At 48.8% G+C, this 72089-nt stretch overlaps 1 protein-coding gene across 1 annotated transcript; it reads right to left on the bottom strand.

The window, feature by feature from the left end:
* Positions 1 to 11660: 11660 nt before the first annotated feature.
* On the bottom strand, positions 11661 to 66143 carry LOC126544238 (protein big brother-like). The gene is made up of 6 exons (XM_050191465.3): positions 65629 to 66143; positions 63024 to 63110; positions 53593 to 53688; positions 27451 to 27567; positions 23400 to 23519; positions 11661 to 13787 (listed from the first exon to the last, which is right to left on the bottom strand). The coding sequence occupies exons 1-6, from the start codon at positions 66025 to 66027 to the stop codon at positions 13731 to 13733; spliced, it is 876 nt and encodes a 291-aa protein (XP_050047422.1). The 5' UTR covers positions 66028 to 66143; the 3' UTR covers positions 11661 to 13730.
* Between the last annotated feature and the right edge of the window lie 5946 nt (positions 66144 to 72089).

The following is a 72089-nucleotide window of genomic DNA, read 5'->3' as shown; positions in this document are numbered from 1 at the left end:
CATGATGTGCATTATAGGCATGGAAAGAAGACTGGACGCAAGCTGGTTAAGGTATAGTCGTCATTGTAATAACAGCTCTTCGCAGATATCTGTAGAGAGGACGGCGTTTAATAACACCACTCGTCGGCCGGTCGTAATACAGAAACATCATATACCAATGATATAGGAAAGCACAAATACCTGTGAGAACGAATCAAAGAGGGACACGGGTATGTATAAAAAAAAGATGAACATACTATAATGCAACATAGAGCCATTATGGAGGCACAGTAAATATCATCTTGAAGTGCGAGGTGTATGGAAATGGGTTATGGTTCCCAGGTTTACATCTAGTAACTCGGTGCTGTGCTTAATTAACATCTTGGGGCAACAGCTTCGTGAACGGATCTTTCTCCGTGCGTGCGTGCGTGCGTGTGTGTGTGCGTGTGTGTGCGCGCGTGTGTGTGCGTGTGCGTGCGTGCGTGCGTGCGTGCGTGTGTGTGCGTGTGTGTGCGTGTGCGTGCGTGTGTGTGTGTGTTTTACGCCCAAAGGTTAATTAAGAGGACACCAGGGAGCTTTCATTGGGGAGGGAAGTAAGAGAACGCGAAGATGTAGTTTTAGGCCATCCGACGTTGGATGCGTCGCGCGACAGGCCTTGCATTTATTAGTAACAATTTCGAAAACCTAGTTGAAATACTGATCGCAAAACTTAATTACGGCTGGTTTGTACCCTCTGTAACATCAATGGTCCTCTTTATAAGTTTACGGAAAGTAAAATACATTGTTTCTTTAAAAAATATAATACCACTGCATAAGGTATAGGAAATAACTGGGCAGTGATTTTTTTTTTTTCTGAAGCTGACATGCGCTGTTTGCATAACAATGTTACTGTGCTTCATGGTGGTTAAATTTACTCTTCAGTAAGTGTCCCCTCTAAAACATGCCCAGAATGCCGATTAAAATGCCTGAGTGAATGAGACTTCCCTTGACTCGCTTGAAGAAAGGAATTTCTCCTCTCTCTTTTTTCTTTATGCAAGGTGTCCCAGCCACGGTATTAAAATATGCAGCTGAAACTTACGGGGATGAAGCTGATGAAACTTAAGTAGCAACATTGAGCAACATAGGATATCATTTGTATTCTATCTAAAAAAGATAGTTATTTAAAATAATAAATAATGTTCTGAAATAGTGCCTTTTTCACCAATGTTGCAATAAGAGAATTTTAGACCTCCGTCAGAAACGCCTAATTAATTTGTTCATGCAATGCTCACTTGCGCATGGGCGTTTACTCCGTTTTAAATAGGCAGTGATAGTGTCAGAGAGAGAGAGAGAGAGAGAGAGAATTAATATATACACGCTGAAGGACTTTCGCGCCGCCACCTCACTGCCCTAAAGCGCGCTGCGAACGTGCAAGCTGCGTTCGATGTCTTTCCCGGTGGCCCCAATAATGCGGCAAAGCATCGATTGCTATATTGGCGGCCGTGCAATTTTTGTCACCCAATGGTCTAGCGTGGCGTTGCAAGTTGAAACAGCGCGCTCTATAGCTGTTTCGCGGTGTCGGTACGTGACCTATATATACATGAGAGTGGCGATACCACGCTCTCACGCCCAACGCTTACGATTATCGTGGCCCCCGTCCCTTCAATAAGTACATCGGACCAGGAAAAAAAGTTGGGTTCCTTCATTTGCAGGGTGTTCCAGCACACGAGTCCCTCCCCCTCCCCCCCCCCCCCGGCAATTTTCGGTTTCTCGCGGTTTCTCTTCAGCGCCAAAGAGAAAAAAAAAAGGACAACGCTAATGGTGCGGGGCCATGCAATTGAATTTGATGGCTTAATTCGTCGACGCTCTAAAGCGCTGTATTATAGACGCATCTGATATAAGCATCAATTAGTTAGGAGGCTAATTAATTCCAGCCAAGTTAGTGATGGGGTAGAATACGAAAACTATATATCCTAAGCTACACAAGGTGAACGCGAACAATTCATCAATCTTATATACGTTATTAGAAAGTTATTACAAAGTCATTATTGTGCATAGGTTGCGCTGTTATTTTTTAAGAACTTAGCTAACTTAAGCGGTGGCAGCCTGTATAAACGAAATTACCCACCACTACGTGTCACGTTGGGCTTTTTCGGGTCTGAGAATCTTGTTGGACGACTTCGTACATCTTGCGAATGAACGGGAAACCAGCGAACAGACGCTTGCAACGCCGTGTAAGCATATGTGCAAGCACGGTATATTCAATGCGACACCAGTGGCTTTTAAATTATTATGCACGGTTGTTCTTTGGCCTGTAAAGGAGGCGCTGGCTTTCTTTACTGGCAGTGGGGGCCGAATTTTCAAATAGGGTTTCTTCCCGTTCTTGATTCAGTTCAGTGTAGCAATGCAGGGCGGACGGAAAGCTTGACGATATGAAGGCTTCTGAGGCTCTTATACGTGAAGAAACATGTGAGCTTTCCCTTGTGTCGTATAAGAAAGAGCCAGTCCTCCTATAGGCCGCTTCAAGGCCTGCATATCAGCGTACGAACACGTTCCTCTTTTCGAAGAAACTAAATACACTCTTTAAGTGGAGTAGTAATTGCATAGTTACATTGCACGCAATGATAACCGACGGACGAAGGCTGTATTAAGAATGGCTTCGGCTTGCTGCTTCACAGGTATCTTTGTTAAAAAGGAGATCGTATGACGCGAGTAAAATAACGAACCGCAACTTGTTACATAATGTGACACGTACGAAGAATTAATGGCAACCGACTGATATAGTATGAATGGAAGTACGTACCTGCAGTGCACTGCAGATACCTATATACATACTATCCGCCGGTTGCCATTCTCCGTGCATTTAGACATAGTATGGGCTACTGTGGACACGTAAACCAAAGCAAGAAGCTACAGAAGAGCATCTTCAGTAGTTTGTTATGTAAATCATTGTTAGAAGTAGATGATCGCCTGTTCCTTCTTGCGTGCGAGAAGTCGGTCCTTTCGAGCGGAATATCGAATATCCAGATAATCATGGCAGGTATACTCTTAAGTCACCACTTAATTTTGCTAATACTAAACTGTGACGCTGAAACTTGGATGAAGCTATAAAGACCGTGTATAGACAGCCATATGGAGAGGAAAATTAATTATAAGTGTAGCCTGAAGAAATAATGCGGTATAGTACGGGCTACGTATCATGTGCGGGTGAGTTATAATATATTTCTGATTCAGAGGAGATTGATTGATTATTGCGGTTTAACGCCCCATAGCCACTCTGGGGCTATGAGGGGCGCCGTTGTGGAGAACTCCGAAATAATTTTGACTATACCTAGAGTTTTTTAATGTGGGCATAAATTGAAGTACACGAGCGTTTTCACATTGCTCCCCCAATGAAAGAGATCAAGGGGAGAAGTGGAAAGACATCGTATAATGCTCAGATCAGTCGACCGGTGGTTAATTTCATTAACAGAACGAATGCCAAGGGGATCGAGAGAAACGCAGTCGATGGTAGCATAGGACTACATCGAGTAATGAGGTAAGAATATTTGCCAGTGATGGAATCGGTTGCCACACGACCGAGGTGAACGCGACCGGAGAATCGCGTAGTTGCATAGTGGAATTAAATAGGCTGATGACGACGAACTCTGGTCAACATGTGTGCTGACCTTAGTCATCATTTCGCGTAGATAAGTCACTGCGGCCGGTGACACATCAATATATGTGCCTGCAGGTTCTTGCAGAGGAATTCGTCTGGATATTTTAGAATGGGCGCTGCACGAACTGTGTCAGCGTGTAACACATCCAGGTGATGCCATATGGGGCCACGTTTAAGCGGTATTTAACGAAAGTAATACCCGCAAACTTGCGACGTTTGCGGATATGTTACATGTCCGCGGCCCTCGCCGGCGATAATTTACAAGTAGGCCGTGTAATCGCGTGTATCACCTTTGGCGTTTATTGCGATGGCAATTATGCAAACACTCGAGGCGCATTCGCGCTGTCGCCGTGCTGTCACGATATAGCGAACACATGCGCGATCCTCGCGTGGAAGGTTATAGTCTCCAGAGACGCGACAGACACGCCGTGCATTTGGCTGCAAAAACGACGAAGCCAAATGGACTCACCGTTACGCTACAATATCACTGCATCGAAGTCGGGGCAGTGTTCAGCTTTGTGCTTCCCGTCATGAGCGTTGTGCGCACAAACACTATAGCACACCGGCTGAGCAGCTGTGATCATACCACACCGTTGTACGTATGCAGTGGTCTGAGGGGAACAGACAGTGCTCCTCAACTCGACAGCGTTGCGATGCCCCTGGTAGCTGCCAAGGCTGTTTCTGGTGCGCAGTTTCCTCCCTTGCTGCGCCGTCCGAAGAGCTTGAGCGTGACGCTAAACCTTGCTATCGTTTGCAATGTCCGCCTCTTCAGGCAAAACTGCCTTTGCTAACCTACCAGGCCGGGTTATATATATATGGGTGTGTGCCCATTCTTTCCCAATCCTCCAGAATGGGTATGTGCCACTGTGGCACAAGAGGTACTGAATCTTTAAATGCAGCAAGATATGTGTCTCGTGCCTATCTACGTATACGCCTGTCATCGCCAATCTCCCCTCGACAAGCATGGTACCTCGTTTACGTCCTCATGACATATCGCCGAGTAAACGCCTCATACAGCGCATCCGCCTGATTTGGTGCTTGCATTTAGGCATGTGTATAGCTCGTCAGCGGTGTGGTTAGTGCATGAACATGAAAATTGCATAAGAATAAAGTTGAGACCTTTGAGGTGTACAAACATGAACACTGCATGAGATTACAGGTTGCGTAAAATGAAAGTAGACAAAATCGCATACGTACCACCATCAGTTGTACGACATTTAAATAACCACTTCACAAAGCTTCGCTTCACATAGAATTCAACATGAGCATTGAATCCGCACAATGGCTTTCTTTTTTTTTTTTTTGCTAACGCCCTTTTCGGGTGTTTGTCGCGTCGCCTACGCATGCACAAATTAATTGTATGTAAGCTTCGCAAAGCCAACTACATCACTGCTCGCAGGGACGCGAATGAAGACAGGCCAGTCCTCGTCGCACTTTTTTCTCGCTTTTTCACGTGACCTACTCAGCACGCCTTGCGCGTGCTGCAGTGCCTTGCAATTTCACTGCAGCCATGCAGAGATTAGCAATATTCTTTTGGAAGTGTTATATATGTGCCCTGCGATGCAGCGACAGCCATGAAGCACTTCGTAATTGCTGTGAATCCTTCGTAATTGCTGTAGACTCTTTTCGCGCGGCATTATATATGGCACGTTCAGCTCCACTTACGCCGAGACGTGGTATAAAATCCTGCGTTGTAATCTCTCTTACTTTTGGGATTGCCCTGATGATGACGCTAACGCAAACCAACTAGAGCGTTTCTGGTATGCGACTCAAAGGATAAATTCGCTTGATCTAAGCGAGGGGTTTTACTCTGCATGCAGCGCAGAGTGTGTTCGATCGTCGTCTTGGTCCTTCCATGTTTGAGTTTTATGCGTTTACAACATGCATCCAGGTGTTGCGACGTTTTGGAAGAAGAAAACAAAATAAACACCAAAGAGAAAGCTCTATAATAGGAGTGTTCGAATAAAAAAAATGTTCATGCGCATAAGGGAATAACGGCACCGATATTTTTAAGCTGCCTGGAAAACTATTCCTATATCTTGTTGTGACAATTTTTGAAGGTCCAGAATAAGAAACGGATTCAAGTGCTATCAAATGGCATTGCCGATAATGTAACGTACCCTGCAATAAGTGCATGCTGTTACATCGGCTGTTTTGTTGAAATCTGTGCGCTATAGAATGTCTTGGACCGTGGGCTAGTTCAGCTCGCAGAATTATTTCCATTTTCATGCTGTTTGTGCATATATTCGCTTCTCAAGGACTATTTTTTTAATTGTATGCGCTTTATAAATCAGCAATGAGGAAAAATGGCAATGAAGTGGCATTGAGGCGATTTCCGTTCGTCGGTGTGCAGATCATAAGAGAAGGAGATGTACAGTTCACTGCGAGGCATAAATGCTGCTTAAGGGAGTGCTGCGTCCCATCGCATTCGCATATCCTGACCTAAAGTGGGATATCGCCAGGTATAATTGATAATATGTGAATGAAATTTTCTGTTTTAAGAACTCGCTTCTCAGTACAGAACACGAGAGTCGATTTGAAAGGCAACATCTCACTTGCGTGCAAGACTCTGTATCCTCGCTTGTTTCGCTGCGAAAAAAAAAAAAAAAAAGGGCAGTACTGGTCGACGCGAGAGCTACTGTTTCGCATGTATTGGATAATGAGCTTCGTATATTCTTCCATCACCTGCAAACTTTTCTTAGTAAACTATTAGCTCAAATGCACTTTCACTTTAAGACATCTTGTCAGAAGAGGAGATTATTTCTTTTAATATATACGTCTTGCAAAATAGATCTGCAGCAGGAGAACACAACATGTGCGCCAAGGCTCGGTCGACTAAGGCTGTTGGCTCTAGAATATGTGCGCCTTTGACGTACAGTGCGGTCATCTGCTAAAGCGAACCAATGATTGGCAAGATATATAAACGCCTGGCTTTGCACCAGAACAAGGACTTGTGGTTGGTGGCGTTGGCACCTTTCTACGCACCTGTCCAGTCCATTATCGTAGCTTCGACCGGCACTTGCAGCTATTGAGCGCCGGCTAAGTGAGAGCCTCACATTAGTGCGTTCCTTTCAACAATGGATCGCACTGTACATTCACAACCACGTGCTTCACAACCGAATTTCTTTTTCTCGAGCGAATTTTTTCTCGAGAAATTTTCATACAAACAGAAATTTGCAGTGACCTTAATCATTATTCAACAGCTTCAGTATTCTCATATTCCATCACCTTGAAGAACGAGCAATATATGCACGTATAAATGTCTGCATAGTGTCAAAGTGCATAATTAGTAGATAGCTGCTGGGCCGTAACAAGTGAGCTATGTACGAAGCTTCATTACGCATTAAAAAAAGTCTACTATAGAAGAGCAGCTTTCTTGTACCGGGATTTTTTTAGGTTTCCGGAAGGGAGCTTATGCAGTAAAGCGTGGCGATCTATTGCGTAAACTGCAGTTGTATGGGATCACCCTTCTGAAGCCGTGCTAAACCGCTGTTCTTTTTTGTGTTGACTTTATGTTTCCTTGAATAGACTTTCTGTAGAGGTGAAAGTCAATACACGCATGTACTTTGCAAGATCAGAGGCATTGCTTTCTTACTCTTTAGTAGTAATTATTATCATCTTCTGTTCAACTAATAACATGGTTATAAATGTGGAAATAGCGTCATCGAATACGGAGTTCCCCAGGAATAAATTCTAGGGCCATTGTTATCCACAACGTGCATGGATGATATAGTCAATAGCCCTATTCACAAACGAAATCATATTGTACGTCGGCGATATCAGAGTTTTCTTCTTTTTTTTTTAACCCTTTGGTGCAGATCCTTAAAGAAATGTCAAAAAATTGGCTGCAGGAAGTCTGCAGATGGTCTTTATGCAACAAACATGGGCTTATGGCAAGACGATCTTGCGAAAGCCCGCAAGGTGCAGAAAGGTCTATGAAAGGAAAAAATTGTCATATTTAATGTCCCTATGCCTCGAGTTGTCGATTAATTTAGCCTCGCTCTGCGATCTGCTCTCCTGGTTAGCTCACATAGTAGAGCGACCATCTGAGGCAAGGGGGTTGGTCCTTCAGTCATAGAAAGCTATGTTGCACTGACCGTTACGCAACTTTCACAAGCAATTTTAGATATGATTCCATGCATACAGTCTTCATAACGTGCAACATGCTTCTGTGGTTCAGTGACGGGCGTTCTGTTGCTGAGAATTTCCGAGTGTGGCAGACGGTTGCGATGGGGACGGAACGCAAAAACACTCGCGTTCCGAGCATTGGGCGCACTTGAAGAACCATTGCAAGTACTGCATACTAAAAAATACTAAATAAGGTTAGCACTGTGCCCTGCGTGCAAAGTATACGAAGCTCACTTAATCTGCACTTCCGGGCTATTTACTTAGAAAGAGCAACCCTAATGTTCACATTGAACATTAGATAGAGTACTGCACGGGCTCGGGCTTACCCGAGAGCCCAGGCCCGGCGCGGCCAGTGCGCCGGGTCCGGGCCGGGCTTGGGATAGGTAAGCAAGTTTTCTGGCTCGGGCCGAGGAGCTTCGGGCTCGGGTCGGGCCCGATCTTCAGCCCGGCCCGCAATAGACCCACTTATGCTATGTGTAACTGTCGACTATAAACCTTGGCGTCCTTACAGAATTTTGGTCCTGTGGCACCTGTTGGCATTTTGGAAAGCAGGGGCAGGCCGGCCACGGCACACCCCCGGTAAACTCCACCGAATATATATGTGTTAGCGGCGCCCCTCGGTATTTTACAAACTGATACCAGTGGCCACCCGCGCCTATACTTGGCCCACTTTTATCCTCTTTCGTCTGTGCGACACTCGGAAACTCTGGCCAGTGAAATTCCCAGGTTATTCAGACCTCGCATTCCTTGAGGCGAGCTTCACGTTCGTGCGGCCCGACGTTCAAATGAAGGTGACGAGATGAGTGACGGCGGCACCGCAGGACAAGGGAACAAGCATCAGCCACGGGGTGAGCGGCGGCGAAGGGCGAACTTCAAGAGCGGCAAGACATCACGGAGCCAGAATATACTGACGGCTAGTTAGGCAGATATTTGCATCGCGATTGCATTGAAAAATTGAGACGCGTGCTTGAACAGTGCAAGGCTCCTAGAAAAAAAAAACGAAACTCCCTATACTGTCTTAGAGCAATGAAATAATTCATTGCCGTAGCTGCAAATTATTTCTGAAGTATACGTTTTCAAATTAGGTTGCGTAAGCCGTAGTGCAACTGTACCTACTGGTTTCCAATTTCTTCAAGCTTTCTTCATGCGAGTTGTCTAATGCACCTTAGTGTATCACATAATTCGTCCAACATACCTGGATTCATACTGCCAGGTTTTTCTTGATAAATAGCTCAAACAAAGGCGCATATGCTGCAAGATTTTGCAACGTTTGTGAAGCGGATGTGGAAGATAAAACAGAACGCAGAAAAATTTTATCTCTCAATGCACTTTTCTTTTGAACAAAATTTTGTGACATAAAATTGTGCGGCCTTCGTGTTCATTGCCTTGAATTTGTTTCTGGCTATACGCGGGTTCACTGGGAATTGGCGTGAACGAAGAAGTACGACATTTCAACTTGACAGAAAAAAGTACGTTGTGTATAGTCTGTAGATGGCACTGTGCTTAAGATCCACATAATAAAAGTAGAGAGAGCCGAAATTTCCCAATGTTAGGAAACAGATAATTGTATTGCTGGCTCAAAAACTGACGACATTAAAATGAGCCGAATAAAGCAATAAGAGTAGAGTCTTCCAAGTGCGAATATGGTCGCACATGAGCGTTACCTTCGCGTGTCACCTGTTTATAAATAATGTATCTAGAAGAGCTCTAGCAGCAGTGGGTGGCAGAATTCTGAAAGCCAACAAAATAGTGTACTTCAATTCATAATCCCACTAATATTATTTGCTCGAATCTTGCATTGTACATATAGCAATTATTCTTCGAGATTCAAGAGTGAGATGAAAGGACTAGCGCTATGTACAAGAGCATAGTAACCTATGCCTGCCGTACAAATATTTGACGAATGTGTTGGGCGTTCATGCATATCACACGGTAACTCACGAACATAACGAACAGAGAGTGTAATCTTTTTTTCTTTCTTTATCTGCCCCTTTTGTCAGCAACAATTCAATTGGATAGGCTGACACCCAGTCAAATCTGTCTCTATAGCGAAGAATATCTGGCGGCTGTTGTCTTCCCAATACCCGAGAACTAGACAATGCTTCGTTTAGGCTCAAGGGCTAACGGGACGGGCTGGGTCCAAATCTTTCGGGCCCGGGCTCGACTCGCTTGGGCCAGCTCGTTCAGGGCTCTACCTTGAGCTACAACACGTACTTGGTCCATGGTCCTTGGTTGCCAGGGCGTCTCGCACAACGAAAGGCATATTTAGCTTTCCATAGATGACACTGCGTGGCTTCAAATATGAGATACCTTAGTTCGTTGGGTGTTGGGGTATGTTTTGAGGCATATCGTAGTTATGGCATCTAAAACCCGAGATTTTTATTAAAATTAATTAGTGCGTCATTATGCGCCAAAATGTGGGCCGATCCTGAAGATAGTGCAGTCGAGAAATTTAGGCAGTCCGACGCTCCTCGTACTGCTCTCACGCGATCGGTGACGGGACAGTGTGCGTTCGCAGTGACACCGCCCCATTCTCACCCAGAACTCGCTCAGGAAGAATTTGACTTTAATTGATTTCAACTGGAAGTTCAATCACTCTCCAACTTTTTTTATAAAGTCAAATCGTTGAAATTAGGTGCGTTAATAATTCGGTCAGGATATGCGAATGCCATGGGACGCGTGGCAATCTCTGGAGCAGTATTTATGCCTCGCACTCGACTATCTACACTTTCGCTTATGATCAGCGAAGGATAACGCAGAGTTCGCTAATCGCAATCTTGATATAGAAGCATCGGGTATGATGTGCGTCAAACATTTATAGGGGTTGAAAGGTCGCGTACTATTTGTGCCAGACAACGATTGCACGTCAAGTTATATCACTCACCAGCGCGCACCATCGCGTTTTTCACATATTTAAATATTATAAACCTTCATGTGTAGTTTCAAGCGTATGTGTATATACTCTGCTGCGTGGTGTAATTAATATATGGTATGTTATCGCTTTCACAGTTTTCCACATACTGATCAAGGAAGAAAACAAAAGAGGATGTAGTTTCTGTACTTGCTTTTATTATTTCGACTCTCGCTCTAGTACGCACTTCTTTTCTTTATGCACCACTTCTTTATTTTACCGACAAGGTTCTCGTACTTCTAAGTTCATCGTCCACTATTGTGAACAGTGTTCACTTATGTACTTGTTCTTGCGTGTTCAAATGGCATCGGTATGATTGGTACGTACACAAGATCGTTGTCAATGTACCTGTACCTAAAGACATCACTATTACTAATCCGTTTTACGAAATCAAGCGAGGGAACTTTCTCCTTTATGCTCGACTCGTAGAGGATATGTTGAATTGCCTGGAGTAAGTGAATAGACTGAGTAGATACTGGTTCCGCAGGAATCTCCTCTGAATAGATGCTGGTACGTACGAACGTCACTGCTACAGGAGACTTCATTTTACTCAAAGCAAGCTCAGTCGCGGACAGATGTGTTGCAGTAGTTGACGGGATCACGCACAGTAATCATGTAACATCGTTATTTTGTCTTTTTGTGAATGTTTCTGTAGTGCCTAGGCGAAGCAGGACTACACCACTTGAGCCACAGGTCAATTATTCGGAGCCGGGTGACCCACTGTGGTCAGGTAATAATTCGACACTTCGATCTCGTGTAGTGCACAAATGTTTACCAGTTCTTGCGAAGTTACAGTCTTTCAACAAAATTAGGAATCAAACGTTCTCGAAAATTAATCCTGAGCCAGTGTGCGGAGGAGCGCATGCTGCGATGTCAGTCATACTGAAGATGGCGAAGATGGCGAAGTCTGGCAAGCTGGGTCGGTCATTCTGTAGAATCCGACGTTCAGAGTTTGGCCACCAAAAGCAGAACATTCGCAACGAATGAAACACACGCAACTGCGAGCATTTTTTATGTATACGTTTTATACAATTCTTCGCATGTACAGCTATAGCATTACACATAGTACCCAGACTAGACTCGGTCCTTGGTTGTTCAGTTCACAGAATAGAATTGCTTCAGCCACCAGAGTGAGAACAACACACTCAGATAGATTAATACACAAACAGCGCGCTGCACCGCATTCAGAGGTGCGAGCAGGAGAACGTATATTAAGAGCAGAAGTTAACTGTTGCGCACACACACACACAAAAAAAAAATATATCACACTGTTAAAATTTACTTAAGACATGTTTGCTAACGCTGTAAATCCTATAGTCGCCTTTGAGCAGAGCAGATACAAAGTATTCTGAACAGATTATTTTTTTCATGACAACCGCAACTGCACTTCAGAGAATGCAATCTGCTGGGAGAACAGTGTCCTATCAAGGTGAGTGTTAAAGCAAATGACGAGGGGGGTCACTAAAGATCACTAAATGTATCCTATGGTAAAGGTGCAATGATAATTTCTGTAAACATAGCACTTAGCAAAATGACATGTATTGTTGTGGTGTTAAGCAGAAACAAGCATTGCGCCCATCAGACCAGCATACAAACAATATAAAGACAAAAGACGCGCCATGTAAAACAGACTCTGAATGCGGTAAGCTTGCGGTCTGTCCCTGAATGCTTGACCACATGAACCAAGAAAATATCAACGAGCATTTGGGTGACAGACACAAAGCGAACCATGACTATACAATACGTGACCGTGGAGCATCATCTGAAGAAATAGGCGAAGCACAAGAAGCAAGACGATGACACAGCTGAGCAGACAGATATATTCACAATATCTACAGGAAACAACGGGAACAAAAGAAATAGAAACAAAAATGTTTATCCGGGTTATCATAATTCTTGCTCATGAATTCGTTTTATATATATGAAGCAACCGCTGTGCACAAACTTCCGCGTTCAGAAACCAAAGGTTTGAGGCAGCGTCACCTTACGGCTAGCTTCTGTCTTTAGAGCTAGAAGCCGTTGTGCCGTTAAAATATTGAGCCTGGACATAGTTGGTGCGTATGCGTACAAGGCCCCGTTTGCGGCGACAGTGTACAGTTCTGAACAGGAGCGACGCCCACAGCGGTGCACGCAACAGTAATGCCAAGAAGTACACATATCTCCCGAACGGAAAGAGCGAGCGCTGCAGAATATAAATACACTATTGTACATGCATATAACTGCGAGCAGCGAAGCCGAGTGTTCCGTTGGCCCCGAAGCCCTGGCTGCGCCGTTGGCGCGCGTCTAGCGACGCCAGCCTCACGGAGGAGGACGCGCTCGTCGCAGCCGGGGGCCCGAGCCGTTGCCCGAGGTGAGCACCGGGCGCGGGCTTCGCTGCCGCCCACAAATAAGGCCCCTCGTTCGACGTGGACGCGTGTGAGCACAACTGACAGAGGCGAAGCAGCTACACCGAAAGCCGGGAGATGGTATAGCACACGCGGGTATACACTGCGCCGACCCCTGCACCGTCCTTCTAACACCCACCCCTATGTTACCGGAAAGAAGGATGGTTGCGGTGTTGATTTTTTTTTTTTTTTTTGGATTTGTGGAATCACCAATAACGAGGCATCGACTCGAACACGTATTTAGAGATTTCACGCAGTGGTCCCGAGTATTCTCTCTGCACTCACCGCGGAATGAATGTTTTTACTAGGAGGCCACAAACGAAAAAAAAGCAGAGATCACAGTTACCAAACAAAATCAGCACGGCCACTTCATATTTTTTCTCCCGAGCATTTCTCGTCAGAATAATTATCACATTGCCCGTCTGAGCAGTTGGCGTTCAGCATCTTTTCGTGTCATTTAAGTGTCCGCCTATACGAATCATAGAGGAATCAGTGCGATCATGTACAAAACGCAAGAAGTACAGCGGCGTTGATCGCCAGGATCACATGACGCGCCGGCCAGATGCGGCAGCCGCCGCGGTGCGTGGGTCCAGCCTCGCTGGCATTCATCGCAAGCTGGCCTTGGTCAGGAAGTCAGCCGTCCGATGCGTTCGTTGGCTTGGATGTTTCATTGTGGCGCCACTTCACAAATTCAGTTGCTCGCAGATCCACCTCGATCGGGGCTCAATTCTTGGTGTTTCCTTCTCGCCTGCACATTACAAGAAAGAGAAAGACCACGTGCGTTAGAAACACACGCACGCAGCTAGCAAACGCACACACGCACGCACGCACCGGGCTCTGAAATAGTTCTCCAAAACAACGAATCTTCACGTTGCACTCCTTCACCCTGTAACTAATCTTCACGTACATAGTTTTCATGCTTTTCACTTTGGTTATTGAATTATCGCGGCATTTGCGGCAACACTCGACATTTGGTAGCGCGCAGGCATTCTTTGGCATCACTGGCGAATACCGAAGGTTGCATAGTTCAGTGCGGCTAGGGGAGCAAACACGATTCTTGTCACCAGGAAATGCTCCGGGTTGAATACGCTTTCATCGTTGTTGGCCCAGCCAGATGCTCTTCTTAAGCTTTCACAGCATGCTGAAAGCGGCGCGACAAGGACGGTTGCTCCGAAAAAGAAGAAGCTGAAGCAGACGAAAAGAAAGAAAGAATGAGCCCTTTTTTTTTTTTTTTTTCCTTTCCGTGTTTCACGGAAGCGATGAGGCACCCCCGGAACAAACGCGCTTAACTCTGCCATCTTTCCGGCGGACCCTTTTCACTGTCCTCGCGAATCCTGTTATCGGCCAAGACAGCGTGCAGCCCAGCGGTGGGCACAGTGAATGGGATGACCCTGTGTGGACCTCACTGTTGTCAGCAATGCGACGCTTGGAGGGCGTATCGTGAGAAGTTCGCAACATGGACGTCGGAAAAAACTGCGAGTTCTCTTTTTACGTTCACCAATATTTAGAAGCAGAGATATGTGCGAGTGTAAATCACTGTGCTTCAACATAGTGAAGGTAGCACACGGGCTTCGAAAGGTCGTAAGATGCGAGCTTAACATTTTAACCACAGTATTTCAGGGAGAAAAGAAGGGAAAGAAATGATAGCAGCTTTGTTGAGCAAGAAGTAATGTCGCACCAAGAGAATATCAAGCGCCACAACAATTTCTGAACCCTTATGAGTATTCCTGTATTCTGTATCCTGTATTCGTAGAACGGAAACATGGTGGAATGGATCGTTTCATGGTAGTAAATAAAAAACCCTCGCGTAGGAACCTTTCAGAAACGCTATATTCGTGTGCTTGAGACTGCAAACATCACGTCAGGAGAGGGCCACCAGTGTTTGCAAGTTTATTTTTGCCAGTGTGCATCGCTCGAGCACGGCTGGCCGGCCGGCCACGAGACTGCGCCGCTGGCACGTGGCCCACAGACGCGCAGCGAGCCGCGCGGGCTCCATGAGAGCTCTTTCGCTCCTCGTTTCAAAAAATATCGCAGATCGCCCCCGCTGCTTTCGTTTTCCCCAGTCTTTCGTTTGCGTATTCAATGGTCTTTCCGTTTCTGTTTTTTTTTTTTTTCTTGCTGCGAATTTCGGGCACCGAGTTTGATCCGATTCCTGCGTTTTACCCCCGAGTTTCGGTCGAGAGCGCTCTTACCGTGCGCGGCAGCGCCAGAGGTGCGGTTCCCGAGCGGTTTTGTTCGCACGTTGCGCGAGCCGCGCTGTTCGCACGCCGACGTCCCACTGCTCGTAGGGCCTACATAGCGCGATGGCGAGTCGCGCACTGGGCAGCCGATGATGCCAGGGAAAGCGATTGCTCGGTCACGTGGGCGGCTTGTCCGGCCTAACGTGCGCGAAGAGCCAACTTCTTTTTGACCGTTGTCCACCAGTGTCCGGCCCGCAGATTCGGGTGTGGGAACAGTGGGGAACGGACTGACCAGATCATTGCGCGCTGAGGCAGAGTCAGATGAGTGCGCAACTCTTCGAGTTTTACCCGTACGGTGGCTGTGTTTTCTGCGTGACTGAACAGACGTCGTCCATGCTCTTCTTCTGATTGTTTTATTTCTTTTTTTCCCTTTCTCTGATTGTTAGGCTTCTGGGCACGCGTTCCTTTTGGTGACCTGCGAAGTGTGGACGGTAGGCTCCCAACGTAACGTCCAAGCGTTTCGGTTATACTCTAAAGCCTTCGAAAGCGAGAGTAGTCTTAGCGATTATCTTTGCGTAATACCGGAACACAGCGGCGTGCCTTCCGCTGCCAGAACATGCCGCGGTATCTTTTTTGGGGTGTAGCACTGCGTAGCACGTTGCCGTTGTGATCGTCGTTCCTTTCCTTCCTTTTTTTTTTCCTACTTATACTTTTTTTTTGTACGCGTCGTCCAGCGCGGCCATCGATCGAAAAGGCAGCAGTAGTCACCGCTTATCCCCTCATCTCACTTTTGAGTCGCGACTGCACCTTTCAGCGCGCGCTCTCAAGCGCGAAATCACAAGTCAGCGCGCCAATATAGGCGCTAATCCACGGCCACGGAAAAACGCCGGCTGTCAGGGCGCGCCTCGCACAGCGCGGGAAAATATTTATACGCGCCGTAAAATAAACGCCCTTGTCTGGCCCCACTCCTGCGCCGAGGTGACCCCCACAGAGAGAGGGCCAGACTGGCTTGTGCATCGCCGAGGATTATCCCCCCGTATAATGGACGCTAATGCGGTAATCCGGCTTTTGTCGACGCGCTATGAAACATATGCAGACGAGCGCGGGGTCCTCCGTAGGGCCGTTCGCGCCCCCCCCGCCGTCGTCGGCGGCCCCCGGCTCCGCGCGGACCCCGCCAGGTGCGAACGGACGGAGGGGCCCGAGTGCGACCCGGGCTCGGCACTCGCGCACCACGCGCGCAGCCCAACACTAGAGGGTGTTGGCAGCCCGCCGTGCAGGGGAAACGGGGACGCCACTGTGTACACACGCACATGGCCGCGACGCGCGCCTCGGCGGCGATCGATGAGGAGGACGCTGTTTGCCGTGCACTTTGCAGCGGCCACGCTCAAGGACTGCCACCGCCGCCGCTCCTCTCGCAACATCGCGAGCAGCTTGCGTCCCTCGTTCGCTCTCTGCACTTCTCGAACTATAGTCGCCGAGACACAGATTCGCTTTCTCCGCGACACACATTCCCGAAAGGGTCGCTTCGGCGGTTCCGACTACGCAAAAAAAGAAAAAAAGAAAGGAAGTATGAAAGCGATGGATATGGTGACGAGTCTGAGAATTCTCGCTCGTGTAAGCAACAGTAGTCTCAGCGACGACAGCCGGCAATACTTACTAAAGAGCGTCAGGTCTTTGTTTTATTGAATGTAATTTCTTCTTCTCCCCGCAACGTTTTCTTTTTCTTTTTTCCATCCTTTGGTTATTTGTCTGTACAATAAAACTCAGTTCACAACGTGAGTCAGTGATCTCCTCTTTGTGTTCTATATTCAGAGCCGCTCTGCCCGTCCTTTTCTGTTATTTTGCAGCGTGCTTTACAACGTCGCAAGTACATTCCAATTTTGCCTGAAGAATATACATAGTTAATAAAGGCTTTTCGTACTTTACAATTCTAAGTAACCGTCAGAATTCTAACGGAACCGCTCTAAAGCCGTCTCAGCTCAAACATAAAAAAAGATGAATCAATTAGTTACCGGGTGCCTGATCGTGCAGATGCCTTTTGCAAGCTGGCCGTATGGCTCGGCGAAGTCGGAAATATGGGACATCGGTTTCACGGTATAAACCGCAGCTGCAGAGCTCTGGGCAAAACGAACCCCGATCGTGCGCGATTCAGGCTTTCCGCTCTAAAATCCATCCTGCTTATGTGCATTGGAAAATCGGTAAGTGCACCCTCTGGACTGCGACCTCCAAACGCGAGGAAGCGCCTTGCCTCTTAACCTACATAAGCGTGCCTCCTTTCTTTTTTTATCAAAAAAAGCAAGACTTTTGCTTCACGCGTGACATGGTCCAAGTGTATTGTTTGGCGCGGCGATATGGATCCCGTTCCCCGCGCGGCTAATGGAGAATCGGCGAGTGCATTGTGAACCCTGCGCGAGTTTCTTTGCTGCGGCTCGTGCGGAAGTGATGCGGCCACTGAATCAGGGCTGTCGTTTGGGCGCCCATTCACTTTGCCGCTTCTGTGTTTTGCTGGCCTTTCTTCGCTGTCGTTGACGCTTGGTGAGATTGCCGAACGTACAGCGAGCCACTACATCGCAAGTTGCAGGTGCGGGTAAACGCAACGGTCGCATTTTCAACGGTAAGCATTCTACCAAACGAACTACATTTTGTACTTGTGAAAATCTCCGCTTAATATCAGAACGGTGCAGGGCTAAAGGCATACCTGGCGATGCAACCAAATTCAATGGCGAAAGATATATTTACCTACGTTAATTCAAACCTACTATGTATGTACAGTTGGTCACAAAACTATAGCGGACACGGATTCCGCGCAAATGTGAACGTCTGCTCTCTTAAGCATGACACATATAACGTAATGGATTGCAGTGTAGGTCGCGAAAGCTTCTACATATTGAAACTTTGAATGCGGGGCTATGTGCCCAGTTTTCGCGGCAATTCAGCCTCTTCGCAAATCCCGTGTCCCGTTAACTTTTATGGTCGAATGTATGTGTCTGTGTTCATGAATGTTTATGCCTGTATGTCTGTGCGTGCGTGCGTGTGTGTGAGTAACTGAAACGTGAGATAAGTTTCACCACGAGACGATGTTTTGACTGCGCAGGCGAGAATCATTCGCTCGATGAGCGCCTCATTTGACGAACAGAGAAGGAGCGCAGTATTTGGCGCGACGTCGCACACGCCTCACCCAAGAGCGAACCCGCTCCATCTCCCGTTATCTCCCGCTGCGCCTCCTTGCGCCGCCTCGGAAAGAGCCGCTCGAGGGCACGCGCCAGCACCGGCGCTCCTGAGGCACAATCGTGGCGCGCTCAGCGTGGCGCCCGCACGGAAGCCCGCTGCTTCGCGCGGCGGGAGCGCTGATCCCGGGGCGTCTTGGGGCGATCCATCTGGCCCACAGCTCAGCAAGCAAGGGTTGAGCGGCTAGGGATTACTGTCGCGCCAAGACAAAGGGCAGATGTACGGGGGACGGCCAACTATGCGGTACAGGATTATTGAGGCCGCTGTTTTCGCTTGCTTCACCGGAAGGGTTGCAAACAGAGACAAGTTCGTTTGCATATGCATACGGAAGCGATGACACCCGCGGTACGCAGTCGAGCCTGTGTGCGGCGGCAGCAGCCTATACGGCGATCGCGGATCAAGCCAAAGGGGGCTGCCCTTTGTACACGTTTGTTTTTGCTTGTCAGTGAACGCTGATCGCGGCGTTTTGTCCGCGCTCACAGCTCTACGCGCATAGCAAAGCGAGCGGCAATAGGGAACACAAAGGATGTGGTGGCTCCGCATCGCGCTGCATAAACAACTATTCGCTTGTGAAAGTAATAACCTCGGTACACAGCGACTTTTCGTTATACAGGCATTGCAGCGGGAAACTAGCCTTCGCCCATAAATGGACTATGGACACTAGAATAAAGTTCATCCCGACTGCCTTTGAAAGCAATGTTTCCCATTAACAGAATGTACGTCTAAAAATACTTCTTCAACTGCGAGAAAACTGACGACGGCTTTTCAAATCTTACGCAATGAGGCTGATGACGCCATCATGACGGATATAAAGGAATTGGTTGAGGAGCGCAAATATCTCGGAACGAAGCACATTAAATCATTCCTAGTTACATGTTCCGTGTGTCTTTCGAGAATCGGCGCGAAAATGAATACCGATATTCGAGCAACAGCATAAGAACGTCGAAACCAAATTACTTTATGCAGATTTCACAGGCTTCGTGCTATTTTTGGTTTCCGTTCTATGTCTATGGCTTCGATAAATTTCCATTCTGACGTTCTTCGCAATGAAGTACGACGCGTTATGTACTGCCGCTGCGTTTGAGCCATGCGGCGGTGTACGAAATGTTCGCCACCGATATCTTTCTGTCTTCCTCCAATAACCATGTATTGCACAACGACTCAATCAATTTTCCCCTCTTTTCACCTTCAGCCATATAGGTTCGGATGCCGCCGTTGCCGTCGGAATTGGTCATTTGAAACGGATGATAAGAAAATAAATAAAATGAAATTAGTCATTGCAAAATTCCGGCTTATATAGGAACCAAATTTCTACAGCTATTTCCTGCGACAGCCTTTCAGCTCACCTGAATGTGTATTACTATACGTGAGTTCGTGATTGCGTGCGTGAGCACTTGTAGTCTCTCTCTCTCTCTCTCTCTCTCTCTCTCTTTCTCGCTGCTTTTTTTCTTGTTTTTTTCGTTCTCTCAGAAAAACAATCGGCAGTGCATGACTGACGTCGTATCGAAGCAGAACAGATACGCAAGCTAAACAAGGAGACATATTAATTAAATACGCTGCTTTGCAATGTTTAGCCAACCACATCCTGAATGATGCATCATCGTAGAGCGGGGATATATGTTTGCTTGATGAAAGGCTTCGCGGCGGGCGAGTACATCTCCGTTTGCGCAGAATGCCGCGGGTGTTTAGTACTGACTTGCATCTGTGGGCTTCCTTTTGTCCTCCGTTTCTCGCTTCCCTGGTATCGTCAGGCCAAACTTCGGTTCGACGCATCCTCTATTTGCAAGCAAAGCCTTTCAGATAAGCACTTTTGTCGTTGTTTGTTGCCTCCGTTCCGCGCGTACGAAATGTTGTGCTATAGCGCTGGTGCACAGCCATCGCGTTTCCCCGCTTCGTTGCTGATTTGCCCGGATGATTTTACAGAAAGGGAATTCCCTGCGCGCTTTTCTCTTTTTTCACCCCAAAAAAACGGGAGGAAAGGGGACAGAAATGACGAGCCCGAATGCGCGGGCATCCACCAAGGCTGCACGGACAGCGTCGCGCTTTTCTTTTTCGTCGTACTTTTTTTTTCTTTTTCTTTTTTCTACCCTGCCTACCCCAGTCGCTTGAGCTCGCGCATTCTGGCCCACAAGCTTGTAATCGGTAGAGGCGAACTTTGGGAATCGCCGAAGCATCTATTTTGGTCGCCAGCAAAGAGAAGCGCAGGCGCAGGGCAATAAGAGAGAGAGCGGGTGGAGGGTTTGCGCAGCCCGCCGCGCAGCTGCCTTCAAAGCGCGCGTCCCTGCAGCGTGAAACTCAGAAGGGGAAGAAGAAAAAAAAACAAGAAAGAGGAATCAGAGGACGAGGGAGATGGTCTCATTGCGAACGTGTGCGCGCAACACGGCCGAAAGCAGAATTAGGCGAAAAAATTTCCGAGAGTCGGTGGCGCGCGCGCGTTGAAAAAAGCAGGAACTGTGCCGGCACCCCTTTCCCCTTTGTGCGCGCATTCGGGCGGCGCTTTTGTCATGGAGACGACGCGCGCGACACGCGCTCAGGTGCGCGCGCCGCGCCAGATGCGGAGGCGCCGACGCCGCGTGTCCGCGCTCCTCGCAGCGGCAAGGGTTGCGCCCCCGCGTTTCCGCCGCGCCGCCGCATTTCGAGCGGATCGCGCGCAACGGCCGCAAAACGCGGGTGGGAAAGTCTCCCCGAAAAGCAGGAAAACCGTGACCCGACGACGGGGCGTCCTGTTTGTTTGGCACTTGGCCGACCGGCCGCGCGGTGCCCCGACCGGGCCAAAGGGTTGCGGCCTCGTGTTTGCGCTGCCTCGGAGAGGAACAGCGGCGAGGGCGACTCCACCTCTCGCGTCGCGAGAGGTGCCTTTCCGGGCGATGAGCCCGGTGACGGGCGTCGAGTGAGTGCCGCGACAGTTTGTGTCGTTGCGAAATTTTCGCAGTTCGTTGCTTTGTCAAATCTTTTTCCTCTCCAAGCATTATGAAGACACGCAGTTTGCTTAAATAGAGAGCGAATGTATATATATATATATATATATATATATATATATATATATACAGGGTGTTTCAGTAACATTAGCTAGAGTTTAAAAATATGCCGATGCACTCTAAGATGACGGGACCAAATGCATGTTGCTCACTTTTGTATGTAGTGTGTCACGCTGGTTTTGTATTTTGTTTAATTGGATGATTAGTCAAGATAATTAAGTAACTCCTGAAGCAACGAAGCTAGTAAAAAAATCCAATTGGAAAGTTGCAGAGCGGTTTGCAAAACGCCGAATAAGCAGTTTCTGTCTGTCTATCTATTAAGTATTAGTGTTTTTCGGCTTACTGCGGGTGCCCGCGAAATACAAAAGAACAACACGTGACATGCCCGCTTGCGCGTCGTGATTGCACTGTTCCCAAGCGTTCCGCGCGCGAACGAACATAGAAGTTAGCCGGCTGTGCTGCCGCTGCGCCTGCTTATCGCTATCATGAACTGCCGCGAGGGAAGCACATTGCTGGCGTAAATCGCACAGCCAACGCCTTCGTCACTGCCCTGTCGCCTTTTAAGCGGCAGCACGCCCTACAAGATGCTATGTTCGTTTGTACGCAGACAGTTTGGGAGCGCTGCAATCACGGCGCGCAAGCGGGTATGTCACGTGGTATTTTTTTTTTATTTCGCGGGCATCCGCAGTAAGCAGCAAAACACTAATACTTATTAGCTAGAAAGTTAGAAACTGTCTAATCGGTTGTTTTGCAAGCCACTCTACAACTTTCTAATTGGAATCTTTTGCCTAACTTCGTTGCTTCAGAAGTTGGTTAATTAATATTGACTAATTATTTAATTAAGCAAAATACAAAAGATAACGTGACACCCAACACACAAAAGGGAGCAACATGCATTTGGTCGCGTCGTCTCGGAGTGCATCGGCATATTCTTAACGCTGGCTAACGTTAGCTGAAACACCCTGTATATATAGCAGCGGCTTTAAACGGGTGTCAAATGTCGTATTTTGTCCTTGAATCTCGTGATAGTTTGTACGTAGAAACAATGGGGTAAGCTGAAGCAGACGCGCGCTCGCGAATCTTGAAACATGCATTGATCAAGACGCACCACCAACTCCTATAAGTGTGAGTGAGCATTATAGAGTTGAGCGCGACAAAGGACGAGCGAGTTTTATCCTAAAGATGAACCAACCAGCCCCTTTGAACACACTGCTCACCTTGCGTCCCACAGTGCTTTGCAGACTAGAACGTCAAGATTTAGTATAAATTGTTTGTTTGAATAAACTCTCTCTCTCTCTCTCTCTCTGTTACCGTTTGCTTAATTTATTCGTTTGTTTGTTTTTTATTCGAGCATATGGGTGCTCGAACGGCATAGTGCAAAGAAGTACTATGCAGTATGGTCAATAAGCCAGCAAGGCAGCAGACACCATTCTGAAGCAACAATTATTCATCGGCCTCACCCGGCGTGGTTGCTTAGTGGCTTTGGTGCCCGCGCTGCTAAGCACGAGGTCACGGGATCAAAATCCCGGCCACGGCGGTCACATTTCGATGGGGGCACGCAAACCCCCTAATTTAATTTTTAATGCATCGGCCTCGAAGCTCATCTGCCTCAAAAGTTTCAGCAGTTTTGCACTGAGTGACAATAATATTATGCGCAGCCAATCGCCGAGTTGGCCACGGCGGCCGCATTTCGATGGGGGCGAAATGCGAAAACACCCGTGTACTTAGATTTATGTGCACGTTAAAGAACCCCAGGTGGTCGAAATTTCCGGAGTCCTCCACTACGGCGTGCCTCATAATCAGAAAGTGGTTTTGGCACGTAAAACCCCATAATTTAATTTTGTTTAATTTTAATCGCCGAGTTCGCTGGTCCTTGCTTTTCCTCGCTTCGTATACAGCTAAGTTTAAACTCAGGTTTCAACATCGCGTTTAAAGACCTCACGTTCTCTCACGCAATTGATCAGCAGAGCCTACCTCGAGTTCTGCTTCCGCCTGCCGTTCGTGTCGCGCTCGGAATGCCCTCTGTTTCTCCTCAAAGTCTCGCAACCTTTGGTTGTAGCATTCGATCTGGTCTCGGAGCACGGCGTCTTCCAACTGAAATAGAAAGCACAAAAGTCGTGTTAGTATCAAGCCTGTCTACAATTAGTACGCTCCTGGTGAGCAATAATGTCCTTGTTATCTTTGACTTAGCAGCTGATTAAAGCGTAGTTATGTAGGTAGACACATTGGACATTATTTCTATCAATTCAAGTACCAAGACCTTTATGGCGGCACAAAATGTTCTATACATCAAATAAGAAATAAAACACAGAAACTTAAACAGGGAAGCTTGAATATCTGTTTGCTTCACGTAGTGGACAACGTCACATCAGCACGCAAGTATGCTGGGAAATTAGTAAACGGCGTGAAGAGCTTGAGCCTCAATTTCATGCTAGCCAGAGGTGGCTGATATTCGCTGTGGAAGGCGCGTATTCAGTCTAAAGATCTGATGGAAGTGGGGGCTTCTGCAGCCACCGTTACGTCACTTTGGTTGCACTTCCGCGACATAAAAGTTGACTGACAAATTTAACAAACGGCCTGGGACATCAACGACTCTATGTATCTTCTCGCGTATGTGACGACTGTTGTCTGTGACAAGCTATATATACTTGCGTTTGTCACGTTTGCGCACTTTCTTCACCCTGAACATCGCGATCGTGGTTGTGCGACGCTCATTTACTTATGCCGATTCGATCGTGACCAAACGCTGGACACCTGACGAGCACACCGCCTCTCTCGTACTGCCCGCAGACGGCGGGCAGGCCCGTCTGGCGCGGCCGGCCGCTGACGGACGTGTTCATCAGTGGACGGCAGTTGCTAAGCGGCCACCGCCGCTAGCCGGCTGGCATGGGAAAAGTGCGCGCTGATCTTGGCTGCCGCGGCGGGCGAGGCGCACCGCGTTCGCGGCGGCAACCTGCAATTAAGACGTGCCGCTTGCGCAAGGGTTTGGCCGCAAAGAGAGTCGCGACACCAGCAGCGCGCCCGCAGTGGCCGGCGTTCCCTCCGCGGCTGCTGGCCCGACTGTAATTAGAACCGGGCACCTGTGGCTCGCTGCGATGGCCGGCCGCGCCCGTCGCAGCGGGCCATTCCCACGCGGCCTCCGGCGGGGACGCTACCGTTCGCCTCGCCGGCCGACGTCGATCGGAAGCGCGACAGCTCGGGGCGTGCTCGCTGCAGCGAACGGTGCACTACCTGGCGCGAATAATCTTGCAGAACGTTTGCATTATGCGAGACGAAGCCGCGGCGTTTTGTCGTCTCTGAGAAAGAGAGACACGCTGGCTTTAATTAGAAACTCTAGACACTAGCCTGCGCCTGGCGTACTACTCCAGGCGTTTCGTGAGAAATTGGATATTCACAGTGATCGCACGGAAATACGAACACCCCCCACATGCACTCCGAAACTAACCACAAAGTCCCATGAATGCCTGCAAACCTTCGTGACAAGAGCGGACCTATGTCTGAATAACTTAACGATTCTATTCAATTATTTTCATTTTTTATTCAATTTCTTTTCCTCGTCGCGCTTCGCCAGTGGTCCGAGCGCCGCACCACCTACGGAGTCGCCAGGATACGCCAGTCGTTAGCGGTGTACTTATTTGTTTACTTAATACACATACTGCTGACTCGAGATCCACATCGAGGGCAGAGATTCAAAGGAACAATACAGAAAACATGCGAGTACAAAATCGTTAAAATTGCAAATGCAATCGTCACTGAGTGATGTGATGCAGTGATTTACCTAAGCAGTTCCAATCAGCGATGGTGCGTGGGAAAAAAGAAAAAGAGTATTTAAATAAGTTAGTTCGGACAAAGTAGGGGATTATAGAGCGTTTTGACGGTTGTGCCGAGTGTGCCTCGTCATTAGTGGCGTTTAATGTGACGGGTCTAGATATAGTTTGTTACCACGTAGTTGGGAATTAACTTCCAGCCGTAATTTTCTTCTGCGTAACTCAAGTAACGGAATGTTATTAAATTTGACTAGTTCAACTGGACAGCCCAAAGTCGAAATTCGGCTATAGACAAACCGGACAGCATGTCTTTTATAAGCAAGGAATAAACATGTTCACGGCGACCAAATACCATAGGACTCTTCTTCAACGGGGAAGATAAAAAGCGTCGTGACTTAATCCTTCAGACGCTCTACGACACGATCGTTACGCAGCCCCCGACCTTGAAGTGGGTATGCCCTGTGTGTGGGCATAACGTTTGGTGATGTGTACATCTACTACGAGCCCAATAATGGCAAAGAACTTGACTAAGTAGAAAAGAGGCATGCATGTGTTGTTGTCATCCTATCATAGCGTATGCGAAAACCAACGACAGCTTGTACAAGCTGTCGTTGGTGAAGCTGAGTGAATAACTATGGTGGGAAAGGATTAGTTCTAACATTAACCAACGCATGAACATTCGGCTGAGTGTTTAATTCATCATTAGAGTAAAGAGAATATATGGCTTCATCTTCTTTCTTTCCCTCTCTCTCTCTCCGCTCTCGTTCTTATTTTCTTTTTTCTTGTTCCTTTATTATTATTTTTTTACTCTTGCACTGCAGGTGAGCCCTTACGTCTACCCTGCCGGCATTGTAGAGGACCGTAAAATGCTGGGAACGCGATCATGCCGAACACAATGGCCGCCTTACATACTGCCCGCGCGTGTATGTACAGGGTTTCGTGGAATAGCCAGCTCTCCCGCCTCCCCGAAGTTCGCCTTCCGCGCATGTCTTCGCCAGGGGGTCACCGCTCGTGCGCGCGCTCCAGCACTGTGCGGGCCCGAGGCCGGAATGCGATCCGCCGCTGCCGCGCGGTCAGGTGTCCCGTAGCTCCATCAGCCGCTGGGCGGAGAGCCCCGGCTTGGCGGCCCCGTTCCGCCCCGGTCGAAACAATCTCGCCGCTTCGTCATGGCCGCGTGTGCAGAGGTAACAATTAGCGCGGGAGTCGGCCGCCCGCGCGCTCTCCTCCGGCAACACAGCGCGCAGGCCAGACGCCGCCGCCGACGCGCGCTGCAGCCCGCGAGCAGCACCATCGGCGCAGACTGTTATTCCGGGTCGGCTTTTAGGGCCGTCCGTTAATTAATGAATGGGGTGCGAGGGCGCCGCTCGAGGCCCAGAATTACGGGCACGCGGGAACGGCGAAAGTTGGTGGAATCGGTGGAACACGAACGGAAACTTCTTGCGTCGACCGAGTGCCGTCCTTGGCGAGCACGGCGATGAGGGAGCGATCGGGTGAGGGCGCTCCCGGGGGGCGAGCAACGAAACAACGCGGCCGCAGAAGTGATGAAAATTGGAGAAGGGGGTGTGACTTTCTTTTTCTCTCTTTCCCTCTCGCTGGCAGCCGGCATCGGGTAAACACTTCGCTATTACGCGGTATTTGAGGTTTCTCACGGGAGCTGTAATAATAGTCGTCGTTTTATAATGAACAGTAATCTTGTGGTGAGCGACAAAGCCTACACAGTTATGAGGCCAGTGCGGAACCGCTACGCAGCTACTTTAATATTTCTGTCGATTATTTTTTTCGATCGGCGAAGTTTAACCTGCATGTGATGTGCGCGCTTTGTGTACCACGTGTATTGCGGGTAGCAAAGCGACACCTCTGTTTACGTATTTTCATGTAATAAGAAATCGATTCCCAGTCATTTAAAGCAGCAGAAAAACGCCAGGGCTTCTGCCATATTTTCTGTGTACCGTTGGCTTGACAGTAAAGGTAAGCAAAGAGAAAGCACGGTCCGGTTGTCTAGCCTCTAGGTTTCCGAATGTACGACTTCAGGTAACTGTTCTGAAGAAGAGCAATATCAGTTTCAGGTGCAACATTTGCTGATATTTCCTGATGACCAGAGGCAACTAATGCTGAAGAAACCCCGTCATGCCATACTTCCTTCGCCATTCATTGGGAATCACGAATGAAAATTCGGCCAGCATAAAGGACTGGCTGTTTGTGCATGTCTTCACTGTACGGGCTCGTGTATACGAGCGACATTGAGGCGCGCCGCTTACCCGTCCTCGCTCTTCGTCGTACTCGAGGCAGCCAACACCGTCAAGGCGGTCGAGGTCGATCCATCCTCGGTACCGGACGCAGACTCCGTTCATGATGAAGCTCGACTTGATATGCACCTGCGCGAGAGAAAAAAAAAAAGCAGAGCCGCACGTTGAGTTCTGGAGGCTCAGGGAAGCCGAAACGCGAGTCCCGAGCCTCGTTCGGCGTGAAACTGACTCGGGAAGGGGGCGGTGCCGGCCGCTTGCATTGGCCGCGCGTGTTCGAGCGAGGCGCGGTGGGCAGAGCTCGTCCACTGTCCACGCGGCCGCAAACTGGAGGCGCGCCGGTCCGCGGCGCCCATAAATCAATCGCCGGGCCGATGCCTTTCTACGGAATACGAGTTCGCTGGAAATTAGAACTGGCCTCGGGACACACCCCGGGCACGCTCGCGCCGGTGGCGGGCGGACCCACGTTGATGAATGATGGCTGCCGGCCAAGCGTCTTCTGCGGGGCCCGGGCCCAGGCGGCAATTTACGCGGTTTCCTCGCGCGCGCTGCCGAGACAAGAAGAGCGCGTCCTCTTTGGGAGTCGTGGAAAGCGCGGAGAATAGAGAGCGGCGGCCATTCACCGGAAATGACGCCTGCGCGGCGGCGATCTGTGTGTGCGCGCGCGCGTTGCCCATTGTCGAAGGGGCGACGTGTGCGGAGGCCGCGATCACAGCGACGTTGGGGAGAGCGATGGGCGGCGCAGCGTCCGGCGCTGCGCCAACGAGCCATTTCCGCAGTTTGATGCCCTGGCGTCCTCCCACGCGATGTAAACTGCTCTCCTCTCGGACAGTGCGTGCTTGCTGCTACTGCGAAACGGTAGCAGAGAGCAACGGGCGCCGAGAACAATGGCCAGCATCGCGTCTCGCCTTCGGCTTCTATTTTCTCCACGGACGCCCTTTGCGAGGCAAAAGCTCTTAGCGTCCGCTGCACCCTCGAGTTTGTTGGACTTAAACAGCACTTGGCTCACGCTTGTTGCCCAAACGACGAAGAATGTTCCGAAAAGACAAAAAAATTGAGAGGGAGAGACAAGGGCCTGTCTTGTTTCCCTTTGTTCGGAGTTGATGTCCTAGAGCTAGCTCGACCTTGCTACTGCATCGCTACACTCCCGTACGCTTACGTACTCCCAGGGATCGCCGACTGTATAGAAGTGCTGCCTTTCCGACTGAGAATCTGCACGATGGCGCGGACGTCGCTGGGATCTATAGCGAAGAAAGCATAGAGCACGGCATACACTGAAAACAATTGCTTTCGTTGCCTAATGCTCTCGTTCTCCTTGAGCGCTTGTGAAAGAAAAGAAAAAGCAAGTTCTTCTCCGTACAGACGGTTTTTAAAAACTTTTTAAATAAAGAGTTTCTTTTGTTTTTTTATCACTGCATGTACGGAGCAGAACTTGCTTTTTGTCGGACCTGGGACGTAACCACTAACCACTGTCTATTGCTATCTCTAAGTTTCGGTTTGGTCAGGCGGCATATTTGGGTGTTAAGGCTTAAATCATGTGGGCATAAGTTTCATAAAAGGGGTCGAGGAATGGTAGACACCTATTACATGACCGCTGTAGGTTAGCTTATGCTGGCCCGGCGAAATGTCCAACCAATCTATTTGATCACAACTACGCGTTGGTTGGCGCCTACAGTCGGTTCGAATAGCGTGGAAATGCCACCGCTACTCCCAGTATACCACGTCCTCCTTTCCTGGTTTTCTCCTTGCCTATCACCGTTAGAAGGTAGTGCGAATTTCGAATCGTGTCACGGCGACATAATTGTAACGAGAAAGCTGGAGGAGTGGGGAAGGGGCATGGCACAATTGGTTAAAGCAAATTTATATGCACTGCAAAGCTCGCAATGACGCTCCACTGCAGCTCGAAATCCGGCTGGTTGAGTCCCTCGTTACCTTGAAGTTGACTTCATAGCTACTGTTATAATGTCAATATCTGTAGACAACTATAGTATATATGCAAGCGAAAGTTTCTAATGAGCATATAAAGTATTTAAAAAATTGTTGTTGATGTGAAACCGAAGACGAATGAGTTCGACTGTTTCGTTCGAGACTGCGGAACTCAACTCATCATGTAATGTAAACGGGCAGCTCCAACAAGAAGAGAGGATTAACTTTCCACGCATAAGCCGATATAGTTAGCGCGTAGGCATCCAGAAATCGAGGCATGATTGGGTGATTAAAAGCGAACCTGCAAAAAATAAAAGAGAAAGAAGGCGAGAACGAACAAGATAACTGTTCTCCGCATGCTCAGTCAGTGACCGGGCTGCTCGCTGGGCAGGAACGATTGGTTCCTGGAGCACGAAATCGTTATCCCACGCACTTTCAACTTTAAGTCCATATTCCAAAAAATTGGATACCAAATTGTCGATAGCAAGTGAATAACAAACAAGATACATTAGAAATATTGAGTATTCCTACACGCCCCCCCTACCTCTTTTTTTTTTTTGTAATAATAGAATTGTATATTGTATACGAAAGTATTTTGAGCGTCCCCTCCGTCATCTTTCTGTCCTCTATTTCACTAAATCCATGCAACGTTGAACGGTCAGCGAACGCGGTTGTTTTATATGCAGTCAATTGGCCCTCACGAGCGACCAGCCTACAGATGCCACCAATCAGCAACTGGTAAAACATGTTTACTGTGACTTGAATTCGATTCACATTCCCAGGTCCGAGTGAGACGGGATTAAAGCGAACAACGCGTCAGCGCTCAAGTGACTGTTTGCTACCACTCGGCGCATTTTCAGACATAAACACGGTAGTGTCCTTGCGAGTATACGCCTCAAACAAGGACTGCGCGATTGCAAACGCTGCAATACTTGACAGTACAAAGCACAGCACTAATAATTTTACGGAATTCAACAAGAAAATGCCATCTGTTTGCGAAACATACACGCTTGTAATTTTTGCGGGGCACTCCTGATGCGAACCGCGCATGCACATTCGAACTGTCAATCGCCTTGCGCGCCTGCCATATACTGCCGCCGATCCCGCCGTCTCTCGCCGTTATTGCAAGGCCGCTGACATGCCATGCAGTCGACGCTAGCGCAAATTATTTTTAAAAGATTGCAAGTGTTTAGATACAATACACGTGAAATGCTACCGCACACTGTTGTGGTAAGTTAGATGAGAGAGTTCGTGGCTGTTCTCCCTTTGACACGTGGCTCTGGTCATGTTACCAAAACTGAGCCCATACGTGCCGTAAAGGTCTGGCAAGTGCGTCGCGTGCAAGATCCATCAGCGTCCACGCGCATCGCCCGGCATTTACATGTCTTGCCAACTAAGAACCTTATCACGACGTCGTGCTCGAATCAGCACATCAATATTTCGGTATTTACATCACCCGTTATCTCAATTGGAAGATGCATAGACTTCATTGCAAGCAACGCCAGTTGCACGCTCGGCTATATATATATATATATATATATATATATACATCGCAGTTTGTATCCTGCCCCGGCCTCTGTTAAGTTAATTTCCTTCAAAAATCCGCGTGAGTTCTTATTTACAATGTGTTTTCTAGATTTGGGACCATGAAGTTGGTACACTATAGTTAACCAAATCGTAGTATTACAAAATAACTCGGCAATTTTTTTCTATTTCAACTGCTCAAGATCTGCCTGTGTGTCTACAATAAAAAACTGTACGTATACTGTAAGTTTACCATCAGTAACCTCGAGTCGCAAAACTACACTTCTTTGTTTCATAAAATCATCATGACAGCCTATGCTATAAACCCCTCTCCCCGCCTCTTATTTTCCATCACATTTAGATCACTCACACGCATATGATTGGTCCTGTAACGCTAAGAAAACTTTCCCACATTTTCATTTCAACCTAAAACGGTTATAAAACCACCATCGCTGCTCCGCCGCCATTGTTTGTTACGTTAACTTGTTCAACTCTGAAGTCTGTAGCCATCGAATAAATAACGAGTTGCTCTTTTCCTACATTCTAGATTTCGATTATTGAAGTCTACATGTCTGATTTGCTATTATTTTGCTCTGTAGACCTGAAGTCTATAGTTGTGATCTTTTCCTTGCCACTCCCCTTTTTAAATGTATACTGCTTTGCGAGGGTATATGTGAAACAAATAAAGATGACTAAATATAAAACTTGTAGTAAGTGCGTGCAACTCCGGTTCGTTGCAGTTGGCGAAGCCGGGCGCTGATATTTTCTGCACTCTTTAATTTTCACCTCGTGGTATATAGGTATACGAATGCATAGTATAGTTTCAGCCAGAAAGCAGAATTTATCTAATTTATTTACAATGACCAGCACTCACTCAGAGAATAACTTCTTTAATGTCGCAGTGTGGAAACGACTCGTATGGTAAAATCAATCGTCATTACAATAAAAATGATAGAAGCTGGAAGGCACAAAGGAACCCAAAAGAAATTCTCCGGAACGATGATTACATTTAATTCCCCTCCTAGAAAAGGTGTCGCATAAAATGCAAATAGTTTTACAAAAGCATTACAGCTAGTTCTAATTAAAAGTATCTCTTAACCGGTATGTTAAGACATGCAAACGCGCGAAAGAAACAGGTGCGATTATTTGGTTTGCTTTTGAGATATCCAATGAAACCGTATTCTGGGCGATAAGTTGAGCCTTAATGATGCAGGTGTGCGACATCGGTCGTACAGAGACGCATCGAGCACGCAGTGTCGAAACAAGCATTTTCATATTGGGAAAAAATAGCGATTTGCTTTTCGCCTGAAAAAAAGAAGAGCGAGAAGTGCGGTGACGCGATGAAGAGCTACACGCTTACTTGCGTCACCGTGCAGCGTGTATGCGCTACATGAAAGGCGCTTCAGCGTTGCTTGCAAGGTTTTATCGCCCGTGCCCCTCAACGCCGATCAATAAGCGACTTAAATGTAGCAGGAGAATCTTGCAACAGGCCAGTTGGTTCATCGCTCGCTAAAGACCCAGCGCTAATAAAACAAGGGCACGAAGAATATTAGAGATGAAACAGGACCAGGCCCTGCAGAAAATTAGCATCGACGTTTTCTGTACTTTTCTTAGCATTTATTCAACTAGCCTGTTTGATTACGGTAGAAGAAAAAAAATATCAATCTAGTTGCTCGTAAAGACAAATACAAGAAAGGACACAGAGCGATTTAGATGCGATAGCACCTTTGGAGAAAAAAAAGAAAGGAATCTGGCTGGTGATATCGCTACTCGTTTTCCTTCTTTCTTTAGCGGCTGGGGTGAGGTCGTGTTGGCGCGGTGCAGCGCATGCCGCTGGACAGGACGTCGCCTGCGGGACGCCGCCATGGCAACGCCGTGAAGACGATCGATAGGCGCGGCCATGTTGAGCCGCGGTCGGAGCCGGAGCCCTCCTCCGGCCGGCGCTCATTGGACCGTCGCCGCGATGCGGGGAGCGCGGCTGAGCCAAATCCCATTGGACTAAGAGTCGGCGCGGGGAGGACCGCGCCGCGGCGCGCACAAAGTAACAAACGAGCTCGCGATACGCACCGTGACTAATCCATTGAGGGCCTCTCCTCGCTGGGTGCCACACGGCTGGGAAACGGCCCCCTTTTTCCGCTCGGCCCTTTTTTGCTGCGCCCTACTCGCGCCGAGAACAAAGGAGCGAGTCGAACCCGGCCCGCGAGAGCGCGCGTCCCTCGTAATTTCCGTGCCGGTCCTCGTAACACGGCGCCAAAAGGGCATTGTGCGCCGCTGCCTGCCCGGCAGTCAATCATCCCGCTGGCCCATCGAATGCGACACACTCCTCGAAGGAGCAGCAGCGCCGGGAACAAAGAGCTCTGCGCGCGCGCCGCTCGGCTCGTCCAAACGTCGCGTCCGCCTGTCGAGCTGCGCCACGCCACACGGTCGGTACACGTTATACACTGCTGTCTCGACGGGGCCGTTCTGTGCCTTTTCCGACGAAGCGAGTCGCCGACTTCCTGCTGAACCGTTGTGCACATGCGTGAACTGGAGCCAGCTGTCTGAGCCTTCTTACGACGCCACCCGAGAGGGCAGGGTGGTCTTGGGTGTTGCGGCGCGCCTTCTCCTTGCATGGCCGGCAGCTTGATTGACAGGGCCCGCAGGCGACTCGGAGCTCGTTTACCCACGGTCAATCACATAAATAGGCCCAGTCAATTTCCTTTCTTTCTTTTTCCCCAAATGCGGCGCTTTTCGCGGGAGCTCGTAAGACTCGCGTAAAACTGCACAGTTTGGCAAACAAAGCATAAATTCTGATGTTATCGCTGCCCGCTTTTGCCTGAGAATCGCCTCATTTTCTCTACCCTGACGATGGCTTCGAAGAGCCTGCTCGCATGACAGCGGAGGTGAAACGAGCGCACACGGCATTCCGGGGGCTCGTTGTGTCATAAGGGTTTTCCATATTCATTTCCCAGTCGTGAGCCGTTTAAGATACGGATCTGACTGCTGAAACACCGTAGCAGCTTTCGTCAGGGCCTGAATTTGTGCGCTTCAAGCTACCGGGCACGCACAGTGGCAAACGCTTAGCTCCTATAGCTCCAACACACTTGAAAAAGGAAGGCAGATGCGCAATAGCATCCCTCACTCACACGTACGTTGCATGACGACGCCGTTTGATTCCGACAACAGTGTTTGAGCGCTCCAACCTGCTGCGTGGCCTCGAAATAAAGTCCCACAGCAAAACAAAAGAATAGAGAGAATATACTCGGTGATTGCACAATGTGTATACAAGACCTGCGATCAGATATCGCTTTACGTGTACAGAACGGAGCCGCCGCCAAACACTGTCCTTTTCAATTGTCCAGGTGCTGTTATTGTCGTTTCCGTCTCCAAACAAGCTTGCGTGACTAGTCTATATTTTTCACTGTAGCGCTGTGTGACGAAGAGCTCTCACGAGGAAAAGCAAAGTTGTAGATTATTTCTCAGCGGCTCGCAAGGGGAAATTATTAACCCAGAATATGGCGTTATACTCAAAGTGGCTTTGATCGGCGTCGTTTACGTGAAAGCGCAGTTTTTACTGCGGGGTAACTCTAAATTTTCCGTGCTTGTGGCGTTCCTTTTTTATCTTACAATACGTTTCTTACTTGTATTACTCTTATTTGAAAAGGAGTAGACGCGTCGCCATTAAGAGGTGACTAAATATATTTCTTTTATATTAATTTCAATAAAAAAGAAAAAAAAAAGAAAGAACGGGGCGCCACAAGACTAAGGGGACCTGCCATATTCAGCTGAACGTGTTAGACATTGGACAGATGTTGATAAAAAACTGGAAATAGAATCTCGTTAAACTAAAAACCGGCTAACCTCAACTGCACGTCACTGAAATGCACACTGCACGACACCGAAATGGACATCGTTGGTATCCTGCCTGTACCGAGATGTATTTTTTTTTTCCTGTCCGGCTGAACTTAAAGCCTGCATTGGTTGCACTCGAAATAATGCATACTTCTGTGGCAATGCTTGGAGGAAGCTCAATGCACAAATACGATCGAGAGTTGCTTCCCACACACAGAATTTGCCGCAATCATGCAGACTCCGGACAGGCAGGGTTTACTTGAAGGAAAATATCGATAATCATTGAGAACCGTGAAGGCTTGTTGAAATAGAAGCGCCAGATTTAAATTCGAGTGTATCTGAGGCTGACAACTGGTGTTGCGGCCTCTTTGGTGAACACTTTGAGGGCATGTATACAGTGAAGAGGAACTGTAAAATGCCGGCGATGATGTAGCCGAGCCTCTGCAGTAGTTGGCTTTCTCAGTACACTTTGACTCAACTGGGACATGCACTGAATCATTCGAATACACGCCATGTGCATTGTACTCCCCGATTTCAGGCTGAATGTCTATAATCTGCGAAATAAAGTTGTTTCGCGGCCCCTGTGTTCTCCAAACTATTGTTCGTGATTGCTCACTCGCCTTTTCTGTAGGTGCAGCAAACCAAACATGCACATAGTTTACGTCCATTTCGGTTCCCTTGCTCACTCTTTAGATATATCTAAGCACGGGCGACGTATGTTCAGGTTACAACATATAATCAGTAGAGGATGCATTGTATGCACCGCCACGAAGCTATTAATAGCTCACGAGACTACGGCAAGCGCCATGCCTGCATACTATTATATGGCACGTTCAAGTGTATAAACGAAAGTGACTCAAATGCTGGCCACTTTGGGAAACAAACTAGCCGTAGTATGTCACTTATAAATGAAATTGCATTATACTCAAATGGTAAAACGAGAAATGATGATTAGGCCTTGCTGCTGTGTAAGTAAAAACGGCCAGATTTAGTTCCTGTTTGTCACGCGCACGGCTATATAATTCTGTAAGGCGGATGGTATGTTTATATGATGCAGAATACTGAGAACATACGCAAAGCAAGTGTGAAGCAAAAAAAAAAAAGAATGATGAAAGGAAAGTGGCGCTGGCTTCTGGAACAAGTGCTTAGAGGATGAGCATTAATGAAAGTCGAATAAGGATATAAGCAAATAGCCCTTGCCTCTTCGTTACAACGTCTTGCTGCAATTACTCAAATTGCACGCGGATAAGTCATGCGCATGTTTCTCAAGCGCCTCTGCTATATGTATGTTATTTGTAACGAGGGATAAAATGATGCAGCCGCTTGGCTCCCCGAGAAGGGAGATACAAGAGTTCTCACAGCGCAGAAATATACAATGTGGTACCATTAATAAACGTTCGTCAGGCAAAAGAGGGAGAATACGCGCGAGCAAACGTACAAATAAGAAGGAGCAACAAGCTCGCACAGAAAATGTTGTATCGCGTTCTGACAGCGTATATTATGCACACGTCGGTGGCTCGCGTGGCGCATCCGCGAAAACGCGTCTGGCTCGGCCCCTGCTGCTGCTTCTGCGGCCACGCCGGGCGCAGGGTCATCGGCGGCGCGCGGAGCAGACCGATGCGGCCGCCTCCGAGCCCATGATTAGCGGACACACCTTCGGCGAGAACCGCGCGCATCTCGCTCGAGGCGGCGGAATGCCGAGGTTTTCCCTCGGCCGCTGCGGGCCCAGGGGCTGCTGCCGCAACTGGGCCAGGCAACATGGGCCCGCGCGCCTCGACCGCCACGCCGCAACACGCCAGCGTGGAGAAGTGCATTAGCCGCGTCTCTTATTCCGCGGTGCGCCGGCCGCTGTGCCACGGGCATCCATCACACGCCACGCGTTCCTCCCCCGGGCCCCGCATGGTCCTCTCTCACCGGCGCGCATCTCGCGAGCACAATTAACCTCGCTTTCGGTGGTTGCGCCGCGAATTAAGGAAGCCCTGTATACTGTGCCGTCAGAAGAGTGCTACCGACAACGACCTGCGCATATAGGAGGCAGCCAAACGATCAACGCAACGGCTTCGCGAGTGACGCGTGAGCGCGTCTCGGATGCGCGCGCTGTGTTTCGTTGGGAAATTGTTGAGCATCAGGTACCGGCCACGCGACGGCGCTGTCGCATGCACGGCAAATTGCGGGTGCGGATTCGCAAAAGACGGCCGTCTTGCACACAGCCTCGAAGCGGCGTTTCCACGTGTGCTGACACCCTCGAACTTTTGCTGTATATGCGCATATTTCTGCAAGGAGCGTACGTCCCTGTATATGCTGACGACTGCATGCGGAGGCTTGCTCCCGAGAGTGCTGCGTCTGTCTGAATGTAATTCAAGGAGCGTAGAACTTGTCTCGGTTGCCTGCTGACCATATGGCATGTGCGCGCGCAAAACCTGTAATAAATGGCCACCGACAAGCCAGAAGTTGCCGGAAGCGGCGACACATCAGCGGTTGCAGTGCCCGACCGCGCTCGGCGTGCAGGAGCTAAAGCGACCAGATGAGCCGCGTATCCGCGAGGCCCACTTTTAATTAGCACAGCCCCGGGGCTTGCCCCACCCAGCGCTCCCGTCGGCGCGGGAACGCGGAGAGAGTGCCCGGCGGAATGCCGGTATACCGTGGGACGGTGCCATATAGCGCTGGCGCGCCGCATGAATTAAAGATGAGTCCGCCCTAAGGGCCACGTCGTCGCCCGACGGGCCCGTGGTCCGTCTCTTGGGTAGTTACTTATGCGGTGGCAAGCCGGCTTTCTGCCCGCGGCGGACCCAGGTAGCTCTCCTTTCCTGAACTTGGCCGCCGCCTGCATCATCGCCCTCTGATTGCGCGCGCGAACCGGCGCCGTGAAAAGACAAGCAGAAAGCACGCGCATGCAGTCTGGAAGCCGCGAGTTAAGGCTTTCTGTGGTATTGAATTCTCAGTCCATGCGCCTATCTCAAGCATCGGTCAGTGAGCAGTCGATGTCAAAGTGATTTCTGAAATAGCAAAAATATATTTTTGTTATACAGTTGAAACTCGATTTAACGAAGTGATCACCACGCTCGGATTATTTCGTTAAATCGGGAAGTTCGTAAAGTCGAGAAATAATTTTTTCGGCCCCTCGAAATCTAAAATTGTAACATAGCGACACGCAAAAGCTAGCGCGGCATAGTATTTGCCGCTAATCCACCATCTGTCGCACACACCATGAAATAACATGAAATAACGAAAGCAACCACCACCGGTGCCATATATACCGAGGCGGTGTTGAGTCGGCCGTTGCGTGCATGGGCGCCGCGTCGCAATAGCTTTAGAGCGCATGCTCGAAGAAGAACCCGTGTCAAAATTATAAAGAAATCACGGCCTTTTTCTTTTTCCTCGTTTATTTCAGGAAAAACTTCGTTAAATCGAGTTCGGCCAAGTTTGTTTGGTTATTTCGGGTTGATGATAACATTGAACCCTATGGGTACTTGCCGGGGAATGGAAATTTCCTCGTTAGATTGGGAACTTCGTAAAATCGGGTTTTCGTTAGATCGAGTTTTAACGATAGATAGATAGATAGATAGATAGATAGATAGATAGATAGATAGATAGATAGATAGATAGATAGATAGATAGATAGATAGATAGATAGATAGATAGATAGATAGATAGATAGATAGATAGATAGATAGATAGATAGATAGATAGATAGATAGATAGATAGATAGATAGATCATTTATTGTGCCGGTGTTTTGGCATGATTGGTGAGATTTTCCCGCAGCTCCTCTATATTCTCGCGCCCCCCACGTTAAACTGAGAGTCGCACTGTGTGGTCACACCCTGAATAGTCGACCCATCGCATCTCCGCTGCATGATGAGGCCAGAAAATTGAAAGCTCTATACAGTACAGCCAAAATAATATTTAAAAACAAGCGTTATTGAAGCACATTTATAAAACTCCGGCCATCGCCTGTCGCCTTTGACATCAGGCTAATGAGCTGCTGAATGGTCACATTACACCTGCAGTGGTCATGCTCAGCAACCACCCCTATTCACCGTCGCCACGCCGGCCAAGACAAGGTCAGCTCTCGAGATTAAAATTGCCTGCATAAACGGTTAGATGGTCCTTCGTATCGAACGCTCCTCTCCTACATCTGGAGGTGAATTTAGACTCTCTGTTGCGAAACGAGAAGTGCGGTACTTTTCCCCATCCATTCATAGAGCACAACGACACCCACTGCCGAAATACGTCCTTACAGCCACTCGTTTGACTCTTCCTTATTTTCCCTCTCCCTGCCTTTCGTTTCCTCAGCTCTCACAGTGGCTGACAGATCTGCAGTGCATTATAGAATTCCTTACCGTGCATAATTTGAACAGTTAACATGGCGGAGTCCTAGACGCACTTTCTTGCACACTGCGGCTGTCCGCAGATGGATATACTACGCATATCATATGCATGATGCACATGTAGGAGCTGTGTGATAAATCTTCACACGTATGTGTATTTGATAACTCTAGAATGATTTGTTTTCGTGCAATCAACTAATATCTCGTGAGAAAAAAAATTATTCAGAAAATATTGCAAGACGGTAGTTTTGTCTTTAAATAGTAATGCAAAAAAAAAGCGTTGCTAGAAATGTGGCTGTCATTTTTCTTTATTTCTTTTTTATGAACGCAAGCACTCAAATACTTCCTCGTTGAAAATAGCAAAGCAATTCCAGCGACTGCAGTAGGCTATCTTATTTGATCGGCAAATTGTGAAACAGTGAAAAAGCGACATTTATTGTTAGCCGTGCAGAAGCAGGAACAACGAAATATATTTTTGACATCAACAGAGAAGCACAGTCGTTGATTATCATTTCCTTTTTACCAGTACTGCTATAGGGGCATTCTGGCTGGGCCACACACAGCATATCTCGTCCGAGGAAAAATGAACAAAAACATGCACTGTCCTTGGTCCACGGCTGGTTTAATTTGACCAGCCTTCGCTGCTGCGCAGTGCTACGAAGTCCCATTCCTCGCTGACGCTATACTCAGTACTTAAAAATGTGTGCAACGTTGGTAGACATAAAAGATATCCCGTCAGAACACGAGGTTTTCCGAAAATCTAATTAACAGTGTAGCTTATGCTGTGCAGTATACAGAATGCAGTGCGACCCCTGCAAGCGTTTTGACGAAAATTCCCCGCGGCGCGTGACTCGAATGTGTCCCCGGCGAAATACGGCGGCTCTCGCAGGCGCTGCAGCCAAGGCGCCCGCGCCATTCAAGCCCGGAGAGAGACGCACCGGGTAGCCCAGCGAAATTCCCCCACACACGCGGAATGGCGGCGCCATTATGCGGCGCGCCTACGAAGCCCGGGAGGGAGGATGGGGAGCGCGGTGGAGGTTCCGCATCCGTTGCCATGGGGACCGCGACCGCAGCCCCGGCCTCCGGCTTCCCCAGATCTCCCGGCGGCTCTCCAGCTCGGTTCAAGATGGCCGACACCGCAAGACAAAAGGCGATTGCGTGCGCCTAAATCCGCCGCTCGCCTTGGCTGAGGTGGGCGCTGGCGTCGCCCAGCCGCCGGGAGCACCGGCGTCGCGTTCCCTCTCGGTCGAAGCGCTGCACCGGTCTGGTAGGGCATTTGACAGCGTTTGCGCCTCTCTCTCTCTCCAAGGGTGAGCACACTTACGGGGGTAAACGGAAGAAATGTCGCCAGATTTCAGTGCAGCGAGCAGCGACTTCTCAAAACGTAATTTCGTTATGATCCGAGACAATTTCATGAGCAGTGTGTACTTTTCTTACCATCGCTAACTTGCACTAACTGTGTCTGCGTGACATTCACGTTAAAGAGCCGGAATGTGAGAATTAAAAAAAAAAAATGCAGTTCTATAGAGTTATGAAAGTATGGAATACACACTGGAGGCCAATCGCTCGATCACGTGTTCTCGCACGGCACGGCTTCAAGAAGCGTGGACTGGAATTACAGAGAGTTCGGCTGTATCCGTGGCAACCGCACGGACAGGACTAAATTTCGGCGCGGTTCTTTTTTTTTTTTTTTTCCTGCTCGTAACACGTTTCTTGTTGCTCTTACAGGGAATAACAAATTTTAGGGGAATGTTGTGACACCAACCTTCCCTAGCCAAGCGCCACTGGGACTCAGTATACAGGAAGTTACAGTCCTGGAACGATACTTGGCTTCTCATTACTTGTTTGGATCCGACCTTTGTACCCCCTGTCTGAAAACGCAGGTAAGAGCAACGAAGCATCTTGATTGATGAATTTTCAATTACTTTTATTACAAATATTCGACTGTTTAGCGTACCTTTATATGATCTCTGTTTAGATGTATTAGGTGGCGACATCTAATACATCTAAGCAGAGCTTCTAAGGGGCATAACCACCGTGCCATTAGGGCCCGAATTATGGAAGGTTACGTCGAGGACGCTTGATGATAGTCTGCCTTAAACCTTTCGCGGTGATTTAGTTGCCTTCACATAGCTTAATATGAACAAAATATATATGAAGAAAAGTTAAACAACAACAAAAAATACTGTATTCTATTCCTAACAGTTTTTTTAGATTTTCTTTAACATATACACCTGCAAGGCCTGGTATTACAGGCATATTCATGACAGCGAAAACTCGATATATTGTGGGCCGCATTTCGATGGGGGCGAAATGCGAAAACACCCGTGTACTTAGATTTAGGTGCACGTTAAAGAACCCCAGGTGGTCGAAATTTCCGGAGTCCTCCACTACGGCGTGCCTCATAATCACAAAGTGGTTTTGGCAGGTAAAACCCCATAATTTAATATATTGTGGGATGAAAAGGCCGTGTTTGAGACAAAGTAATAAGCCTGCGCAAAGATAGGTTGAAGCTGATATTTAGCGTTTTCGTCGAAAAATATTACTCGGTTTTAAGCGACAATTTCACACGGTGGGTCCGACTCCGAACCTCGCAGTTTGTTCTCGTCGTCTTGCGGCGCAAATGATCGCTATAGCTCACGGCTTCACTATGACTTGCACTGTTTCGCAAACACAACGCGGCACCTGTTTGGGGGACGCGCTCGCCGCAACAGTGACACGGGAAACCCGCGTCGGACGGGCAGAGCCGAGCGGTGCCGCAGGTGAACAAAGGGGGCCGCCGGCGCGGACCGCGGGAGGCTCGCGGCCACAGGGCGTACGTAACCCGATCGGCGGCGCCGCAGCTCGTGTCAGCTGCACCGAACGAGCCCTCGCGAGCGACCGCCGCGTAACCCGTGCCTGTCAGCGACAGAACGGCAGAGACGCGCGTGGCCTGGACAGCGCGCTCTGCATGTTCGCGTCCTCCCCCGCTGCCGAAGCGCGATGCCGCCGACTCCTTGGGCGCGGGCGGCAATTTTGCCGGCAGGAAGCAATTAGCAGAGTCCAACCAGCCGAGAATGAGGGCCGCCGCGGACGGAAGCGGCTACTCTCTTGGCGGCGCAAAATGGAGCCTCGTTCCTTAAGCGGTCATGCGCGGATCAAGCCTGCCCGGCGAAGGACGTGGACGGCCGTGCGTGGTGCCTTAATGCCGCCACGCGCCCCGGGCACGACGGCGTCTTTCTGCCCGAGCTCCGCTGCCCGGATCATTTTCTACTCTCGGCTCGGACGCATCGCCGCGCGCGCGCCCAGCCTAACGAGCGCTGGCTCTGGTCGCCACGAACCGCGACAAAACAGGTATACGTGCACGGAACACAGTTGCGCCCGTGTTGCGGGAACGCGAGCGCGCGCACAAACAAGCCGAATGTTTAGATCGGGCTGGAGAAACAGCGCAACGGGCAAAAAGAAAAAAAAAAACGAAAGAAAAAGTGAGAGTATAGCTCACAGTTCCCGTGCGCGCTAGAATAAAGCTTATGCGCGTCTCGTGTACCATATGGTGCCAAACAAGGAACCGCCATTGCTTGCGGAAAGTAGCCGCAAGCCTTCTTTTTTTTTTTTTGAAAAATAAAAATAAAGTTAGGGGATATCATGAATAAAGCATATGCCACTGCATGTTCGTCATTCGTACTTCTGTGCGGAGAGCACTTTGCGCGCAAGGCAGGCCTCTCGAGAAAACGCTTTGAGGCGCAAGACAGAAGGAGGGCGGCAAGCGTCAGCAGGGAGAAACAAAACGCAGCGATTCGAAGGGAGCCCGTAATGAGGGGGGCAGCGTTGCCCGGCAGTTGTTCAGACGACCGGCCCATCTCGAGCTTCTCAAGACTCGACCGCCTCACACAGACCCTTTGTACGGAGCATGAGGCACCGCTTGCAGAAAGTAAAAATGGAATGCGAAGAAACAACGGGCAGAAGGGAGACAAGCACAATCGTCTTCACTCGTCGAGCCGGCAGCCAGCAATTTCGACTTGGAGAGCCGCTTGCTTGAGAATATTGGAGAAAGCGTTTTGGAAAACAAACGAGAAAGTGCGATTGATGACTGAGGAACGCTGATGCATCTGTGCCTCGTTTAGCTCTGAGGTGTGGACGCTGGGCAGTTCAGATCAGGTTGAACCTTGACAGAGGTGCAAATTGAGGCGTTAGCGGCTCACGACTGTAAGAGATATATTGCAGATTTAAGTGAGGCACCAAATAATCTGAATATGGCCACATATATAGTACCGATCTTGGTAACGTTTCGCGACGCGGCCGCTCTTTCGCCACCACGATTCTGTCCACTGACGCAGCATTTCACTATTGATACAAAACATACGTATAAAGCCAGCGGAGGCAGGTGCTGCAAGTTTAGCGTTCTTCACATTACCTTTTTAGGTGAAATGATACCATGAGATAGATCGGTGCAACGACGAGGACGCACGACACAGACGCAGATGCCGTTTCCGCATAGATTGTTTTCTGTCGCGTTCGGAAAGTGCCGAAGCGACGTTCACACGGCGGCCGCCGGCGGAAGAGCGCCAGGCGCATTTCCGGCGTGTAGCGATCTCGGCCGCCGGGTCCGAATCGCGCTACCACGAGCGACGACGACGCTTCCTGTTGTGTCTCGGGCTCCGAAGCGCGGCATTCTCTCACGCTGGCGCGCGTGGGACGGCGCACTGTCGCAGTGCGGCCATTTCGCGCTCCTCTGCACAGGGTGCCGCTCGTGGCGGATCTAATTGGCGGGACGGGCGCGCACTTTTCCGTCTGCCGAGGCGTTCATCCGCGCCTGCCGCTGGGACGCCGCGCGCGCGCGCCCGGCACCCTTTGGAACACTGCGCTGCCTTCCAAAAAGGCCCGGCGGCAATAGGCAGCAGCGGAAGAACGCAGCGCGTCGTGCGTAGCCTGGCACGATGTGGCGTATACCTGGCGAAACGCGGGCGATGTGTGCAACCGATCGGGGCATCTGGCGGCCTTGACCGGAAGCGTTCCACACACATCTGTGCCATAGAAGCAACGAACAAAGGGTGCACTGAAGACCCTATATCGCGTATACAACGGAGCACGCGCTTCGCCTGAACCGTCGCTGCGGGGCCGTATTTGTGACACGAAATGAGCGCCCGTACACGAATGTCGCACTCTCTCGCGTGAGAACCAGACGGCGAGCAAAGTGGCTCGTTGATGGCAATCGCAAAACAGTTGAACTCGTTGCTGCGAACATCCTCGAGAACAGACGGCGGCGCGAACTGTATCTCGATCGCGCCGCTTCTGGTCAGCGAGTCCCAGTGAAGGGAGGGAGGGCGCACCCTGCCTGCGAGCCTCGACCGTGCAAAATCCTTTGTGCTGCTGCTCCTCGCCGCTCGATCTCTTTCCCTTGGAGTCGGCGGCGCTGCAGCCATGTATTGCCAGGTCAAATTATAGATCGTCCCCGTCCCTTCATGTCCCCGTAGGAAACGCTGTCAATCAGCTTCTCTGAATGAAGTTGGCTAGTCGCATGCGCGGCCAACACCGTCATTATCTTCGACGTTTGGCGACGCTCCGCAAATAACAACCTAACAGAGATTGCGCATGATGGCGGTCTGCGCGGCGCTACTCGCGATGAATTGCCTGCCGCGCCTGCCTGACGCGCACGGCAAAGTGCCGAAGGGCAATAAGGCGAAGCCACCGCGTGTTTGCGAGTCGAACGAACAGAGCCCAGTGCGTACAGCGCGAAGGCAATTTCGAATTAAGCATGCCTGGCATTCTAAATTTAAGGACTAACGTCTATATCCGCGATGTCGGTGTTGCTTTTGAGCATGTTTAGTTTCTGTAAAATTATTTCGCGTTCGCCGTTGACAGCTTTAGATAATGACATCGCGTATGGTGACAGGTTGACATCATTACACGATTCTTCTTCCTTTGCCTTCGGTTGCCCGACATAGAGCGCGGAATACATTGAAAGAAAGAAAGTATGCCCCTGCTGAACACAAGAGAGTGGAACATTTGCGCCGTCTATTGTCTGGCGATGAAGAAAGAAGGGGAAAAAATGCGCTCAGTCTAAACCTTTCTTTAAGCTTGCTCAAGCGAGTTTGCCGTTGACTGCTTGACTAGCTTTGTGTAAACCTTGCCGAGAGTAAATATATTTATCTTCCGCTGCGGTGTTAGCACACCGACGACTGCAGGTCCCAGTTCGTGGCCTTTCTTTTGGGGTCGCTGAGCATTTACGAGCACTTTGTGAGCTCAGTCGGCTGTCTTTACTGCGCCTTCCCCGAAGGGGGCAAAGCACGTTAATTCATGCGGCTTGCTCTTTCTCCTTGCTCATTGCGGTGCTTTTTGTCGGCATCAAGATGTGCCAGGTACCCGTCTTCCGTCTCACCTGTCGAAGCGAGTAAAGGAGACAGCTAAGTTGTCCGCCATAGCTGCAGTCTGCTAAAAGTAGTCACAACCGAGCTGCGATAAATGTTACAGAATCACTGGGTCCACTGAGGAGACTTTCATGTAGCTGAAACTTCCTTGCGCCGCTTTGTATTCATAACAGTGTCATTGTGCGCGCAAAACATACACCTGTCTGTTTGTGGTTCGAGGAAATGCGCGACGGACAAGTTTTTAATAAGCGCTCAAGGGTGATTATATTGAGATTGCACGGATGTAACATGTGCTTCTTGCTCGGCAGCTTCACTGTCGGCATTTTTTCTGCATTACTTGCGCTGACATCGAACATCTCGTTTTCAGCTTTCAACATTCTGTGATCGCACCTTTAGCGTTAAATGTAGTGATGCTTAGTGTAATGAGAAATTTTTGTTAAGGAGGACTGCATTTAGGTTGCTGCTGAAGCGGTTATATAGAACGGAGATTTAGCTTTCTTGTAATATCGAAATAAAGGTTACCATTACAGAAAGACGACAGAAGAAAGGCAGGAACGATTGGCTAACACTTCTTTCGCGATGCAGTGATAGGCTGACAAGTATCACAGATAACGATATGGTAAATCGCGTAGTGAACTAAACAAGACGAAATAATGTATGACGTGTCAGTAATTTTATAAACCATCGCTTGATACGAGGTCTTGCTGTGGCTTGCGGTGCAAACAAAGGTGTTCCAATAATGAAATTTATTATGAAATGACCAGGCTTGAATATATAATCGAGCACAATGAAATTTAATAAAACAAGAAAAGCTTTTATATCGAATCGAACACTGAATATTTCGTTATACTTAAATGTGGAAAAAAAAGAAGAAAAATAAAGATAGTAAATGCAAAAAAGAAAATTACTTGCGTGGATACAAATCCGTTGTATTATAGCCACTTGCAAATCAGCAGAATGTGAATAGCCTCGACATTAATCGGTTGACTTTTACATTAGACACTTGCAAATACTTCCGCTCCGAGTCGCATGCATCGATTCGAACAAGTATTCTATTCGCATTGGAAATTTCGAATATAATCAACCTGTATGTACTAGCTATGGCCAGGCAGCATTAGTTTGCACGGTCACTTCGAAGAAAGTCACCGTAACAGTGTGTTACGGCAGCAGGTGTCGATTGCACACGAGACTAAATTTGCCGAGCTTAGACTAACAGTCGGGCCATATGCCGTCATAAGTACTAGAGCATTATCCGGAAGGACCTGCAGGGAGCCAGAAGATGAGGGTCGCCCAATACATATACGCACTTCGCGCCGCAGCGACCCACCGCGCTTAGAGCAGAAATTTAAACACCGGCCAGGTGGCTTGAATAAAGTGCCCGTGAATAGGGAGCGCACACTCTTCCATGTTTTCCGTGGCGTGAGCGGGCCCCAATACCAACAACACTTCTGCACGATGGCTGAAGCCTGCAAGGTGAACTGACGGACAAGCTTCGTTGATCTCTTTGGTCCACAAGGCTGTACAAAGGTTGTTTGGCGAAGGACTCCATACTGCCGCTCACTGACGGCGTATGCGCGAAAGGAAGCCGTGCGTCGGGGACAGATAGGAGGGGAGGGGGGACGCTTGGTGTCGTCCATGCGTACACCGCTTTGTCAAACAGTGATTAGGAATTGACGCGTGCGCACAAAGACTACCGAGAGAGGCACGCGAAAAAGGATCCCGCTTGAGGACCTAAGTGTTTGCGGTCTAGGGGATTTGTCCAGCAACTTGGAAGAGCGGAGGCGAAGGTGTGCCCGCGGCGCAACCGCACCCTCTGCGGCTCGGACAGAAAACGCAGGCTCCTTTTTTTAGCCGAAATTACACCTCTTGAAACAGTCGCACAGGTCGGCGCGCGCAGAGCGAAGCAGCAGTTCGAACCGCCAGAACCGCAAACGGCACTCGCATACGACTGGCCCACAGAGCCACGTAGATGGACGACGGTCTAACGGTGGATAATTTTGGGGTAGACGAGTGCCTAATGACCGGGGCATTCATCAGCAAGGGGAGGGCAACACCATCACCGGCGGCCGCTGCCCCTCCGGGGGAGTGCGCCGGTTCTGACCTGCTCGTCGGGGCGGCAAGTTGTGCGAACAAACACCATTCCGCACCGCCTTACCGGACGAAGCAAAGCCAGCGACGCCGCGTAGCGCGCGACGTGGCCACGTGGTTACTCCGGGTTTCTTTTGAAAACGTGCAGGATATATGCGGCTCACGTGCGCCTCATTGCTACCAGCCATCGTTGATCAGTCTCGAATAGGCGTTCAAATTTAAGATGGAGCTGACACTGTTCATCCGCTTAGCAGACGGCCCCTACTGAGTCGCTGCCCGCGGCGCGTGTTGCCTCCACGCTATGTATGGCACTGCCGAGCGACCTGTTCAGGAAGTGCGTTTCGTGCGGTTTCTCTAAATTGACCACACTGCTATTTCTCCACAACATTGTACCGTTCCGCGCAGTATTTGGAGTTATATCCTAGCTAATATTGTTGTTAGTACCATCAAACAGGTGGAACGCTCAAGCTCGGAAGCACGCACGTCTCGCAGGGATGCCTGCGAAGGCGCAGAGAACTACGGGCGTCCCGGAGCCCTTTCCTTTTCTTTTTTCTTTTGTTCAGCTCAGTGCAGACTAGGCGTGCTTTAGGAGCGTTTCCCGCACTCTTGCGCACGCGCGACCGCGGGTGCGGACGAGTGCTTGCAGAGTTTACGCGCCGTGCGTGGGTGCGCTTCATCGTTGGCGAACTCGGGGAGTTTATCTGCTCACGGCACGAGACAGTGGAATGCACGGAGGAGGTGCCGACAGTGTGGCCGCAAAAGTATAGTAAGCAACCGCGGCTCCTTTTGCCTCGCGGAGGCGACCGTGGAATGCTGTGGCGGCCGGCGTGGAGGAAACAAGCGCGAGTCCAGTTGGGAGCGGCCGCACCTGCAATTAAAACGGCCGGAGCAAGCCGGGTGGGGCTGACGCGTGGGGCGGGGGCGGACTGGGGTCAGGCTGGCGCGTGGCCGCCGCCAGGCGCCGCGGCTCCTCGCGCGCGCGCCGCACATAACCGATCTGCTGGCCACAGAGCGGGTCGGTAAAGGCCTTCCCCGTAACCATGAGTTCCCCGTTCAGAGAACTCTGGGAGGAGAGACTGCGCCGCCGGCGGCGGCAGAAAACCACTACGGAACGGAACCGACCTATAACGTGTACGACATTTTCCAACAGTCTTTCACAGGCACGCGTTCAGGTGGCTACACAAGGCGTGTGTGTATTCTTGTCAGTATGCCATGAAACGTGGACTTTGCTGCCCTTATTACAGTATCATAAACTGTATATTATGTTGATATCTACTCGCTCGACTAAATCCTCGTGGACGCCGAAGCGCCGGCACATTCGTTAAAATATCTATTACTTCCACTGGACTCCGCTAAGCTGCAAGACTTATGCTTATGGTATTAATGTGATGGCTAACTGAATGGCGCCACGTGGGAGTGGTGTTCCTCGAGAAACGTATAAAGCACTTGAGTGCGTTATGAAGTGGACAGACGCAGATCTCGTCATGCGCTATACCTCTCTGCGCACGACTACGAAGCAGCGTACGATTAAGCCGCTCATCGTATGCACTCGGGGGAAACGTCTTGGCGTTTAAACCTATGCTTGCGGTCGCGAGGGGAGGTTCCGCGGACAGGATGTGCCCAAATGGAATAAAAGCTTCCGCTCAGCATCCCCGTGGTTGAGGTTCGCGTGCACGCGAGCACTCGCGGTGGTCTGTGCACGCAGCTCGCCGGCTTTCGGCAAACAACGGGGGCCTCTCCGCGACCCGAGGTGCCGTCGTCGGCTTCTGCGGTCGGCGCACGAGAAACACCTCCGCGAGGCGACGTGCGCGGCACCACTGGCGTGTGCGCGCAGCTTTTTTCTGGCGGCGCGCATTAGACGAGCCAGCGTAGCGTGACCGTGCAGTGAGCCGGTGCACTTCCTCATGGCTGTTTTACACCGACACGGACGGCTTGGCAGCTGCCAGCGCCGGCCTGTGTACACAAGCGGGCGCTGCAGGCCGGCGCACTTGCTCGGCGGCGGAGCACGCGCGCGCACCCGCGAGGCGATTGCCGTCATCGGGCGCCTGATGACTGTGTTGGTGCGCGCGCCCAAAGGGATCCGCGGCGCCCAGGAGCGGCCGCGCGAGCCGATAGCGATCGCTTATGGCGGCCACGTTCGATTGAGAGGTTGCTCATACGGAAGCGCGATCGCTACAGTTCGATGACTGTGGTCCTTGCGGGCTGTTCCATGTCCAGCCATTCACCCCTGTCGCGACGGAATGGATCGCCGGAATCCAGCGCTGCTGCATCCGGCCTCGCGTTCCGCTCGTAGGCGCGCTGTGTCGGATTGCTGCGCGGCGCCGAGAAGCTTGCTTGTTTAATTGACGGCGCTGACCGTTTGGCGTAGTGCGACCCGCGGGCACCAGATGCTGCGTAGGCCGACACCCTTGGCTGCCCGCAGCACACCGCGGCCAACACACAACAGCTGATGGGACTCGATTCGTCCTCGAGTCACACTAGTCCCAACTTCCAAGCCGAGGTGACGAAAGTTGGTCAAACAACGCACACCTTTCGTTCAGTAACATTTAGTGTGCTCAAGGCACAATCGATTAATGCGGCTTCGATCAAAGCACTTGCGACGAAGTTTACACTCCATCTGAAATATAATTCTGACGCACGATTGCGCTCAGATATGTGAGCTACAACGCGCGCGACCGCTTTGCCACGCGCTTTCACGCTATAGAGCTCATACTTAGCGCGATTGTGCCACATCCTTCGGAGTCGTCGAAAGACGTGTATGGTGCTAACACAGTGAGCTAATTAGAAATGCGTAATTCGAGAGCTTTGGCCGAGGTATGTGTGCTACAGTGGAAGACTAGCTAGCTGTGAGTATTATGGTGTCAGTGGGAGGACAAGGCAAAGCGAATTCAGCAAAACGCGCAGAGGTTATAACTGAACGGAGTTCTGAATGGCTACTCGGCGCGGGAGAATAGCTAAGGTGCACATTAGGCTAAGACATGCCAGATTAGTCATTGCCGGGAAAGCTGCTTTTACTCGAAGTGTAATATCATATACCAAGAGGTGTCATTAAGAACTGACCCCCCTCCCCCCTCACATACACAATAATAATAAATAAAAAGGGAGAAAGTGTTTCGGGAGGTACCCACCACTTATTGTGACGCAAGTTGTTATCTTTACCCTTCGTTTCCTTTGCCTACGTTATTTATTTATTTATTTGTTTGACACTGTCAACCCCTTTCTTGGGGTCAATACAGGGAGGGTGATGTGTCAAGAATACATGATACATAATTTTCTTTCTATGCAACATACAAATTCACTGGCGCTTTTGGTAGTTAACAGCAACAACGAGAAAAGAAAAAGGATCAAAGAACAGTAGTTATACAAAGAAAAGTCAACAAAAATGCTCGTAGTAAAAATTCAGTATACATCCTCGCAAAAGAAAGTATCTAACGCATTTTCAAATTCGGCAGAGCCCTCGTTGCTCACAACTGCATTAGGCAATCTGTTCCACATTTCAATCGTGTCGGGAAAAAAGGAGAAACGAAAAGCATCAGTACGTGTTAGATAAGGTTGAATAGCTCTGCTATTGTTGAGACGATCGCATCTCCTTCCTGGAGGTTGTAGATATAGATCCTTGTTTATTTTTGTTCGCCCACTCATGATATTAAAAAGGAACTTTAGCCTATGCTTACGTCTGCGTTCCTCCAGAGGCTCTAGTTCACAAGATTTTAACAAGGCTGTAACAGACTCCATGCGTCGGTATTTTCCGCATATGAAACGGACTTTCAATCTTTGTATTCTTTCTATTTTTGCTTTCAGGACTTTCTGATGAGGGGACCACACAACACCAGCGTACTCCAAGACTGGTCGTACAAAAGTTTTGTAGGCTGTTAATTTCATGTCCCGTGTAGCGCATTCCAGTTTTTTTTTTTTTTAAAGTATAGTTTTTGGTTTGCTTTGAAACATATATTATCAATGTGTGAATGTTGCAGCATTCTGCAGCATAATTTCGAGTTGGGAAAGTTGGCGGATGTTCATCCTGAAGCACAAACAGCTCAAGAAAGACGAGCACAGAAGGAAGGGTATACGAAAAAAGTTCTTTTTTTCTTCATTCATGTTGAGCTGCTAGTGCATAAGGGCGAATTTAACTCCTACCTACATTTATTACGCATGTAAAAAGCTTTTTCTGTCCTTTTTTTTTTTTTAAAGAGAAGTTAATTTCCGGTACGCTTTTCTTGGCTTCGGGGCCTTGTTGCTTTGTATGGCATCACTACTTGTCCATTGAACCCACTCCTCTCATTCTCGAGAGGAACAAAGGGCATTCGTGACCTTTGCACACCGATATGCCAGTCCTACTCCAGCCTCACTCTCTGGCCTGGCGGTGTTCACGCCGCGGCGCGCATGCACCTTGCACTCTCAGGCGCATGCATTGAAACGTGCCACACACCGGGATATGGATAAGATAGCTGGACCTCGCGAAAATACTTGACCGCAATGTTGACAACTGCCTATCTGCGGTTCAGGGAAACACTGTCTGTTTACTCGGCCATGGTTGCGCGATGCCCTGTCCGCTGCTGCATGCACTCGTGATTCGCGCAGCTGTCTGAGACGGCTGAAGCCCTTCCATCGACGCGCCTTCGTTCTGGTCGGTGCACCTATAAGTGCACCTATGTAGTGTAAAGGTATGGTGCAACGCGCAACTCCTCTCGCCGACGTAGCATTAAAAACGTCGAAGGATTCGTTCACCTTATTACGCATATACGATGCCAGACGATATTAATTTGTATGAACACAAGCTTTTCGAGCTTTTTATCATTACTATATTTTTTTAAGAATTCAAGAGGGTAACGAGAAGGGGGTCAAATCGAGTATGTGCTTCTCTGCTCGAGGCCTGCTGCAGAAAGAGAGGGAGGCGGAAACAAGGAAAGGCAAGGAGGCTAACAAGACAGATGTCCAGTTCAGTACCGTGCACTTCGGAATTGCGACGGGGCTTACATAAGAAACATTGCACGGAAGTTGAACAGCGCATGTAGTGAGATTCTATATTGCAGAGTCAAATCAGCCTAAATCTTCGAAGAAGAACAAGAAAAGCAGAAGGAAATAGTACTTAAGGGAGGAGGGACCACGAGTGCAATATCTGATTTTGAGACAGACATCCAGTTTTGCACTGTGTGGTATACGACGGCAACAGGAGACGTCTTACACTTTGCGGACCGACACGCGCCTCGTTCGTGCCTCGAGGCACTGGAGTGCACCTCGAAAGAAAAAAAAGAATGGTACATCTCATTAAGATCGTTCATAAACGTAAATACTTTGCAATTAGCTGAAACGATAACAACAGTAGTAGACAGGTTTGTTTGTTAATAACTGAAGAATTTCCCTGAGAACTATAAGGGAAATTAATAAGTGCAGTACAGTTCGTTTTGTTGTTTGTAACATTTGACATAAGTGAGGTATATATGTATATGGACATTGAACCAGACAATGTTTGCGCAAAAGTTTCTGACTCGTCCATGGATTTGTACGCGAAAGAACAAGACGCGAGATACGGAGACTGGGTGGAGCACATGCAGTTGCATGAACTTCTCATTACTTTGCATATATTTATAATACAAATAGCCAAAAAGGCAGAAGAAGGGAGATCAACCTTTCCTCTGCCTTTTTTTTGTGCCTGTGTATTTATTAGATAATACATCGTCGAATCTGTTCTAGAGTCAAAGCCAGCTTATGGGTGGAATTCAGTGAATGAATGAATGAATGAATGAATGAATGAATGAATGAATGAATGAATGAATGACGGAAGGAAAGAGAACTCACGCCCTAACGTAAGCAATGGTACGATATGATTATTATACTTAGTCTCAACTAGTCAACAACAGGCTTGTAAACGGTGAATCCATCCAATGAGGTTTCGCCATTTGCACATTGCACCCTATTAGGCGTTGATGCGCGTGTTTACAAAAACAAATACATGTACACAGAGCACAGTTCGAGCATCGCTATGCGGAAACACATGTGAGGGTCCAAGACAGGAAGCCCCAGTCATTCATCCCCCCACACTTGAGACGAACAGTAAAGAAAAGAAAAAAAAAAAGGGCGAAAAATGCAAAGATACGCAGCTCCACTGACCTTTCCACGTTCCTTATCGAAATCGCAGCAATCCACGTAGCCGTTGTGGCAGGGGCTGAACACAAGCTGCAGGTTGGTGCCCGTGGCGACGAAAGCCTGCGAGAGCGCAGAGGGAGAGAGAGACAAGCGCGGGTGTGAACCGAAAACGCTCCTAGACTTCGCACATGCAGGGAAGGGGGTCGGGGTGGGCAGAAAGCACTTTCCTGCCGATAAGTCACGGCAAATGGCTCCGCAAAAAGAGAAGACCGAAATGGGCACCGACGCGGCAAAAAGGAGGACGCATCCCGCCGAGTCGACCAGTGTCGCCAAATGTTTGCAACAGCGAGCCTTTTGAGCGGCGGCACGCTCGGCGGCGCCCCAGGCGGTAGCGAGAGAGACAGCCGCCCTTAAACGCCGGGCACTCTCGGGGGGTGTGGGAGGGGAGGGAGGCTGCCGAAGACGACCCGTGGGTGCCCCTCCGAGATGGGGCAGGCGGCCGGTTTTTGTTTGGCCTCAGCCGACGACAAATTGGTCCGTGCGTGCGACGGCGGTCAAAGGCGACGCCGACGTATGTCACCCCGTGGGCGTCGCTGCACGAGCCGGGGAAGACAATGGGCGCCGCGGCAGGCCACTGTCGGGGTGAGGACTCGAAAAAAGGGCCGCCGTCGAGTGAGCCTTAAAAGCCCCCGTCGCCGCCTCCTTGAAGATGCGTGCCAAGTGCACGAGACCCAAAGCTACGATTCACAATGCCGAGACGAAGAGCGAACTGTAAGCTTTTGGCGAATTACTGCCAAAAAGAAGCCATTTTAAAAACTACAGGCCTTGGTAAAGATCACGGATATCTCTTTTCCCGGGGGAGGGGGTGTCCAAAGCTCGTCTCCAGTTTCAGAAACATAGAGGTGTTTTCCGACCGTAATATTCGAACGGCTCTTCGGAAGATCAGAGTACAGTGCAGACTGTGGAGTATAAATACAAACAGCCTCTATAACACGTGTAATTTGCATTTGAAGCGCTGGCGGGTGATTAAAATACAGCAGGGGGAAAACATTGTACCACTTGACGAACACGACGGGCACTGGCTTCGTACTTTGTTTCAGTCCTATTTGTTCTTTTACCCCTTTCTTGCTTTTACGCTTTGCAGTCCACAAGTATACGTGAGCCAGTTTCTGTTCTCTTCCCCCAACTACAATAGACGCACCGTACTCGTGTACAAATTGTCACATTGACTCAAACATACACTATCCTGTCAAGCTTCTGACGCCACTTTTAACGCCTGATATCTGTTATTTCTAGCTCGCGTGACTTATCGCACGAAATATTGGATATAGTTAAGGGAACCGAAGGACTCGATTCTTAGTTACGACCAGATGACAACAGACAATAAAAACCACATAAAGCCTAGGGAAAATTAACTGTTCTTTGCAATTGAAATGTAGAAATAATAAGGAAAGGAGAAATTAAAGTGGACGAATGGATAACTTGTCGCAGCATATTGGGTACTTCGCCGAATCACTTTACTGAACAAACAAGCGCTATGCCCTTGTTACAAGGCACACACCAAGCGCCTTTCAAACCAAAGGACGAGACCGCGAACGGGATTACAGCAACCACGCAGCTAACCGACCAGTTTAAACGGTCCATCAGCCAACCAACTTTCAACATCACGCGCCGCGCGTCAGTTGTATGCACTATGCAATGGGGCTTATTTTCTGGCCTGTACTCATACATGCGCTCGTGCCTATGGATTTCAAATATCACAGACGATGCGTTAAATTTATACTTTTCTAACATGGCGCAATATAAGCAAATTTTGAAACTAATGATTAATGATTCTGCCTGTCTGGATGATAGAATAGGTTTATGAAGAAAAACGAATCAACGCGTGACGCTTGTACTTTCATATGTTTACGCATTTTGTCAAGCTATACGGTGAAAGAACATCGAACATTCGGGATGACCCGCATATGCACCTCGAACGACGAGCACATCCCGAAACACTCGTCGTGATGTAGCCATGGATGGCTATACCAAACGAGAAAAACCATCAGTACATTATGTATTTATGAAGCGCGACAAGCCCTGTATTCGACATCAGCCCGACATCCACAGTGTCGTTCTCCCACTTCAGGACCAAACTTGAATACCAGGCTAACCGACCTGATGCTACAGGCCACCCGAAGCGTGGGCTTGCCGTGGCCCGAAGTGACCAGTGATTACGTGAGTCACCTGAACCGCTCGTGAAAATTGACCACATATAGTATATGTCATACGGGGGGCAACGAACAGCTCGTGGCAGCGCTAAAGGCGATTTTTCCCCCTTTTAGTTTCATTACGGAGCGCTCGAGTATACAGTGCAGTGGCTGACGACAGTACTATAATATGCAGCTCACGTTTACGTGTTTTATGGCGTCCGCGCAAGCTGATCTGCGTCCGGTTTCGTCGTCTGTGCACTCGAGCACCACGCGGTCAACGGCGTAGTGCGCGACGTTCGGCGTCAACGTTTGAAGCCACACTCGTCCGGAGACACGTGTACCGATCAGCGACGAAGAGAATGCCCACGAGTGGCGAGCAAAGTTCGTATCCCAGCGGGCCTTTGCTGCTCGGCGCTCGGGGCCTTGGGGCCGGGCCCCGCACTGTTGCTGGGCTGAGCAGCTGCGTGTATATATGCTCGAAGCGCGAAGGCTGTGCCGATAACCACGCTCGCGGGCGGCCTCGGTCTCAGCGCGGTCGCATAGAGACGTTTCCGCGGCCCCACCATTAATGTCGGCTGAGCGGCTAATTGCGATTTTGAGGCCCTTCAGCGGCAGAGCTATACTCCAATCGTGCCTCATCTAGGACAACCCGGCAAGATACGCCCCTTAATGAGGGGGAGACGCCGAAGTTCCGTAGGCGTGCTTCACTGCACGATCTTTACGATCCATCGGTTGAAGCAAAGCACACGGGACACAGAAAGGAGAGACGCGCGTTAGATACATCGAGTGCCGACATTTGCCTGCTATTGTTTCTTCGTTCCTAGCCGCTGAATCTGTCTAAATGAAACATTTGCCCACGAGGGGGACTGCGAACTGTTTATATTTCTGTCCCAAGCGCGCCGCGTACTGCGCTACATACCGTGAAACTCCGTGACAGCATCTGCGTGTCATATATTTGGGCGCATCATGCTGCAAATGTGCGGCATTGAAGTCAGTGGCTGCCAGCCCAGGAATATTTTTACACGTGAGAGAAAGTCTATTGCCCATACATAGAGAGAGCGATGCTCAGAGTCTGCACTTGCACATCACAAGCAAACGCGCGAACTATTCTCTATTGGGTTCTGCGACTTGCTTCGTGAAGCCTTCATGCCTTTCGCGTCACACACTGCGTCTGTAAGTCGACATTAAGCGCGAGCATCAAGAAGCTTATACGATATGCGTGTATACAATATATGCTAGAGAGTTGTTTATAATGTGATATCATATATAACCAATTAATGACTCACTGTATGTATATCCGGTGAAAGCAGCTTTTGTCACACTTTCTTTTCTTTTACAGATATAGCGACTACGAAAATTTTTAGACGAAAGGGCAATTCAGCACTGATCTGATGGAAGCTTTGCTTTCAATTTGTTTGCCATTTCAACACCAGCACCGACTCAAGACATCTTCCAAAGTAAATAGATTGAAATCTTCGTCACAGCATCCGGACTCGCCCGGCTCAAAAGTTGATGGCATTCGTTTGTCACCCCATTTCTATGCTGTAAAATATCGATCGTTTAGAGCCCGCACATAGGATGACATCAAATTACTTGATGCGCGTCCACGAAACACGCACGACTATACGTGCTAGAGAGCAACTGTGTCTATTACGGCCACTCGTGAATATGAAGGGAACAAATCTTTCGGGGATGGGTGTGCACGTGCCCGAGGGTTGTCGCTGATTCGTATACGTACGGGCTGCGCTAATAAGTCCATTAGTGTCATTACGCTATCACGGAGCACGGGCGGTACGAAACGCACGAGCTCGCTTTCGCGTCTGTGTATACCCTCATCACTCCGCGCCAACGCGGTGGAGACAGCCGCTCTTGGCCGTTTTGCACCGTACTCGTGACTGTGCCATTGTGACGGCCGCGCGTAGCTGGCACGACGTGCCGCGACGCTTTCGGTCCCACAAACAGGCGTGACTAATGGGGCCCGCGGAGTCACACGCCTCGCCGCCCGCATAAACTGCCGCGCAGGAAACGCTATAGCTGAGCGCCGTGTGCTACGGTATGGTCGACCATGGCTACGGGAAAAATCGCCCCAACAAACGCCGAGCGCGGCGTGGACCTGCGACGCACTGGAATGGGCGAAACGCCTCGAATAACAGCGGACGTATTAATGGCGGCACTAGATTGAGGAGGGCGCGATTTAATCGCCCATTCCTTGGGGAATACGGGGACCAGGAGTGAAAACACCGTCGCGGTGGTGGTTCGCGCGCACGGGACAAGAAAAGCGAGCGCTGTCGGTCGCGGAGGAAGCGCTCCGGGCCAAGTCTAATTGCATCGGCGCAGCATTTGCAAACCAAGGAGCTGCCGGGACGCATCACAAGCCCGTCGGTGATTGCCGACGCGGTAATGGCGGCCAAGTTCCCAAACTTGTGTCCGCGGGCTGGACGTGCCGAGAGAAAGATGGTGCATATGGGCCCCACTCGCATGCTTGGGCCGTGCCAGACGGCAGCAGCCCGATCGGAATGCGATTAGCGACGCTCGAGGCTTCGCGCCCGCCACCGGACCATCTCTACGATTGCAGCCGATGCTGTAATTGGGAAGACGTGTCCCCTGCACGGCCGACCAGTATAAATGACCGCACGCAGCATGCTAATCGCTGCCCCGGCCTACCTGCCCGATTGCGGTTCTAAAGAAGTTGCGCGACAACCATGCGTGCATGCCTGTTCCCGGCAAGCGTGTGTACAGCGCTTGCTGCGCACGAGGCGCCTATGTTATACGCCGCACTTCTCGGTTGATTGCAAAAGCCCAGGAATACGTAATGACAGCAGTGCGCGAATGTGTCTATGCAATGCAAGTGTATGCATAGCCGACTCCGCGCACACGTATATGTGATGCAAGCCACCTCAGTATGTATACACTTGCCCAAGCGGTGCTGGAATAGTAACGCGGCCGTGTGTCTGAGAGACGGTGGAATGCCGAACGAAGACCAAGCGAAGAGGCAAAGTAAACTATACTTCGTGGTGTGTTACTTCATTATGTTTTAATTTGTCGAATTTTTTCACGCCGCGCACCCTAACACAGAGCATATATACTCCAATCTGCTTAAAACTTGTAATGGCCGAACGTTCGTATCTATATAGGGTGCCTCGATGCGCTCCGTCTCCTCCCCAGACGGAACGAATCGAAGTACCCTATAGTCGCGTGTTCGTTTGGACTGGTTGCTACATCTTATCGCAGAGCAGATGCTTTTTAACAGCGCGACGCAAGACGTATGAGAGAGGCACAGAACAGCGCTCTGTCCTGTTCTGTGACTCTTTTCTTTGTCCTGTGTCGCGCTTTTAAAAAAATCTGCTAAGTCATCATAATTTTTTTTTTCTTAATGTGTGTGTGTGTGTGTGATAGATAGATAGATAGATAGATAGATAGATAGATAGATAGATAGATAGATAGATAGATAGATAGATAGATAGATAGATAGATAGATAGATAGATAGATAGATAGAGAGAGCAGATAAGGAGAGGAAAGGCAGGGAGGTCAACCAGACGAGCGTCTGGCTTGCTACTCTCCACTGGGGTAAGGGAAAGGAGTAATAGAAAGAGGGAAAGAAAAAGAGAGTGAGCACTGAGTGCACATGGGAGGATGCACAGGGACACTATAAGCGGTCTCTCAAACCGGCGCACTTCAAGTACTCTATACCAGTGCTCGAATCGACTTTTGGTGCCATCGACGGATGTGGTCACGGTCCGAGTATCTTTGACACAGCGGACGGCCTCCTTCGCATTACGTAGCGGCGCCAACACATTTCCGAGCCTGATGTTATTGAAGACCGTGCGTAGCCAGGCTGCGTTCTACGGTACTGACTTGACAAGCATGTCGTATATGACATCTCTACGGGGGAAGTAGCCGTCATGCAACCAAACGGCGCCCATTTAGGTTGCTGTGGAACTCCTGATGCCGGGAGGGAGGTGCAACACAATATGCGAGTACACACAACTGTCATGCATGCCTTCTCCCTATATTTTTTTACGGCTAGAACGTGACCTCGCTTATGGCACCTCATTGCGACTTGTGGGACAGACTGTATAGGCAGTAAGCGAAAATAATTCTGATGACCAGATCTTGGATTATATAGTGAACGTTATTGAGGTAATTGCGTATGCATAAGTTCAAAAATGGGTTGACCGAGCGAACAATCGGGCGTTTTAACCCTGCTTTTACACGCAGTCTCTGATGTAAGGCTAACGGGGATTAGAGCGAGAGGCTCGAAGCGTTTGCTTCCTGCTATCGTTTCACGCCTGCATGAATATGCACGAAAATTCAAAGCTTAACAGGTTGCAACACATGCTATAGGCTTTCGGAATGTGGTCAAGCAGGCACTGTGAATGATGAAAATATGTGAAACTAAGTAATTAAACTTACAAAAGGACAAGCGAGAAGAAAATGTGACAGACGCACAGTTTCAGCGCAACTCCAGAGTATAACCGGGGTTTTCTGTATGCGTTGGAAGCTTATATTAAGGGGATGCGGTTCAAGTCAGATAGAGATTCGATGTCGCTTATGTGACGACGGCCAAGCAGTATACGCAGTAGAAGGACTTGTTGGGCTATATAGTTGGTGTTAGCTTACGGACATAGTGTAGCACGAAGGCACAATTACAAAGAGGAAACCCAGGACACGTCACAGGCGCCTGTGACGTGTTCTGTGTCTCTTCTTTGTAATTTTGCCTTCACGCTACATTATATGGGTAAGAATACGCAGTGCTTGGCAGGTATCTTTCTCTCTGCCCTGTTCTTTGCGTCTTTCATTTCCCCTTAGCCTTCCCCCAGTGCAGGGTAGCAAAGCAGAATATCATCCGGTTAACCTCCTTGCCTTTCCCATCCCGTTTGTCTCTCTCTCTGGCAGGAACGTAATTGCCGAAGCTTAAGCGCTACCCTTGCGCGAGTATAACGACGCACATGTGATCCCTTTTAGTTGCGCAAGCTGTATCGCTCAAAAGCGCGAGCATCCCTGCATTGCGAGACCTTACGAAATCGCAGTTGCCGTGCGCCACTGCAGCGTCGCCACTTTGTATGCATTCGGGGCTGTATAGGGATTTGGCGTCCCTTGAGAGCGGTGACTCGGATTACAGCAAAACGGAGGAAAATTGGATTGGTGAACGATCTGCGACAGGCCAAATACGCAGAGGTGCAGCGAGGCAGTTTAGCTTACGGGAAATAAATGAGTTTGACACTTTCTATCCCAACACCATCTGTGAGATCTTCTGTAAGTTCATCTAAGGTGACATTGGTTAAATTAAAGAGTGAGTTTTCTCCTAGGGTTGCTTGTTCGCTCAAGTATCCACCGTACCCATTGTAATTGCTATCTCACTGTCTGAGATTTTCTTTTCTTTATGTTTCCAACGAACAAGAAAAATAACTCAAATACAGAATTTAAGAAAATGGAGCAAGAATTGACGCACAAGTAGCACTTATGCTGGCGAGCTGCCATTCACGCCATTGGCGGAACGGCTGAACTCCTGCCACGCATGGCCACTTGGGGATATCTGCACCGCAGGCTCACGTGTGTACCTACATAACGCCGCTGGGTCCAGCGTGTGCTATGCATACCGGCACTGCCGGCCACAGTCGTGGGATAAGATACAAAGCCCAATGCGACAAACAACTAGAGGTCATCCCTGAACAGCGGCCCTGAGCCACTACGCACTCGACGTATTTGTGTGTGTCCTTTGAACACGCGCCAGGGGTGGCTATCTGTTGTTTGCGCTGCCGCTAGCGAAACCCTTCGACAGAAGCGTCGCCGGTCTACATACAGCGTCGTCTGGCGAGCGTCGCCCAACTTGTGCGATGGATATTCATGCAAGCGCTGACTGGAGCGCCCGGAACCCTTGTCGCACGCCCGCTACACGTGCACTGTTTGTGCATCTCAGTGATTGCCTGCAAAAGCGCTGCTCAGCTGAAGGCGACGAAAGGGCGAGACTGCCACAGCCCGCACGTCGCAATATATATGCAGCCACATTTGGGAGGAGGAAACGGAAGGCGTAGGTTTCGACACAGGAAAGGTTCAGAGGTGCGCCAGAGAAAAAAAGGAATGTTTCCGTTGACGGCAGCTCTGTCACCATCGAGGCTTTAGGTGGTCCGATTAAAGCCAACTACATGACAATTTAGAAACGCAGCATTTTGACAAACTCGATCACGTCCAAGGTGAAGACGCGTACCATCTATAGCTGATGTCAGCGGAATGGGCATTGTTTGCTGGCCACGGATATATATATATATATATATATATATATATATATATATATATATATATATATATATATATATATATATATATATATATATATATATATATATATATATATATATATATAAAGAGAGAGAGATATATTTTGCAATGTTGGATGTTGCAATGAAAGTTCTTGTTATTATTATTTTATTTCCGTTCACACGCTAGAGGAATATATGGAAAGATTTTCTTTTCGTTCTATTCCCTTTCATATATCTAGTTATATGTATCTTTACACGTAAAAAGAAGTAGGTCGAACGCCTGAGGAGCGGGGTAGCTAGAAGAGAAACAGTATGTACAACGACTTACACCGTGAGCTTAACACAAAACTAAACAGAGCGGACATACTGCTAAAAATTTTCCCACGACCTTCCCCATCCGGGTTGTTTCTTATTATGCGGCGAAAATTGAAGAAATTTTCGTGTATATATCACGTCGAAATCACATTGTCGGTGCTTTGATTGTCGAAGGGTAACTACAATTGCTTAATCGGCTACGGGTATCTCAATTACACTGTTGTCTGCATTAATTAGAAAATGAGACTTGCTAGCGAGAAGAGCACAAGCACGTGCTGATAGCGGGAAATTTATATAAATTGTAATGCAGTACAGGTAATCACATTTGGCTGAAGCCATGGCACTAAAGCAAAAAAGGTCATGTTAACGTAACCAACTTTTCTTTCTCGAGCTTCTCCCATGCAGCCCTATACAATGAGGGGGAAAAAAAGCTGCATCTTCCACTCGGGTATTTCTGCAGTCTATAGAAGACTGCAGACATCCGTCGCTTATTTGACAAAAGTGAGGACGTTCTGAAATTTGTTCAGCCTGTGCCGGACTCCCGCACCACGTGCTGCCGGGCATTTTTCTTTTTTTTTTTAGGGCGCCAGAAACTCGCGGGCGCGCTCCTTCCGCAACTTGGCCGCCGAAGTGTGTGAGGCGCGTGCGTGTGTGCGCATCTGAGCAAACAAGGGTTTCGCTTACCACTTCGGTGTGTCCCTCCCGGCAAGCGTTCTGGAAGCGCACCTGACGTTCCTCCAGTGGCCTGTCCCGGTAGCCCGTGTAGCGAATCTGCGCAACATGCAGACTTGTCACATACAACGCCAGCACTGTGCGTGGATCCGCACGGGAGCGCATGACGTGCTTTAGACGTACGCGGCATCCATTAATAAACGACTTGTATACGACATCGTCTGGAGCATTCGCATGGGGGGAGGAAGACCTCGTTCATCTGTAACCTTCTTTACTTTCTCTCTCTCCGAATGATGGCCACCTTCGACACTTTACAACCCGCCGCGGTGCCTCAGTGGCTATGGCATTGCGCTGCTGAGCACGAGGTCGTGGGTTCAGTCCCGGTCGCAAGCAGCTGCATTCATATATGAAGAAGGAATGCAAAGACGATCGTGTACCGCGCATTAACTGCATGTGCACGAACGCCAGGTGGTCACAATTAATCCGGAGCCCTCCACGTGCGGCGCCCGCCCTCATAGCCCACTGTGCAGCCACGGGACGTTAATCCGCAAACTTTAATTTATTAATTATTGGACAGTTTGCGAGAAGAGGCCAAACAGCGAAATGCACAGAACAATCTGTTTAGGTGCGTTCCGTTCGTATGAACAGAGCGCCCATCGTCAGATGTACAACCGGCCACTTGTCTCACATAGTGTTATGGAAAATGTCGCACAGCCGTGGCTATATATAGAGACCGTACATCTCGGCATCCATACTTTAGGCACCAACGGGAACATGCAGTAAATGTCATGGCGTTAAGCGCAAGACTGCACTCCGTAGCTTGCTTCAATGGATACGTATCGCTCTGTGCAAGCTTAAAAAGCTTCACTGTGTTTTTAGCACGGATCGATTATCTGTTTAAGTGCATACACTTTTTCTTTGAGCGAAGAAATCACAGAATAAGACCAAATCTAAATACACATGCGCCTACTTGAACTACATACTATGCACAGTATATAGTTACGTGCAACAAGTAAACTATACGAATGGACGAATGTTAATGTACTATTTCAAACGTTTCTGACGCTGAAGCCATGCTGCAAGTGAAGCAGGTGGTCAAGGCCTGGTGACCGTAGCCAGGCAGCTATCACTATTCAAAAGTGAATGGGTAGAATGTACTCACTTTATTCTATCTGTCATGACGTATAGTACAAGCAGAGATTCAGCGAGCTCTGTTCTATACAGCCGCATGGAAGAAGGGTTGCCAGGTTTGGTTATAGTTTGCATCAAATCGGTTACATTTTGGAACTTCTTAGCTACAATGTCTTTTGGCCTCTCTATTGCTTGATTATATTTATTGGAAACGTCTGTTATCAACATAAAGCACCATAAAGTGTCAGTAATACGCGGTCTTGCGTAAACAGTGTAGTATGTTGCAGTGTAGCGATAGTACGCCTGAAGCTACACTAAGTATTTGTGCCTTTAGCGCTAACATAAAATGTAATGCCTCCACGTTCGGCAGCCGTAGAATTCGTCTCTTACCCACATTTGTACGAATGCGGAGCCGGTGCACAGGTGGGATTATTTCACCACTTTTTTCATCCGTAAATGGGCTGGGTGCTTTAAGGGACATTGTGCCTTGGCAGCTGGCAATCCTGCTTGCAGGCAGCTTCCCAATCAGAAGGACGATGTATTCAGTCGCTAAGAATTTCTTGTAATTTTAAAGCATCGTTCATGCGAAATCATTTTCTCGATGGCGACGATGGGCATCGAGCAAATGATTTTAGGCCGAATAGAAAAGCGCGCGGTCAGGTATCTGGCACATACCTATCAGTCATCTCAAATAACGGCAACACACGAAAGTTAAAGCAAGGCGCGGGCCATGAAATAAAAGAAATGCACGTCTCGTCTGCTCCCCACAGTATACTTTCATATAACTTTCACTGGGAAAAGCTCTTTCTAGATGCAAGAGTTTCAATGAGCAGAGATTCGACATGTGAACCCTTTCTGCATCCTTTAAAAACCAGTTGGATAACACCCGCTACACCACACGTGCACCAAAGTGATCACTAAATGATCACTAAATACCGAAACGGCCGGGCAAGAAATACGTAAGGGTTCTGACAGCGTTGAATAAGGGTGGGCACTAAGGGGGCTACAAGGAGGCCTCACCTGTGCAAAGGGGGAGAGGGTCGTTTTATCTCAGTGCTTAGATAACAATGAAAAATAGACGAGCAACGACAGCATAGCCCTAGGTGATTGAGACAGTTTTCTCATGTTGCTTGCGGTACACCTGAGGTGTGAAACAGTGGCAAGACGTGTTAGGTATGAGGTTCGTCAGCCCCGGGCTCCACAAACCCTTAATCCGGCCTTGGCCGTTGTGCAACCATTAACGTTACAGACAGTGAGCAATTAGGCGTGCAATATGCATCACTGTTCGACGAGGGGGCATTACACACCTGTACGACGGATCAGCGCATCACGGAAAAGCCAGCGTACCAGCAGTTTCGTGTGGCCATGCACGTGACTCTCAGCTGAGTCATGCACAGTGGCGGTACTGGAGAGCCAAACCTGACGCAAAGTGCCATGAGAGTGGGCGGCACATTGCACGTCGGAGGAGGGAGGGGCGGTCACGTACCTCACATTCCCGGCTGAGGCGCCGGAAGAGTTCGTCCGACTCGAACTTTGCCTTCTGGTCGGGCACTACCCGCGGCATCTTGAAGACGAACCGCGGGAGCTGGTCAAAGATGCTGGGCGTCTCGAAGGGCAGCATGTTTGGCTGCAAAAGGCAACGGCCTCCAGCCACGATCGCCACTGCGCTGCACGGGGTCCGGCCGCCCGCTCCAACGGTGCACAGAGAAGAGTGAAGAGTCGTCGTCGGGACGGGGGTATAGCGCGCACGCCGCTGAGGCAGCAAGTCGAGTGGCGTGCTCGCGGCCGCGGCGAGGGGCGCTCCGCCGCCGGTTCGGGGGCGTGGCCTACGCGCCTGGCCCCCGCACTGGCGTGGCCGCCAATGGCGCTCCGGCGCGGCCGCCATTGGCTCGCCGCTGCGGTGCCACCGCGGCCGCCGCGGGGCTACCTCGGGGGCTACCCGCCGAAGCCGTGTTCTTTTCCGCGGCGCTCCTCGGGCTCGGCTCTTTTCTTGTTGCTTGTTCGCTCGCCCCGGCTCCGACCCGCCGCCGCATAGTCGCTTTTCTTCCCGCATGTGCGCCCCCCCCCTCCACCCGACCTCTCTGTTCCGCGCGTCTCTTTTTTTTCCCTTGCTTCCCTCTTCCTCCCATTTCGCAGGCTTACACTCACGGCTTCAAATGGATCCCATCTGGGCTGCGCTGGGAAAAATCACTCTTGTATACGAACAAATGACATGCGCGCGCTTCGTCCGCGGCTCAACGGAGTCGCACGTTCAGCGAAGCTTAGTAACTCTCGTCATTTCCTTATGATTCGTTCTCATAAGCTAGCTTTTTCACTGAAGTTGGAACTGCTATGAGAAATCAGCGTCAATAAATATAAATGATAAGCTTCTCCGAGGGGTGAACTTGCCTGACAGCAAGGTAAAAAGAACTCTTCCTTCATGTGCTGTACTACATGACTTCGTTGCAAGTCTCACGTCCATCATAGCCAGCAAAATACCTGAAACAGCATGTACAGATTTTTTTTTTCTTTCTCGCACTTCCATTTAATGCATGTACTCTGAGGAATGGTGCGATGAGCAGGCATCAGTAGTCCTCCATTACGTCTTTTAAGTCAAATACGGTGGTATCTGTCTCGTGTTTTCGGTAAAAGAAATTTTGTTTTCATGTTATTTTTGAGACGGAGCAGACTATGTATCTTAATTGTTGAGTCAGAACCGAAAATATTTGCAGATACGACAAGCGATTCTGCAAGCTATCTTAGAAACGTCAGCATGCCTATTTATTTATTTATTCGTACGTTTGTTTGTTTAGTTCTACTTTCTGACTCTTCTTACTGATATTTCTAGATTAAATAAACAATTTATTGTTAAACCATTCAATGTCGTGTTTTGTGAAGTTGGCTTTTGAGTTAAGCACAGGTGTTTAACAGGCAAACAGCTCGAAAACTCACACGAGGAATAAATCCTCCGCGTGGCGAATATTGCCCGTGTTACATCGCAAAATTATGAGATCGCTTGCACAGTTAATACTGCGTTGTCATCGAATAGTTATTTTGTAACGTTACAACGAACAGTTATTTTAGATGCAGCATACGACACTGTTCACCATTTTCCTCGTTCGTTGTTTCTACTCCACGCAGGTATGCCATGTTAAGATTCACGAATTGAGGGAGCGCGTGCTGGAGTATACACACATGGCATTTTCACTTTGTCAATTTCTTTTCGCGTTAATTGAAGGTGCAACCCTCTAAAAATGAGAAAAAATACCGGCTGCCAGCACGCCCTAAATAATTTACTATTATACTTGCTTATGCGGCCTATAGTTTCGATTTCAGCACCCAGGAGGTGGAAGAAGCGTAATGACGTCACGTTGCACTAGCTCCGTCCCGTTGCTGCTTTCACTGTGGCTGCCACCCGCGAGCGCAGCTTGAAGAAAAACAAGCAACAATGGGGTTATTTCTTTATTAGCAGCGCCATCATACCTGTAGCCTTATCGATGAACGAAAAATTCGCTATCTGTTATTACGTCGCGATAATGTCACTAATGCCAGGATTGGCTTTTTGAGGCGACTTTAGTGTTAAATTGGCATATCTACAGAAGTATTTTACAACCGCTACACTTGCTGAGTGCTATCCTATACGCGCGAGAAGTGTTTCGTAGAGTTTCCAAAACTTCGAAAATGTGCGTCGGTACTCGCTTAAAAGAAGCCCGAAACAGTATTCCACCTTTCATACGTTCCTTCGCGCGCTTTCTTCCTTTCGGCTGCGCTCCACTGTGTCACTAAAAATGAAACCTACCATGGGCAGATTTCCTTGTGCAGGAGAAAAGAGATCTGTCAGAAGTGCCTCGAAGAAACACATAACAGAATGACGAAGCGGGGCAGCGCATGTTTTTGTGTGACGCACAGGGGGAGTTGTAAAGATGACAAGGTGCAAGTTGCAACCATGACGTATACTGTGTGTTGTGTCTGCACGCCGGACGCGGTCAGCACTTATTATATCCCAACATGCGTACCTGCGTATTACATGACACGACTCCATCTGGCGAAGACCGAAACCTGCAGTATATGAAAGAAGAAGAAAAAAGGACGCCGGCTGCGTTTGACGGCATTAAAATTTCCTGAAAAGTGCTGCATTCAATGCAATCACTGGCCTTCTCAAATGACGTCATTTTACGTGACACGCACGCCTCGAAGGTATCATCGACTTGTCAGGCCCCTTGCCATCTAGCGCGCTTGCGGTATAATGTGTGAATTGACGCGGTGTGAAACAGATAAGTGCGGTCTCTGCTCGATCTAACTGACGCCCAGGCAGGCCACAATTTCTCTTGTAGCCGGCCAGCCAATGACCCAGATCCGGCGCCCGGTGATGCGCCACAGCGTTCTGCAACCATATGGCCAACTTGTGCTTGAAATCCGGGACCTCCTCCTTGATATATCCGATCAAGGGCACGACATCACTTGTGGCTTCCAGGTCAGGGCCGATGATTTGTGTGCGTGTGTGTACGTGTGACACACACACACACACACACACACACACACACACACACACACACACACACACACACACACACACACACACACACACACACACAGATATATATATATATATATATATATATGTGTGTGTGTGTGTGTGTGTGTGTGTATGTATGTATGTATGTATGTATGTATGTATGTATGTATATATATATATATATATATATATATATATATATATATATATATATATATATATATATATAGGAAGATAATATATATATATGAAGGAAGATTACACCACCGAGAGACGTTTGTCTCTTGGCGGTGCGAGGAGGGGACTCAGGCTGTGAAATTGAACTGTCTCCTGCTATGAGGTCTTGTAATTACTCATATAAGGCCGTCACTTCAGTGTACAATTCTTTAAGGTCACACGACGTCTCTTCAAGTGCAACTGTTATTGACCCTTTCAGCCACGGCGCACACGTTTGTGGACGCGACTTACTTTTGTCATTACTGTTCAGTCGTTGCTAGGAATATACAACGAACATTAAGCCTCGAGTAAATTGAACATTCTGCTTTCCTAAAGTACACCCATTTCACTTCTGAGTAAAATGTGTCGTTTCAGACGACGACTTTGGTGAAGGCACGACCGTGTTTGACGGGTCGTTTGAAGTGGGGCGTTTCGGTAGTAATCGCGAAAGATTTTTTTTTTCCTTGTTGTTATGCTTGCACCCAATAATTAGCCAGCGCATGTAATTCGAGTGGCTGATTCAATATTTTTATGAAGAAATTTTCAATTACTAAATAATTATGATGAGCCTATATAAAATGCACAGTCATTCCCATCCCACCATCCCACGGTCATCGCTTTCTATGGAGTCTCTAGCACCTTTGCATAAAATTATGTAAACTTCACACATTTATCAACGATCATTCCTAATTCGTGACTGATGGGGCAAATACTGCTTCGCCTTTCTGGCGAAAGTGCAGCTTCTTTGGCTCTCGTTGGTCGGCTTTTTCGGGGCCACGTCCGTGGTAAAAAATGTGGGCCGATCCCGGAGCTTGTGCAACACCCTGCCGACCCGTGGCGGAAGTGAGCCAGGCTTCAAGCACTCAGAAAAGTGAAGCGAAAAGTGCATACATTATTAGGAATCACGTATGCAACATACAGTATACAGCATTCGAAAGGATAGAAAGTTGGACGAGTTGGTACGGTAACATGATCTTGGATTGTAGCGCGAAGGGACACGGACACAGACTAGAAGCAGACAGGACGAGCGCTAACTCTCAACTAATTTTTTATTTTTAGTTGAGAAAAATTTAGCTGAGAGTTAGCGCTCGTCCTGTCTGTGTCCGTGTCCCTTCGCGCTACAATCAAAGATTATAGTACATCATTCGTTTCAATAAAGAACAAACGCAAAACAAGCATCCGAACCACATAATTGATGACAGAGCGCTTCCGACCACAATGCGAAGCACGTAGCCCTCCCCGCATACGTTTCCCGGCAAAAATTACTGTTGCCGAAGCTGCTGCGGCGATGGCAGCTTGCGACGCGGAGAGTGACGTCAATGGCCTTTCGTATATAAAAAAAGCAGCATAGTAACTGATTTCCTTGTTGTTGCTGCACCGCTGTGGGTAGGCAACGAATAGTTAGGACTCCAGAGGAGCAGCGTCAATACGAGGAGCGGTGAAGGAGGTAAAAAAAAAAAAAAAAAACGGCAATATGACCAGCGGCGTGCTGCCAAAATTACCATGCATAACTCCAATTACTACCATTACTATAAATGTCATTACTATAATGCAATAAAGCGTTTCATACCTCCCTCAGCAGTTGTGGGGGTTTTCAGCAGCTTCGCTGGACATCTACTTTCGCAAACCCGGGCCGGGATGGCGAGCCATTTCTTTTTTTTTTTTACTGTGGTTCCGAGTATAAGCGCTGGTGAGCAGGACTGCTATGGATTCTGATTTCGAGTGAATCCGGCTTGGCCTCATTTCGATTACTGAGGGAATTATACATATTTATGACCTCTGCATGCAAGTGGCGATGTTTACATCCCTATTATATGTTGTAAATTATAGTAAGAGTTCTTTTTTTTTTCATGAGTCGTTAGAATTGCCTACTGGAGAGAGAAGCAATACTGAGACACATATCATTCACGTACATTTCACATGCCATTCATGTAAGACTCTGCCGGAGAGGCCACTGCAGTCTGCAGGTTTTTTTCAGTGTCAGGAAAGAACGCAAAGCAATGCGAAGCGAGGGGAACATGCAGCAACAGGCACGTACCGAGGATTTGTTTTCTTCGGTGGGGGGAGGGGGGGGGGAGGGGGGCAACCCAAGGTAACTTTTCTATGCAAATGAGGGGGGGAGACAGCTTTACCAGTACAAATGTGAATAACGCCCGCCATTCGCCATAAAGAGGCCGTAAACCTGCAAAATAGAAATTAAATAAGGTGTATCTCACAGGTGGTACGCCTGTGAGATACACCTCTTTTTTACTTGGCGAACAACGAATCACATCGAGTGGACTCACGCAGGAAAGAAGCGCAGAAAGAACACTGTCAAGAACAAGTAAACAAACGAAAATGCAAAATAAAGATTTATATCATCATCGTGAGCCTATTTTATGTCCACTGCAGGGCGAAGGCCTCTCCATATATAGTAGATTTCTATAGTAGCATACAAGTTAAAAAAACAGCAGTTGGCAACCAAGGCACACGGACCGCGCAAGGTTGTGTTATTCCGCCAGCCAATCACAGAAGAAAACGTAATCGTCGTCATGCGGCCTTTTCAAAATGGCATCGTACTTGATACCTCTGGAGCGTCTGCTGTTCTTGAAGAGTCTTTTCATCGACGGAAGCAACGAGGTGTGCAACAGACATGCACAAAGCATATGGAGTCTGAGCATTTCACTCTTCAAAAGTCTACCCGGCGTGATTGATTAGTGGCTATGGTGTTGGGCTGCTAAGCACGAGGTCGCGGGATCGAATCCCGGCCCAGGCGGTCACATTTCGATGGGGACGAAAACACCCGTCTACTTTGATTTAGGTGCACGTTGAAGAACCCCAGCTGGTCCAAATTCCCGGAGTCCCCCACTACGGCGTGCCTCATTATCAGATCGTGGTTTTGGCACATAAAACTACATAATTAATTACATCTTCAAAAGCCTGCGATACAGTTCATTTCACTGATGAGCCCGTTTTACTCATGAAATTTCACTGCCAACTCCAGTGAACTTGACAATAGCTGCAGCGAAGCAAGTATTTTATTTCACTTCAAAAAAAAAAACAAAAAACGTTAGGCTTTCGCGATTCCACTATAGTAGGCGAGGGAAAACGTACAAAATTACGAGCTAATAACTTTATTGTTGTGGTTACCGCCTTATTTGGGTAACAGGAAAAGTTTGAAGTACGAATTATTTGCAGCCTCGCGGAGGAACAGTGACTGGCGGTTATGAGGGCGTGCGCGGGACTTCACTGCAGAC

This window comes from Dermacentor andersoni, chromosome 1 (genome assembly GCF_023375885.2).
Source record: "Dermacentor andersoni chromosome 1, qqDerAnde1_hic_scaffold, whole genome shotgun sequence".
In the NCBI taxonomy this organism is placed as follows: Eukaryota; Metazoa; Arthropoda; class Arachnida; order Ixodida; family Ixodidae; genus Dermacentor; species Dermacentor andersoni.
Note: the sequence above shows the minus strand (reverse complement) of the source record. Positions and strands in the feature narration are given on the sequence as shown.

Bases quoted from the DNA above. Each gene is read 5' to 3' on its own strand.
- LOC126544238 (XM_050191465.3), bottom strand. From the start codon at position 66,027: ATGGCGGCCGCGCCGGAGCGCCATTGGCGGCCACGCCAGTGCGGGGGC. The intron at 63,111-65,628 runs GTACGTGACCGC...CATGTTGCGCAG, and splicing joins GCCTCAGCCGGGAATGTGAG to ATTCGCTACACGGGCTACCG. The intron at 23,520-27,450 runs GTAAGCGGCGCG...TTTCTATTTCAG, and splicing joins ACGACGAAGAGCGAGGACGG to TTGGAAGACGCCGTGCTCCG.